Genomic DNA, 72,089 nt, shown 5'->3' with positions numbered 1-72,089 from the left:
CTTCACTGTGCTCCCTCCCCATTGTGTTCACTCGCTCATTCTGATCTCCCCCAATTGTGTTCCACTCTACTGCGATTGTCCCCTCTTGTGTTTTCCTCTCAGACTGTGCTCTTCCCTCATTAACCTATTTCCCCATTGTGGTCTTCCCTGATTTTGTGGTCTGCAACCACACTGCGCTTTCCCATCATTGCAATCTACACTTCATTTTCTCCCCACCATTGTGCTGTGCCCTACTGTGCTCTCACCCCTAACCAAAGAAAGAAAATGACTGATCTCATGATGATGCTACGTTCCTCATTGTTATTTGTTTCTCCTTGCTGGGATCCTGCTGAATGGGGCTGGAAGTCTGATATCATCATTGTGCTGCCTGCATATTAGAGAATGTGTAGTGCTGACGTCCCTGTATCCCTTGCTCCGCTCCCCGCCGGGATGCCCACGCCCAGTCACTTACTGCCACGGCCGATCTGCACCATGCTACCCAGCTTTCATGTGTCCCTCCACATGGGCGTTCACTGCTCCACCCATTCTGTTATCCCCTTCTTTATGCTCTCCCCTCATTGTACTCTTCCCCTCTTTGTGCTCCTCTCTTGCTCTGCTCTCCCGTCACTGCGCTGTGCCTCTTTTTGATTTCTCCCTCCAATTTTGCTTTGCCCCTCATTGTATTGTCCCTTCCTCTGTGCTCTCACCTCCACCAAAAAAAAAAGAAGTCACTAACATCATGCTAATCCTGCGAGGTGCCTTTTGGTTGGTCTCTTCTTGTCAGGATAGTGCTGAATGACACAGGCGGTATGATGACGTCATTGGGCTTTTTTGCGTAATAGAGAAAGCCAGAGGATGACTTCCTGCAGATTCCCTGCTATTTTCATTTGCAGGCTGCAAAATTTCAGGAAGACCTCTTAGCTATATGACTGGTGCCGCATTGAAGACTAATATGATTATAACGGAGTGATAGGCCAAATTACGCTCATTATAACCCACCTCTGATGTTTACTTATCATCAAAATTATTGACACCACTCAAGAAATTGGGGAAAGCCCTCCTTTACAAATCTTTTTAGATCTGCAGATTATAAACATTATCATCACGGAGTATTTAATCTCTTCTTTGTATTACAATATTTGCATTCTTTGTATTGCAGCCATTTTTTTGACAAGGGGTATCGCCACTTGGAACATATGTTGTCCCCTATACATCTTTTCTCTTTTTCTCTATTCCCACTTTTTTTATCTTTAGCTTGTTACACTGTTGTTGTGTTTAGATGCTTCCGTATCTGTTTGGTTTCCCTTTCTTATTTTCTCCTGGATGCTCCTGCCCTATACCCCGTCTAGCACTCTCATGTCTGTCTTATTACAACCTTCTCTTTCTTCTTCTTTTCATTCCCATACAGGATTCATAGTTAATTGTCATATCAGTTGATTTGCCATGTTTTTCAAAGTAGAGCGAGTCGTCAGTCAAGGCGTAATCCGGTCACCATTTCTCTTCAAGTTATATGAAGTCACTATTTTCAGGAAGGCTGAACTTGCCGAAAAAAAGAAAGGAACATTGCTGAAAGACTCATCAACAATCTTAAATATGCAGACGATACAACATTGATAGCAACCAGGGAAGTGTCATGGGGCCCTTGACAAAAATCTGAATGGGACCACACCCCCCCCCCAAAAAGTTAAATAATCAAGAGCATGATTCAGCTTGCCATACCCCCCCAGGCAAAGTACTTACTGATATACTTTTAAATGGAGCCTGTTACCCAGTGGCACAACTCGACTCCGATGGGCCCCAGTACAATGTTTAGGCCTGCCTCCTTGCATGTTGGTCAGACGTATAGGGCATTGTAGCAATCTAATCCTATAAGACATATGAGTTGACCCAAGTCTCCCTTGATTATGTAGTAATGTCCCCCATCCTGTCCTAATGTTCCCTATCCTGGGCCACTTCCTGGTAAATAAGGCTCCCACCCTGGTAACTACATCCCCCATCCTGGTATATTTGTCCCCATTGTGGTATATGTCCACATCATGGGCCCATCCTGGTATATGTCCACATCATGGCCCCATCCTGAGGTATGTCTCCATCCTGGTATATTTCTACATCATGGCCTCATCCTGATATATGTCCCTATCCTGGTATATGTCCTCATCCTGGCACTTGTCCACATCATGGCCCCATCATAGCCTTATCCTAGTATATATCGCCATCCTGATGTATATGATATTATCAAGAAAACAGTGGATAATAGCCTGGTCAATGCATCTAGGCTTGCACAAGATCAATCTTCCTACAGAGGGTTCATCCATAAATTCGCCATGGCTCAAGATCAAGTTGGGGGCTGGTAAAAGAAAAACAAATAAGAAGAAAGACTTATCTCAACTTTTGCTATACACTGTTGATGTCAAATTTTTAATTATTTTTATATATATAATACAGTTGAATCAAGACGTTTACATACACTCTCTAAAAAGACACATCTGCAGGTTTTTCTCACTATCTGGCATGAAATCAGAATGAACGTTTCCCGTTTTAGTTCAATTAGGAACCAAAATTATTTATATTTGCCAAATGCCAAATAATGAGAGAGAGTGAATATTTTAAGGCATTTTTATTACTTTCTACAAAGCCAAAAGTTTACATTAAAATTTGGTACCATTACCCTTAACCCCTTCACCCCCGGCCACTAAAACACCCTAATGACCGGGCCATTTTTTGCAATTCTGACCAGTGTCACTTTGACAGGTTATAACTCTGGAACGCTTCAACGGATCCTGGCGATTCTGAGATTGTTTTTTCGTGACATATTGTACTTCATGTCAGTGGTAAATTTAGGCCGATATTTTTTGTGTTTATTTGTGAAAATTTAGGAAATTTGGCGAAAATTTTGAAAATTTCGCAAATTTCAAACTTTGAAAATTTATGCCCATAAATCTGAGAGATATGTCACACAAAATAGTTACTAAATAACATTTCCCACTTGTCTACTTTACATCAGCGAAATTTTCGAAACAAATTTTTTTTCCGTTAGGAAGTTAGAAGGGGTCAAAGGTCATCAGCAAATTCTCATTTTTCCAACAAAATTTACAAAATAATTTTTTTAGGGACCACATCACATTTGAAGTGACTTTGAGAGGCCGAGGTGACAGAAAATACCCAAAAGTGACCCCATTCTAAAAACTACACCCCTCACACTGCTCAAAACCACATCCAATAAGATTATTAACCCTTTAGGTGCTTCACAGGAACCAAAGCAATGTGGAAGGAAAAAATGAAAATTTTACTTTTTAACACAAAAATGTTACTTTAGCCATAAAATTTTCATTTTTACAAGGGAGAAAAGAGAAAGTGCACCCTACAATTTATTATGCATTTTCTCCTGAGTACGCTGATACCCCATATGTGGTAAAAATCAATTGTTTGGGCGCACGGCAGAGCTCGGAAGGGAAGGAGCGCCATTTGAATTTTTGAACGCAAAATTAGCTGCACTCATTAGCGGACGCCATGTCGGGTTTGAAGACCCCCTGAGGTGCCTAAACAATGGAGCTCCCCCATAAGTGACCCCATTTTGGAAACTAGAGGCCTCAAATAATTTTTCTAGATGTTTGGTGAGCACTTTGAACCCCTGGGGGCTTCACAAAAGTTTATAGCGTTGAGCCGTGAAAAGAAAAAAAATGTTTTTTACCACAAAACGGTTGCTTCAACTAGGTAGCTTTTTTTTTCACAAGGGTAACAGGAAAAAATGCACCATAAAATGTATTGTGCATTTTCTCCTGAGTACGCAGATACCTCATATGTGGTGGAAATCAAATGTTTGGACACACAGCAGTGCTCGGAAGGCAAGGAGCGCCATTTGAATTTTTGAGTGCAAAATTAGCTGCACCTGTTAGCGGACGCCATGTCGGGTTTGAAGACCCCCTGAGGTGCCTAAACAATGGAGCTCCCCCACAAGTGACCCCATTTTGGAAACTAGAGGCCTCAAATAATTTTTCTAGATGTTTGGTGAGCACTTTGAACACCTGGGGGCTTCACAAAAGTTTATAGCGTTGAGCCGTGAAAAGAAAAAAAAATTTTTTTACCACAAAACGGTTGCTTCAACTAGGTAGCTTTTTTTTCACAAGGGTAACAGGAAAAAATGCACCATAAAATGTATTGTGCATTTTCTCCTGAGTACGCAGATACCTCATATGTGGTGGAAATCAAATGTTTGGACACACAGCAGTGCTCGGAAGGCAAGGAGCGCCATTTGAATTTTTGAGTGCAAAATTAGCTGCACCTGTTAGCGGACGCCATGTCGGGTTTGAAGACCCCCTGAGGTGCCTAAACAATGGAGCTCCCCCACAAGTGACCCCATTTTGGAAACTAGAGGCCTCAAATAATTTTTCTAGATGTTTGGTGAGCACTTTGAACACCTGGGGGCTTCACAAAAGTTTATAGCGTTGAGCCGTGAAAAGAAAAAAAAATTTTTTTACCACAAAACGGTTGCTTCAACTAGGTAGCTTTTTTTTCACAAGGGTAACAGGAAAAAATGCACCATAAAATGTATTGTGCATTTTCTCCTGAGTACGCAGATACCTCATATGTGGTGGAAATCAAATGTTTGGACACACAGCAGTGCTCGGAAGGCAAGGAGCGCCATTTGAATTTTTGAGTGCAAAATTAGCTGCACCTGTTAGCGGACGCCATGTCGGGTTTGAAGACCCCCTGAGGTGCCTAAACAATGGAGCTCCCCCACAAGTGACCCCATTTTGGAAACTAGAGGCCTCAAATAATTTTTCTAGATGTTTGGTGAGCACTTTGAACACCTGGGGGCTTCACAAAAGTTTATAGCGTTGAGCCGTGAAAAGAAAAAAAATTTTTTTTCCACAAAACGGTTGCTTCAACTAGGTAGCTTTTTTTTCACAAGGGTAACAGGAAAAAATGCACCATAAAATGTATTGTGCATTTTCTCCTGAGTACGCAGATACCTCATATGTGGTGGAAAGTAATTGTTTGGGCGCATGGCGGGGCTCAGAAGAGAAGGAGCGCCATTTGACAGCAAAATTGGTTGGAATCATTAGCGGACACCGTGTCACGTTTGGAGACCCCCTATGGTGCCTAAACAGTGGAGCTCCCCCACAAGTGACACCATTTTGGAAACTAGAGCCCTCAAATAATTTTTCTAGATGTTTGGTGAGCACTTTGAACACCTGGGGGCTTCACAGAAGTTTATAGCGTTGAGCCGTGAAAAGAAAAAAATTTTTTTTTACCACAAAACGGTTGCTTCAACTAGGTAGCTTTTTTTTTCACAAGGCTATCAGGAAAAAATGCACCATAAAATGTATTGTGCATTTTCTCCTGAGTACGCAGATACCTCATATGTGGTGGAAAGTAATTGTTTGGGCGCATGGCGGGGCTCAGAAGAGAAGGAGCGCCATTTGACAGCAAAATTGGTTGGAATCATTAGCGGACGCCATGTCACGTTTGGAGACCCCCTATGGTGCCTAAACAGTGGAGCTCCCCCACAAGTGACACCATTTTGGAAACTAGAGCCCTCAAATAATTTTTCTAGATGTTTGGTGAGCACTTTGAACACCTGGGGGCTTCACAGAAGTTTATAGCGTTGAGCCGTGAAAAGAAAAAAATTTTATTTTACCACAAAACGGTTGCTTCAACTAGGTAGCTTTTTTTTTCACAAGGCTATCAGGAAAAAATGCACCATAAAATGTATTGTGCATTTTCTCCTGAGTACGCAGATACCTCATATGTGGTGGAAAGTAATTGTTTGGGCGCATGGCGGGGCTCAGAAGAGAAGGAGCGCCATTTGACAGCAAAATTGGTTGGAATCATTAGCGGACGCCATGTCACGTTTGGAGACCCCCTATGGTGCCTAAACAGTGGAGCTCCCCCACAAGTGACACCATTTTGGAAACTAGAGCCCTCAAATAATTTTTCTAGATGTTTGGTGAGCACTTTGAACACCTGGGGGCTTCACAGAAGTTTATAGCGTTGAGCCGTGAAAAGAAAAATTTTTTTTTTTACCACAAAACGGTTGCTTCAACTAGGTAGCTTTTTTTTTCACAAGGCTATCAGGAAAAAATGCACCATAAAACGTATTGTGCAATTTCTCCTGAGTACGCAGATACCTCATATGTGGTGGAAAGTAATTGTTTGAGCGCATGGCGGGGCTCAGAAGAGAAGGAGCGCCATTTGACTTTTCAAACGCACAGATGCAGTGCACTGATCGGCCGCTGCAGGACGCACGGTCGGATGCGATAAAAAAAAGCGTCGGGGATACGTAAAAAAAAAAGTCACGCCAAAAATTGACCATGGATGCAGATACGTTATGTGCATCCCTGATCAGCGCTTGGCGGGAAGCACGGACGGATGCGATACAAAAAGCGTCGCAAATACGGAAAAAAGTCACGCCAAAAATTGAGCAGGGATGCCGATCCGTTATGTGCATCCCTAATCAGCGCTCGGCGGGACGCACGGACGGATGCGATACAAAAAGCGTCGTGAATACGGAAAAAAGTCACGCCAAAAATTGACCATGGATGCCGATCCGTTATGTGCATCCCTGATCAGCGCTTGGCGGGACGCACGGACGGATGCGATACAAAAAGCGTCGTGAATACGGAAAAAAAAGTCACGCCAAAAATTGACCATGGATGCCGATCCGTTATCTGCATCCCTGATCAGCGCTTGGCGGGACGCACGGACGGATGCGATACAAAAAGCGTCGGGGATACGGAAAAAAAAGTCACGCCAAAAATTGAGCAGGGATGCCGATCCGTTATGTGCATCCCTAATCAGCGCTCGGCGGGACGCACGGACGGATGCGATACAAAAAGCGTCGTGAATACGGAAAAAAGTCACGCCAAAAATTGACCATGGATGCCGATCCGTTATGTGCATCCCTGATCAGCGCTTGGCGGGACGCACGGACGGATGCGATACAAAAAGCGTCGGAGATATGGAAAAAAAAGTCACGCCAAAAATTGACCATGGATGCCGATCCGTTATCTGCATCCCTGATCAGCGCTCGGCGGGACGCACGGACCGATGCGATACAAAAAGCGTCGTGAATACGGAAAAAAAGTCACGCCAAAAATTGACCATGGATGCCGATCCGTTATCTGCATCCCTGATCAGCGCTTGGCGGGACGCACGGACGGATGCGATACAAAAAGCGTCGGGGATACGGAAAAAAAGTCACGCCAAAAATTGAGCAGGGATGCCGATCCGTTATCTGCATCCCTGATCAGCGCTTGGCGGGACGCACGGACGGATGAGGTGTAAAAATTGACAGGGGATACGGAAAAAAAAAAAAAGTTATACTCACAGTACCCAGAGGACTAGCAGGAGGATCACTGACCAGAAGAGCTGCAGAGGAACAGATGGCAGAGAGATGGACAGCTTTACAGGAGCAGCAGGCAGATCAGCAGAATGCCCAGGAAGGACCCAGCGATGGACGCAGATGTGATCAGGCCGGTGAAGACAGGTAAGAGGACGTCGGGGGAGAGCAGAGGGGGAGAGGGGGGGGGGAGAGCAGAGGGGGGGCTGAGAGCAGAGGGGGGGGAGCAGAGGGGGGGGGGGAGAGCAGAGGGGGAGGGGGGGAGAGCAGAGGGGGAGACCGGAGAGGGAGCTGCAGAAGCAGAATAGAAATAATGGGGGAGGCAGTCAGATCGCGGGGGGAGCGGATCGGGATGTCGGGGGGGGGGGGGGTGTTGGGGGGAGCAGATCGCGGGGGGGGCACGGCAGGGGCTATCACGGCAGCGCGCAGGGGCACCACGGGAGCGCGCACGGGCTGCAAAGTGAGCACAGTACTCACTTTGCAGCAGCAGCGGTGACCTCAGCAGCAGCGGTGGTAGCAGATCGGGATGCCGGGGGGGCAGATCGGGGCGTAGGGGGGCAGATCGGGGCGTAGGGGGGCAGATCGGGGGGGGCACGGGCAGGGGCCTTCACGGGAGCGCGCAGGGGCCTTCACGGGAGCGCGCAGGGAGCGGAATACTTACCATTAGAGCTGCAGCGGCGGAGACATCAGAGGCGGCGGCGGCAGCAGCGGTGGCGTGGTACCACAAGTACCAGCCACTGCACGCTGCAGCCATGTTGGGGGAGGGCTCGCAGGCCAGCACAGGCCTGGGGAGGGCGGCCACCGGCAGATCAGACCGCCCCACTGCACACTGATTGGAGCGATTGCGCGTCATAGCACGATCGCTCCAATCAGTGCTGCAGGGGCTGGGGGCGGCATGTTTGAGGTCCACCTATGATATGCTGCTGCAGCTGCGGCATCTCATAGCAGGATCTCACAGGATCGCACTAATTCGGGCATTATTTTTGCCGAAATTAGTGCGATCGATGTGGTTGGCGGTTCAGATTTGAACAGCCAATCACATCGATCGTCGATAGGGGGTGGCGATGCCGCCCCCCCTGGGGTCAAGCAAAGGTCCCCTGCTGTAAGAAACAGCAGGGGACATCATTTGAAAGCCGTTGCTATGGCCACGGCAATCAAATGAAGTTTAGGCCGTAAAATTACGTCCCTGGTCGTTAAGTCACGTTAAAATAGGACGTAATTTTACGGCCCGCGGTCGTGAAGGGGTTAAACTGTACGGCTTGGGTCAAACATTTTGGATATCCTACCACAAGCTTCTCACAATAGTTGGTAGGAATTTGGGCCCATTCCTCCTGACAGAACTGGTGTAGTTGATCCATGTTTGTAGGTCATCTTGCTCACACCTGCCTATTCAGCTTTGCCCATTAATTTTCAATAGGATTGAGATTAGGGCTTTATGATGGCCACTCCAAAACATTGACATTGTTATGTTTAAGCCACTTTGTAACCTGTTTGGCAGTATGCTTCGGGAATAATGTGAGCTCACCGTATGAACCCCCATCAAAGGGACATACACGACCAAGGGCGTTAAAGTTATGTCCTCGGTAGTGAAGGGGTTAAAGGGATTCTCTGGAATAAACGTTTATTTAACTCAAGACTTGTAGATGTATAAAGTAACAAACTGAGCTGTAACTCACCCTCCCTGTCTCCTGCGTTGTCTTTCTTTCTTTTGTTGATAGGCTACAATGGTAATGCATACCTTAACAGCACACGTGACCGCTGCAGCCAAACATCGGGCACAGTTTCTTGTGCTGTTAACATCTGAAAGAGCTGAGAAAAGTCATTTTGTCTATCTGTATCAATGTTTTCTTAATATGGAAATTAATAAAGCTATATATCCATATATACATTTTTCAAGAAGTACAGGATTACACTGGAGATCAAAATTAGAGAACAACACACAATTTCCTAAATGTTAATGTCATTGTGTGGTCCTATGTGATTATATCCTAACATGAGTAAACTCGTAGTATTTTAAGTTTGTTTCATAAATTGAATTTATTGCAAAGCACATAATAAAAATGTAAAAGATAAATGTAAAAGAACACTGATCAAAATTAGAGAACACTTTCAGATCCCTGCAAGTTATGTGTTTATCTGGCACCTGGTGCTAACTTCCTTAATTATCTGACAAATCCTATGTAACTGGCAGCCTAACCTTCCAGTTTGCACTGACTTTGCAAAAATGGTGTGCCGTTCCAAAGTGACTGAAACCCTCCGGCAGCAGGTTGTCCAGATGAAGGCCAAAGGGGTGAGCCTTTCAGCTATGGCAAGAGAAGATGGTCATTACAAATCTGTGATTTTGAGAATATTGCATCTTTACAACATCACAAACTTTTTCAAGTCCTCCAAGAAGGCTGGTCGCCCTCGAAGGACAAATGCAAGAGAGGACAGGATAATGTGCAGAATCTCCATGGGTAATCATTTCAACACTTCAGCTGGAATTGCTCGACAGTTCAGCACTGAACAGGGTAAGGATCTGTCTCGTCATTCAGTGTCATGACGTTTAAAAGCATTTGGACTGAAAGCCCACTCTGCAGTGACCAAACCTCTCATTAGCAGAAAGAATCAAAAGACTACACTCACTTTTGGTCAGGAGCATGTGTGTCGCCCTGGGCAAGCCAGTGGACACAGGTCACACACCACCACACCCTACATCCCAGTTAGGAACACCAAAGCTAACCAAAAATCCTTGTTGCCTTCCTCCAGAGGCTGATGATTCACACCAGGGGGTGGGCCAGGCGGTTGGCTCCGCCCACCGAGGAGTTCACAGCCCTGGAGGCGGGAAAACCAGGCAGTCCAGTGAGGGACATGAAGGAGTTAACAACAGAGTTAGAGCTCAGGGAGAGCTTGAGTAAACAGCTAAGATGAGCTAAGGAAGTGAAAGTAGAAGTGAAGTGAAGTGGTAAAGGAGGAAAGCAAGAGTGGTGACAGAACAGAAAGAGTGTGCAAAAGCCTGAAGTAGTCCAGCTGTGTGCAGGACAGGTCAGCAAGGTCAGCAACGGCGGTGACTGTCTGGAGGGGGACCGTTTGGAAGTTCCTGGAAGGACCCCGGAGGCTGTGTGCCCGGCGGTCTGGAGCAGTGTTCCGAAGGACAGTCAGCACCAGGGCAGGGGCTTCTCGGACCCCGGCAAGGCTTGGAGTCGCCAGAATTTGCCAAATCCGTCAGTGAAGGGGACGTAGATCCCCCAACAACCAAGTCCCGATTGAAGGCAACAGCCCAGCCAGTGTAGGAGAGACACCGCCACCGCCAAGGCACCAGTTTCTCAGGGCCAGCGCCTGCGGGCACAGAGTAGAGCTCCCCCAGTCCAGCTTGAAGCCGGGGAGCGGGTTACCGGTGGGGACCCATCGCAACCAACAAGTAAACAAAGGTGCAAGGAAGAGGGACATCACCGTCACCTACTGGGAGAGCAAGTGCAGCCATCCGTGGGACCGTCTTACTAGCCGTTTGGTTTACCGTAAAAACTGTGTCAACGTCTCAGGCTGAGTGAGTACCACAGTGCCGCAAGGCACAGCGCTGCCCCCGCGTCCCTGCGCCCACCAGGCCCTGCACCCCCCAAGCCATCATCGGGCTCCGGGATCACCAACCCCTACCCACGGAGGGGCAACGCAACACCTGGCTGCTCCGCATCACCATCCCCGGGATCCCCGTATTGAGCAGCGGTGGTGAAATCACCACAACCGTGGGTGGCGTCACAGACAATAAACAATTCCCACACCCAACAAACCCCTTTCACTCACGGGCGAGGAGTGCCGCTCGAGAAACCCCCCGGGATCCGGCCCACCGCTCGAGCCACCACTGAGCAGCAGCCGCCGGACCCGAGCAGAAGGGGTGAGCGTAGTGTGCTGACACCCTCCTCCCCGCCCGCGACAACTTGGCGTCACGAACAGGATCTTACCGCTCTGCCGTCTGGTAGAGGTGCGCCTTGTTACCGCCGGAGGTATCCGGCAGAAAAATTTCAGAAGCCCCCATCTTTGGCGCGAAAAGTTCCCGCTCGAGCGTCTTCTCGAGTAGTCGAGTCGCGAAGGCCAAAACCCCGCCCCGAGAGAGGAGGGGCCGGAAAGAGCTAAGGGGGACGCGATGGTGGCTGGACGCATGTAGCTGCTGCTATAAAAGCAGAGACGCCAGGACTCTGCAGCAATACTGGGTTCCTGGAAGGCACGATTGCCAAGATGTACGATCCAACTCCCAACGAGGAAGCCCCCGCGCCCGGCACGGCGACGTGGTTGAGGGACCGGACCGTCCCGCTGAGTAACCGTTTGCAGGCTCATATGCAACTCCTCCTGGAGGAGTGGGAGACCGACATGGCGGACGTGGTGGCTGCTATGTGGAGACGTGAGGCAGAAGAGGATTTGGAGGAGCGGGTAAGCGACCCACGCCCCTGTATTCCTGAGGGATCGGCCGTTGGAGCTGAGGGGCCCGGCCGGCTTCCGCTCACCCTACCTCTCTCCCTGCTACCCGTAATAGCTGCTGCCGCCCCACCATTAGGCCCGCTACCTGCCCAACCGGTAGCGATACCCTGCCCAGCCGCTCCGGCAGACCCGCCGGCTGCAGACGTCCGGGACGTCCCTGAAGTACACCAAGGGGAACCGCTGGAGCCGCGGCCCCATAACAGCATGGTGCCAGAAGTCCCAGCAGTGACTGTGCCAGACCCTGAGCCTGGGACCGTGGCCTGGATGAAGGCCCGGGTGATTCAGTTCCACCAGCGTCAACAGGAACAACTCCTCCAGATGATGGAACAATGGACCAGCGAGGTGGAGATGCTGACTACGACTACCCCGATGTACGGAGGGGGAATGGATGTAGCAGAGTCGACTGGTGACCCACGTCCCTATGTCCTACCTGGACCGGCCGCTGCGGCTGAGGGGCCCGGCCTTGTCTCGGCCTATGCATCGCCCTTGCCGTTACTTATGGGGCGCCTCAGTATGAGCTCGCCTACTCTGCTGCTCCATGCTACCGCAGAAGGGGCTGAAGTGTTGGATGCTGGAGGCCAGGAGGCTGCGACAGCTGGCGGCAACCCGCCTGACGCAGGAACAAGAGGTGATGACTCCTACCCCAGCCTCGGGTCCGCTGTTGAGTTTGAAGAAGCAAGTGAGCGTTCCCACTATGTAAGAGCCCCAGTGGTCGTCCATGCCCCGTGTACCGGTGGAAATGGGTACCGGGTGTCCCTGCCACTGCAGGCATGTCAGTGCATGTTGGATATGCTGGTGGAGGGGGATGGAGCTGAAGGCCTGGAGTAGGGCAGCAGATGCCCGTTGCACCGTCCCCGTTGGGACCACCAGTTTGTTGTTTAAAAAGTTTGAAAAAGTTGAAAGAATGATAAGAAGAAGATGATTACCGAAGTTTAACCTGATTTGCTTTGTGATTGAACCGGCTGGAGCCGGCACCGTTGTCCCCGTGGGGACCGTTTAAAAAGTTTTGCATGGGAACTATCCATGGACAAGCCCGTGAACTTGCAGGGCAACCACAAACGTTAAGTGGCTTGTAAATAAGTTGTTTGCCGTTACCGTTTCCGCAATGCCGCTTCCGGAGAGGCAGGTTGGAGGGAGGGCCCTCAGCAGAGCAGGCTGGGGCCCAGCCACCAAAGGAACCGGTGGCTACCCTCTGGAGGGAAGGACAGATCCCGCTCGGGTACTGTGTGCTGGACTGTGGGTCAAGGGGTGCTGCCTGGGTTTTAAAGGCAGCATCAGGGCCAGGTTGCTTGGGTGGGAGAGAGCGGAAACCGTAACCGTAAACCGTTATGCAACGTTTAAGAAATGTGCCTCCCGTTAAGGGAAGATTTATTAAAAATGTACATATGTTATTATTTTACCATGTTATCTTTTACAGAAAAATAAAACCGGTGTTGGACGGCAGCCCGCGGACGGTCTGCATTTTGCTAAGGGGGAATGTGTCGCCCTGGGCAAGCCAGGGTACACAGGTCACACACCACCACACCCTACATCCCAGTTAGGAACACCAAAGCTAACCAAAAATCCTTGTTGCCTTCCTCCAGAGGCTGATGATTCACACCAGGGGGTGGGCCAGGCGGTTGGCTCCGCCCACCGAGGAGTTCACAGCCCTGGAGGCGGGAAAACCAGGCAGTCCAGTGAGGGACATGAAGGAGTAAACAACAGAGTTAGAGCTCAGGGAGAGCTTGAGTAAACAGCTAAGATGAGCTAAGGAAGTGAAAGTAGAAGTGAAGTGAAGTGGTAAAGGAGGAAAGCAAGAGTGGTGACAGAACAGAAAGAGTGTGCAAAAGCCTGAAGTAGTCCAGCTGTGTGCAGGACAGGTCAGCAAGGTCAGCAATGGCGGTGACTGTCTGGAGGGGGACCGTTTGGAAGTTCCTGGAAGGACCCCGGAGGCTGTGTGCCCGGCGGTCTGGAGCAGTGTTCCGAAGGACAGTCAGAACCAGGGCAGGGGCCTCTCGGACCCCGGCAAGGCTTGGAGTCGCCAGAATTTGCCAAATCCGTCAGTGAAGGGGACGTAGATCCCCCAACAACCAAGTCCCGATTGAAGGCAACAGCCCAGCCAGTGTAGGAGAGACACCGCCACCGCCAAGGCACCAGTTTCTCAGGGCCAGCGCCTGCGGGCACAGAGTAGAGCTCCCCCGGTCCAGCTTGAAGCCGGGGAGCGGGTTACCGGTGGGGACCCATCGCAACCAACAAGTAAACAAAGGTGCAAGGAAGAGGGACATCACCGTCACCTACTGGGAGAGCAAGTGCAGCCGTCCGTGGGACCGTCTTACCAGCCGTTTGGTTTACCGTAAAAACTGTGTCAACGTCTCAGGCTGAGTGAGTACCACAGTGCCGCAAGGCACAGCGCTGCCCCCGCGTCCCTGCGCCCACCAGGCCCTGCACCCCCCAAGCCATCACCGGGCCCCGGGATCACCAACCCCTACCCACGGAGGGGCAACGCAACACCTGGCTGCTCCGCATCACCATCCCCGGGATCCCCGTATTGAGCAGCGGTGGTGAAATCACCACAACCGTGGGTGGCGTCACGGACAATAAACAATTCCCACACCCAACAAACCCCTTTCACTCACGGGCGAGGAGTGCCGCTCGAGAAACCCCCCGGGATCCGGCCCACCGCTCGAGCCACCACTGAGCAGCAGCCGCCGGACCCGAGCAGAAGGGGTGAGCGTAGTGTGCTGACACCCTCCTCCCCGCCCGCGACACATGCTGTCTAGATAGAGGAGAAATGGTCTACAATGAATTTTAGTGATGGAAAAAAGTTTAATTTATTTGGGTCTGATGGGAAATATTATATTCATCAACAAACTTGGGAAAAACTGAACCCAAAGTGTGTTAAGAAGTCAGTGAAAGTGGTGGAGAAAGTGTCATGGTTTGGGGAATGTTTTCTGCAGCAGGAGTTAGACCTCTCATACAGCTACATGGCAGAATGAATGCAAGTGTGTATCACAACCTTCTTCAACAACACAGGGTTCTTACTTGCGTTCATCACTCAATCAGCTGCAAATTTCATGCAGGACAATGCCCCCTGTCACACAACAAAATGGTTAAAGCAGTTCGTAGAAACAGAAAACAATGAAACAAAGAAATGGCCAGCCCAGAGTCCTGATCTAAACCCAATAGAAAACCTCGGGAAAATCCTTGGTGACAAAATTATGGCCAAAAGACCCACAACAGTCAGAAAACTGTGGAAAAGACTGGAAGAAGAATGGACCAAAATCACACCAGAGCAGTGTGAGACTAGTGATGTCCTGTGGCCGCAGATGTGCTGAAGTCAGTCACAGCAAAGGCTTGTACACGTCCTACTGATTGGTGACTGTTGTTACCTTCAGAAAATTTACTTATAATCTTTCTCTGTGCTACAGTCATTGCTGTTCTGTAATTATGATCATCACGTTTTGGGCAAAATAAAGGTTTAATGTTGATAAATTTTGGATCTTTTGTAAATTTTGAACGGTGAGATGATCTCTCTTTTTATGTTTTTGTACTATGAAGCGTCATCTCATATAATACACAGGAGGTTCTGCACGCAACACAAAAAGTATAGGCAGGCAGTGTAAGGGGAGGTTTTCCACTCTGTAACTAATCACTGTATTGACTCACCTACTATATCATTACTCTCTTTTGTAAAGCAGAAATTATATCTGCAACTTCATGGGAAACATCCAGAGGTACAAGGAGGGCAGAGCTGAGGGCAGAAGAGGTCTGAGATTTGCCAGAGGGGATTCATTAGGAGATGATGTCATGCTGTAGTTCAAAGGTTGATAGGTACATAATGTATGGATGCTGAAACAAGCCGTGCAGCTATAATATGGTTAATGAGAAAGCTTCTTATGTATGAAAATTGCTGAAGCTCAAACATCATTTATTTCATATGTGGGTTTTTTTTTAATAATTTGATTTTAGCTAATTTTCATGAAGAGTGCTAATAATTTTGTCGTTGGTTGTATATAATGTCATTTTAATGTTGTTCAGCTATTTACAGAGTGCAGATAACTCCAGGACTAAAAATCAAACACAGCATAATTAATACAATATTAAGTGTCAGATAAAGGAATTGTCACCCGGTTTTTGTTACCCCATCTGAAAGTAGTTTGATGTAGGGGCTGAAATCCTGATTGCAGTGATGTCATTTACTTAGCTGCTTGTGCAGTTTTTATAAAATCACTGTTTTATTTCCTGCAAATCTAACAGTTATTTGAATTCTGAGCTCTGTATAACCCCGCCCACACCACTGATTGGCAACTTTCTGTGAACACTGTGCATAGGCAAAAAGCTGACAAGCAGTAGTGGGGATTAAATTATACAGAGCCCATGAATTTGATGGACTACATTGCAGCATGGTCACTAGTCCTCTAGTTACTGATAAAATAGAGATGTTGGTAAAACTCTAGCAAGCAGTCCAGTAAGTGACACTACCCTGGAATCAGGGACTCTGTCTCTACATCACTCTGCTCTCAGTTTAACCCCTTCACCCCCAGGCGTTTTTCCATTTTTCATTTTTTCCACCCCTTCTTTTGAGAGCCATAACTGGAAAACAGGAAAAAAATTCCAAGTGCTGGGAAATTGCAAAAAAAGTGCAATTGCACTATTGTTTTTTTTTTTTCATTTACCACGTTCACTATATGGAAAAAAACTGATGTCTCGGTGTGATTCCCCAGGTCAGTATCAGTCCATAGATCCCAAACATGTATACTTTTTCTTTTATCTAAGAGGTGAAAAAAATTCAGAAGTTTTTCCCTATAAAGAGTAGCGCTTTTGTCGCCCTTTTCCGAGACCTGTAGCATTCTCATTTTTTGGGATCTAGAGCTCAATGACAGCTTATGTTTTGCGTCTTGAGCTGATGTTTTAATTATACAATTATTGTGTAGATGCAATGTTTTGATCGCCTTTTATTGCATTTTAAAGAAATGTTGTGTAGACCAAAAAATGTAATTTTGGCGTTAGGAATTTTTTTCTTGCCATATTGTGTAGTTTGTGTACTGATGAGATTAATTGATTTTATCTTTTGAAAGATCGGTCTTTTCTGAATACAGCGATACCAAATGTGTGTATTTTTAATTTTTTTTTCAACTGTTTTACTTTCAATGGGGTGAAAGGGAGGTGATTTGAACTTTTTTTTACATTTTATATTTACTTTACTAGTCCTGTTAGGAGACTTTATCACTGCACAGTCCGATCGACTGTGCATTTCTGCTGATCAGAACGGCATCGCTCTGATCAGCAGAAATGCTCGTCTCCTGTGAGTGCCGACTCTCTGTTGGCTCTCACTGGAAGGAAGTGAGTCATGGCAGAGTCAAGGGTCATCATCTGACCCCGCGCTACCATGACAACACATTGGCGTTCCATGATCGTTTGACAGTAGAGATGAGCGATGTTCAGCTTGAACCGTTCGCCAATTTCAAATTTGAGTGATTTTGGGCAATGTTCGAGTCGTTCGACGAACTCGAACGATTTGCTTCAAGTTCGGCAGTTTTAGTTACCGTTCGATAAGGGTTCGATCACCAAAAGCGTGGCTTTTCACAGTAAGGCTATGCGTGCACGTTGCGTATCTGCATGCGTCATGCATCTCCAGCACAATCCCTCTCTCTTTCCTACTCACCGATCACGGGCGCGGCACTGCACGGCTGTCACAAAGCTCCGGCGGCTTTTCCTCTTTTCAAAATTGCTGCCGCTCATTATTCAATCTGTTATTCCCTGCTTTCCCCGCCCACCGGCGCCCATGATTGGTTGCAGTCAGACACGCCCCCATGATGAGTGACAGCTGTCTCACTGCAACCAATCACAGCCGCCGGCGAACAGGTCTATATCGTGCAGTATAATAAATAAATAATAACCCCCCCCAAAAAAAACCTGCTGTTGCCCCCCAATTTTGATACCAGCCAAGATAAAGCCACACGGCTGGAGGCTGGTATTGTCAGGATGGGGAGCGCCACGTTATGGGGAGCCCACCACCCTAACAATATCAGCCAGCAGTCGCCCGGAATTGCCACATTCATTAGATGCGACAGTCCCAGGACTCTACTCGGCTCATCCCGAATTGCCCTGGTGCGGTTGCAATGGGGGTAATAAGGTTAGGTTAATCATGACAGGCATCTCCCTGAGATACCTTCCATGATTAACCTGTAAGTGAAAGCAAATAAACACACACAATGAAAAATGCTTAATTTGGAATAAAAGACAAACACCCCCCCCCTCTTTTACCACTTTATTAATCCCCAAACACCCATCCAGGTCCGAAGTTATCTACACGATGCTTTCAGCTCTTCTCTCTGTTCTCTCCTCTCTCCTCTCTCTCTCTCACTCATCTCACTCTCTCACTCACTCATCTCTCTCTCTCTCTTTCATTGTCATCTTTGTAGCTGAATAATCTACTTCTGGATTCTCTACTGCAATTCGGAGGTCAAGATTACCAAATCTTCCTATGCTTTTCATTATAGGTAGTGGCTCAATGGGTAGAGCTACTGCCTAAGGAGAATTAATGCACGAGTTCGAGTCCTGGCCGTCCTGGTAAAGAATTAAATTTATTTATAATTATTATTTATTTATAATTATAATTTAATTTAATTATGCACTGAGGGGAGGAGCCGGACATCAGCTGTGAGCCGCGGGACACACGTCTAAAATCGTAGCAGTTCACGGAATGAGGCTGCATTGCTCTCTCTTCTCTCTCCTCTCTCTCTTCTCTCTCTCTCCCCTCTCTCTCTTTTCTCTCTCTCCTCTCTCTTCTCTCTCTCTTTTCTCTCTCCTCTCTCCCCTCTCTCTTCTCTCTCTTATCTCTCTCCTCTCTCTCTCTCCTCATGAAATAATTAAAAAAAAAATGACATGGGCTTCGCCCCATTTTTGTGTCCAGCCAGGTACAACTAGGCAGCTGGGGCTTGGAATCCGCAGCACAGGTTGGCCCGAGCTTTCTGGGCCATCTGCTGCGAATTGCAGTTCGCAGCCGCCCCAGAAAATGGCACTTTCATAGAAGCGCCAACATCTGGCGCTGTATCCAACTCTTCCAGCTGCCCTGGTGACGGGTGGCTCGCTGGATAATAAGGGTTAATTCTAGCTTTGCTTTACTAGCTAGTATTAAGCCAGAGATTCTTAATGTCAGGCAAGTTTGACCCGGCCATTAAGAATCTCCAATAAAGGGTAAAAAAGACACCACACAGAGAAAAAATACTTTAATAAATACACAGACACACTTAGAGACTCCATGTCTATTACTCCCTCTCACCCCTCCACGATCCTGATCTTCTGTCTTCTTTCTCCTTCAACCCATGCAGCTCTGCTACATCAGACAGCACTGCATGGGAGGAAGACGCTGCTGCTCCCGTGCTGTCTAATCCCTCAGTGAGTGAGCAGAGGCTGCGGGTTGGTAAGCGGTGACATCACTGCTGCCACCGTTGCACCGATCACCTGATTCCCGGCGCCGGGGAGCCAAGCATGTGCCCAAGCATCTCGGTACATGGAGATGCTCAAACGAGCACCGTGTACCGGAGAGATACACTGACAGGACCTAGCCATGTGACCAGTCTGTAGCCAATGAGATAATACACACGTGACTGGTCACATGCTATGCCGACGTCACGGAAGGTCCTATCATCAGTGCTGGTTACTGGGAGGGCGCAGCGATGATCGGAAGGAGAGCGGCGGGAGATAGAGTCTGCAGGACACGTCGCGGGGACCTGTAAGTATAATGGCAATGTTTATTAAATGTATGTGTATATGTATAGTGTGTTTGTATGTGTTTGTGTTTGCCTGCCATTGTTTTCAATGGGGTTCGAAGGTTTTCATTGAACGTTCGTCGAAAGTTCGCCGAACACACGCGCCGTTCGACGAACCGAACTCGAACACTAGGGTGGCTCATCTCTATTTGACAGTGCTACCGATGTTGGCGAGGAACGGCGCGATCCCCTCTGCATCCCTTTAAATTATGCTGTCAGTGTTTGACAGCGCGATCCAAGGGTTTAACAGGCATGGGTGGATCTCCAATCCACCTGTGCCTGCAAGCCACACATGTCTACTGATCAGATGAGCAGACATGTGCGGGGATTTCTGCGGGTAACTGGAGGGAGGTGATCAAGGACGTACCAGTATGGTACTTCGTTGTAAAGGGGTTAAGTGGCAAAAACCTGGAGATAACTAAAATAATTATGGAAAGCAACAATTTAAGCCATGTTCACACGTTGAGTATTTTGTGAGGTTTTTTTTGCTTCAGTATTTATAAGTCAAAACCAGGAATGGGCAAATACAGAAGTGCTGCCCGTGTTTCTATTATACTTTTCCTCCGATTGTTCCACTCCTGGTTTTGGCTACAAATACTGAGGTAAAAAACTCTCAAAATACTCAACATGTGCTCAGTGCCTTAAATAGCATGGCAAATATTAATTTGTCTTTAATATGAATCTAGTGGTCTGTCTATGTTTTTATTATTAGGTCTAAGGGGAACATGTCTTCTTGGGGAAGGTGCCAAGCTGACACAAGGAGACTTATAAGCCATGCAATGCACCTCTTCGGAATTTAAATATACAAATTGTCTCTTCAGGGAGGAAGAGAACTTGAACTCTAGCACCACCTATTGGAAGTAGCAATCCTAAAACTCAGTATCAACCCTTTAACGATTCTTGCCTTATGACTTAGCAGACACGTATTTTGGGGTGTTTGCCCCTCATCAGTGCAAAGCAGGAAGTCTAACTTTATGTTCAACTGGCAGCAGTGGAAATGTTTTATTACATACTGGCCATGTCATGGGTGTGTCACGTGTGACAGTCACGTGGCTTCTAGCCATAGAAGGTCACGTTGTCTGGCTGCGCAGATTGCTCACTGATTTTCCATTGTTCCTGCTGTCAGTATTATTTGGTGTAGGTAGCTTTCCTGCTGGACTCATCTCTCCCCCTTTAGGACCCAGCAGGAGCTCGCCTTCCATCCAGCTGTTGATCATCAGTTTTCCTTTGGTGTTTAAATACCCCTTCCTTCCTTGGACTGGTGCTGGTGATATTTTTCAGTTCCTTCAAGCCGAAATTGCAAGCAGGTGGTTTGTACTCATTTGTAGTATCATTGCTGAAAACGTTGCTGAATTTCTACCGGAGTTATCTAATGATAAGTAGTTCATGCATTTTCCCCACTGTGTGTGCACCTTGTGTCTTCTATAGTTGTGTAGTGGGGTTGATGAAGAGCTCGTCCCATCCGTTCCCTATTTAGGGCCCAGCACTAGCAATACCTAGGGTCCGGTATCCGGCTCAGTGCCTAGGTGTGGAACCTATCTAGGTTGGTGTGGGACTCCAGTGATCAGCAGTAGATTCGATGAGGGGTCACCATCTTCAATTTCCCTAGACTCAGGGTTTCCCTTTACTTCCCTTTCACCATGTGCTTGGTACTTTCTCGTACCTAGCGTGACAGGCCATTCATATGAATGGTCAGTCATATAATTCAAGACAACTTGTTTTGGTATATGAATATGGGTGCTGGTAAGGAACCAAGGTCTATGAAGTTCACATGTCCTAAAAGGACATATAGACATGGGTTCATGTCATGAGACTACCCCTATAAGTGGTTTCTTCAATGATAATTTCCTCTATATGGTAATCACTGAGGGGAACCTTAATTGGTCTGCAAACATTTTACACCTCTGCCAGTAAACAAGTCCATTACAATCTTCTTTAATACTTCTAGCTATAAAAGACTGCAGAACTTAAAGGGAGCAGGTAAACATAAAACTGGTTTTTAGGCAAACAGTACAGCCTGTAAATAGTGTAATAAAATAGGACAATATGAAGAGAGAAGAATGTAGGTAACATTGACAAATATTTTCAGCAGAACAAGTATTTATTCTTCCTCCAGAGCTGTAATTAGGCTATGCATCCATCAGCAAAAAAATACTTGTGGTTCCCTCCCCCCTACATACAATGTGTAGAAAAGAAAGGTGGTCTTCCTGCGCTGCTGCTGTACTGGTGATGTCGCTCATTGCTCAACACTGATTACAAATGAAGACAGAACTGTGGTATTGTGGATCAACGCGTTTTGAAGTTATCCAACTTCTTCCTCAGGATACAGCCGCTATCAGCCACCTTCCTTTCTTTTATTATCAATTGTTGCTCGTTAAATGTTCTGATATTGGCTCCCTGAAGGTTTCTATGCAATAGGGCAATATGTTAGGATTTGGGAGTCTTAATTATAATTATGTCCAGTGCTCTACTTTGTCTAAAACCGGCCCTACTATTAGTGTATATAAAATATTTTGAAACTGGACAACCCCTTGAAGGAGCTATAAGAGAGAAATATCCATACAGAGGAGTGCTGATATAGGAATAGTCACTAATTACAGATAGATAATGGGGTGCAGGGAAAGCACCCAAGGTCTGTATGTAGCCCATTTGGTACTAGTGGCCTAATTCTGCTTCAAACTTTTGACATTGACGGAAAGTTTTTCTGATCTAGCAAAAAAATAAAACTAAATACATGGATGATTATTTGGCGGTAACGGATATCATTTAGGATTTGTCAGATTTTGTGACCTACAGTGTAAATTTACATACAGTGTCAGTCTTCAATTTTCCCAAGAGCTTCTAGAGCAGTGTTTCTCAACTCCAGTCCTCAAGACCCACCAACAGATCATGTTTTCAGGTTTTCCTCAATCAGGTTTTCAGGATTTCCTTAATGTTGCACAGGTGATGGAATTATTCCCTGTCTAACATTGCGGAAAACCTGAAAACATGATCTGTTGAGGACTGGAGTTGAGAAACACTGTTCTAGAGTAATTCAGGAGCATTCGCAAGAAAAGATAAGCGAATTGATCTGTAGTTAATTAAATTTGTTGAAAATTTCCCATAAATTTTGTAATCCTCAAATTTTTGCAATTAGATTTGAGGGAATCCAGCAAAATTACCATTTGGTTGTCTTTCTCTTGAATGAGTTTAAGGGGTAAAGGTTTCTTCTCGTGGAGAGTGACATGCCAGGTTGGTATGCAAGTATGAGGAGACTTAAACACCTGCAATGCTCTTCTGAGAATTTAAATGTGCAAGATGTCTCTCCAGAGAGGAAGAGCGCTTGCACTGTAGAGCCACATATTGGAGGTAGAAATCTTAAATGTCAATATCGACCCTTTAACAAGCCTTGTCATATGACTTAGAATAAAAAGCCAATCCAGAATCTTGATATTTCAGAAACGATGTTTCAGGGTATTGCCCCTCGTCAGTGCAAGTATGAGATCTGATTTGGCTAGGTGAGAGGCTAATGACCCTGTCACACACAGAGATAAATCTGCGGCAGATCTGTGGTTGCAGTGAAGTTGTGGACAATCAGTGCCAGGTTTGTGGCTGTGTACAAATGGAATATGTCCATGATTTCACTGCAACCACAGATCTGTCAAAGATTTATCTCTGTGTGTGACGGGGCCTTAAGACTATCTAAGTCTTAGATCTAAGAGGTAAGGTTTCTCCTTGTGGAGTGTGGCATACCAGGTCTGGCATGCCAGTATGAGAAGACTTAAATACCTGCAATTCATTTTGAGAAGGTTTAAAATACTAAAATACATTATATTCACAAGTGTAGGGCTCTCAACTGTATGTCCCATTATCCTCTGCACTGCTGCTTCCCTTGGTCCTCCATGTTGGTCTTCAGTTCTTACAGCACTCCCTTCAGGGTTGAAGTTGAGGGACGATGTGCATCATTGACGTTAATGATCCGCCTCATACCCTCCACCTACATATTATAGTGTGAGGCCAATCACTGACCTCAGTGCTGAAGGGTAGTCCTGGAAGAAGTGAAGTCTGGTACAGAGGACCAATGAACTGTGGTTAAGTGGCATAAGGACTTTTCCCTTTGTGTATGAAGGGAGCTTTATACGCAGCGATATTGCTGGTGAAAGCACCCGCCCCCGCCGGTTGTGCGTCACAGTCAAATCGCTGCCCGTGTCGCTGACTTACAGTACATGCCTAGCGACGTCGCTGTTGCCGGCGAACCACCTCCTAAGGGGGAGGTTTGTGCGGCGTCTCAGCGGCTTCACTAAGCGGCCGCCCAATAGAAGCGCAGGGACGGAGATGAGCAGCCGTAATATCCCGCCCACCTCCTTCCTTCCTCATTGCCAGCGGCCGCAGGTAAGCTGTAGTTCGTCGTTCCCGAGGTGTTACACGTAGCGATGTGTGCTGTCTCGGGAACGACGCACAACCTCCGTCCTGCAACAATCAATGATTTTTTGAAAATGAACGACGTGTCAACGATCAACGATATGGTGATCATTTTTGATCGTTAACGGCCGTTCGTTGGTGTCACACGCAACGACGTTGCTAACGATGCTGGATGTGCTTCACGAATTCCGTGACCCTGGCGATATATAGTTAGCTATGTCGTTGCGTGTAACGGGGCCTTTAGGCTTTGGCATCTGTAGAAACCTCAGAACACGGTAAATGTCTTTTATGACAATCAGGGCACTTTTGATTCAAACTGATTTAATTTAATCCAAATCGATTTTGTTGGTTGAATCAGGTGAATCTAACAAAAGCCAATTTTGGGAGATCTTAAAGGGAACCTGTCACCAGCTACGGCCACCACCAGTGAGCTCTTATATACAGTACAGCATTCCAGAATACTGTATATAAGAGCCCAGGCCGCTCTGTATACCATAAAAAAACACCTTTATAATACTCACCTAGGGGGCGGTCTGGTCTGATGAGTATCACTGCTCTCGCTCCAGCGACTCCTCCAATCGCTGTCCTCCTGCCCAGCCCCGTGTGTATGATACATGCTGTGTCATTGACAGAGAGGTCTCCATTGCGCACTTTGATCTACCCGGCTGAGGGCAAATCAAAGTATTGTAGTGCACATGCGCAGGCGGTCTTTGACCTTTCCTCGTGCTTGCGCATTACAGTATTTTGCTTGCCCTCAGCCGGGTAGATCAAAGTGCGCATGTGCAGGAGTGCAATGGCGGCCTCTCTGTGAATGACACTGGATGTGCCATGTACACGGGGCTGGGCAGGAGGACGGCTATCACTCAAGAAGGAGGAGGCGACGGACTGAGACCAGTGACATCCATCAGACCAGACCGCCCCCTAGGCGAGTATAATGAAGGTATTTTTTACGTTATGCAGAGCGGCCTGGGCTCTTATATACAGTATTCTAGAATGCTGTATATAATGGCTCACTGGTGGTGGCCGCAGCTTATAAGGGAAAACCCTGGTGACAGGTTCCCCTTAGTCTTTACTGGCAAGTATGACAAAAGGCTTCTCTGTAGTAAGAATATACTAGTAAATAGTACATGGTAGAGGGTGGGCTATGTTACACATTTTGTATTGATGGCCACCTCTGACTATAGATATTGCGCTTTGCTCCGAGGCTCACCTTGAAGGATATTAATTCCCAATAACAAACACATACAGATATTAATGGAAAAAAACATAAATATACTGGTAATTTCCAAGGGACATTCACATACTCATATATATGTCACTTTCATAATTCTTTACAAATACCTAGCCTTTGACCTAGTAACCAGGGTAAAGTCATTATATAGGTACATGGTGGAATCCCATGAGGGAGCATGAGGACTATAATTTACTTCTAATTATACAGTGATTTATTATCTCTCCATAATCTTAATTATTTGTCTCGCTTTTGTACCTTGAACAGCCACAGATTGATTAATCGACTTTTAGAATCTACAGTTTCAGGCTGATATTATTTATCATACGCGCCACTGGTATTTATTTGATTGCTGAGTCCTATCTCCTTGGTCTGTCTCATTAATCTATTGAATGGGAATATAGACCTGACCTTTATATATGTAACCGAATGTGCTCTGCAGGTTATATAATCTGTTACAAAACCACACTTATTCCCTGTACTAAAATAAAAGAAAGCATGCCAGTGACAGTGCCAGGAACATTGGAGCCTCCACCTTGTGGCTGCACGTGTGACCTGCGCGAATTGGGTGACAGGTGCTGGAGTAAAATATCTGACGAAACCAAAGGAAATTATCATTAGAATAATTTAAGTCTAAAAATGACCATAAAAGAAAATTGGAACAAACGTGTAATTTAATGGAATATTTATACATGAAAAAAAATTAAACATATTCTAATGAGATTTATTTTTCAAAATGGGATACATTCACAGAATTGTGTTTTAATTCATTATATTCTATTTTTTATATTTAGCTCCTGTAACACTCTGCATTAAAACAAACATTAAAGGACCGCATTTATTTATTACTTTGTATCTCATGTGAGTATGTAATTTACAAGTGCATCTCAATAAATTAGTATATCATCAAAAAGTTAATTTATTTCAGTAATTCAATACAAAAAGGGAAACACATTATATAGAGTCATTACACACAGAGGGATCTATTCCTATATATTATATAGAGTCATTATACACAGCGGGATCTATTCCTATATGTTATATAGAGTCATTACACACACAGAGGGATCTATTCCTATATATTATATAGAGTCATTACATACACAGAGGGATCTATTCCTATATATTATATATAGAGTCATTACACACACAGAGGGATCTATTCCTATATATTATATAGAGTCATTACACACACAGAGGGATCTATTCCTATATATCATATAGAGTCATTACACATAGAGGGATCTATTCCTATATATTATATAGAGTCATTACACACAAAGGGATCTATTCCTATATATTATATAGAGTCATTACACACAGAGGGATCTATTCCTATATATTATATAGAGTCATTACACACAGAGGGATCTATTGCTATATATTATATATAGTCATTACACACAAAGGGATCTATTCCTATATATTATATAGAGTCATTACACACAGAGGGATCTATTCCTATATATTATATAGAGTCATTACACACAGAGGGATCTATTTCTATATATTATATAGTCATTACACACAGAGGGATCTATTCCTATATATTATATAGAGTCATTACACACAGAGGGATCTATTCCTATATATTATATAGAGTCATTACAACAAAGGGATCTATTCCTATATATATACAGTGCCTACAAGTAGTATTCAACCCCCTGCAGATTTAGCAGGTTTGATAAGATGCAAATAAGTTAGAGCCTGCAAACTTCAAACAAGAGCAGGATTTATTAACAGATGCATAAATCTTACAAACCAACAAGTTATGTTGCTCAGTTAAATTTTAATAAATTTTCAACATAAAAGTGTGGGTCAATTATTATTCAACCCCTAGGTTTAATATTTTGTGGAATAACCCTTGTTTGCAATTACAGCTAATAATCGTCTTTTATAAGACCTGATCAGGCCGGCACAGGTCTCTGGAGTTATCTTGGCCCACTCCTCCATGCAGATCTTCTCCACGTTATCTAGGTTCTTTGGGTGTCTCATGTGGACTTTAATCTTGAGCTCCTTCCACAAGTTTTCAATTGGGTTAAGGTCAGGAGACTGACTAGGCCACTGCAACACCTTGATTTTTTTCCCTCTTGAACCAGGTCTTGGTTTTCTTGGCTGTGTGCTTTGGGTCGTTGTCTTGTTGGAAGATGAAATGACGACCCATCTTAAGATCCTTGATGGAGGAGCGGAGGTTCTTGGCCATAATCTCCAGGTAGGCCGTGCTATCCATCTTCCCATGGATGCGGACCAGATGGCCAGGCCCCTTGGCTGAGAAACAGCCCCACAGCATGATGCTGCCACCACCATGCTTGACTGTAGGGATGGTATTCTTGGGGTCGTATGCAGTGCCATCCAGTCTCCAAACGTCACGTGTGTGGTTGGCACCAAAGATCTCGATCTTGGTCTCATCAGACCAGAGAACCTTGAACCAGTCTGTCTCAGAGTTCTCCAAGTGATCATGAGCAAACTGTAGACGAGCCTTGACATGACGCTTTGAAAGTAAAGGTACCTTACGGGCTCATCTGGAACGGAGACCATTGCGGTGGAGTACGTTACTTATGGTATTGACTGAAACCAATGTCCCCACTGCCATGAGATCTTCCCGGAGCTCCTTCCTTGTTGTCCTTGGGTTAGCCTTGACTCTTCGGACAAGCCTGGCCTCGGCACGGGAGGAAACTTTCAAAGGCTGTCCAGGCCGTGGAAGGCTAACAGTAGTTCCATAAGCCTTCCACTTCCGGATGATGCTCCCAACAGTGGAGACAGGTAGGCCCAACTCCTTGGAAAGGGTTTTGTACCCCTTGCCAGCCTTGTGACCCTCCACGATCTTGTCTCTGATGGCCTTGGAATGCTCCTTTTTCTTTCCCATGTTGACCAAGTATGAGTGCTGTTCACAAGTTTGGTTTTAGTCAGAAAAGACTGGAAAAAGAGATAATTAATCCAAACATGTGAAGCTCATTGTTCTTTGTGCCTGAAATACTTCTTAATACTTTAGGGGAACCGACCAGAATTCTGGTGGATTGAGGGGTTGAATAATAAATGACCCTCTGAATAAACTTTTCACAATTTAAAAAAAAAAAAAAAAAAAAAGAAATAACATTCTTTTTTGCTGCAGTGCATTTCACACTTCCAGGCTGATCTACAGTCCAAATGTCACAATGCCAAGTTAATTCCGAATGTGTAAACCTGCTAAATCTGCAGGGGGTTGAATACTACTTGTAGGCACTGTAGAGTCATTACATACAGAGTGATCTATTGCTATATATTATATAGAGTCATTACACACAGAGGTATCTAGTTCAAGTGTTTATTTCTGTTAATGTTATGATTATGGCTTACAGCCAATGAAAACCCAAAAGTCGTTATCTCAGAAAATTAGATTATATAAGACCAACTGAAAAAAGGATTTTACACTCAGAAATGTTGGCGCCTACTGAAAAGTCTGTACAGTAAATGCCTCAATACTTGGTCGGGGCTCTTTCTGCATGAATAACTGCATTAATGCGGCGTGGCATGGAGTCAATCAGCCTGTGGCACTGCTGAGGTGTTATGGAAGCCCAGGTTGCTTTGATAGCAGCCTTCAACTCATCTGCATTTTTGGGTCTGGTGTCTCTCGTCTTCCTGTTAACAATATGCCATATATTCTCTATCAGGTTTAGGTCAGGTGAGTTTGCTGGCCAATCAAGCACAGTGCTATTGTAGTTATTAACACTAAAACTACTGAAGTAGTCATTTTGACTACTTTGCACCATGTATTTCTATATAGGTGTCACGAGTCCAGTAGTTCTAGTGTTAAACCAGGTATTGATACTTTTTGCAGGGTGGACAGGTACCAAATGCTGATGGAAAATGAAATTTCCATCTCCAAAATGCTTGTCGGCAGAGGGAAGCATGAAGTGCTGTAAAATTTCCTGGTAGACGGCTGTGCTGACTTTGGTCTTGATAAAACATAGTGGAGCTACACCAGCAGATGACATGGCTCCCCAAACCATCACTGATTGTGGAATCTTCACACTAGACCTCCAGCAGCTTGGATTGTGGCCTCTCCGCTCTTCCTCCAGACTCTGGGACCGCAATTTCCAAATGAAATGCAAAATTTCCTTTCTTCTGAAAACAACACCTTGGACCACTGAGCAACGGTCCAGTTCTTTTTTTCCTTGGCCCAGGTAAGACGCTTCTGGTGTTGTCTATTAGTCATGAATGGCTTGACACAGGGAATGCAACACTTGTAGCCCATCTCCTGGATATGACTATGTGTGTTGGTGGCTCTTGAAGCACTGACTCCAACAGCTGCCCACTCTTTGTGAATTACCTCCAAATTTTTGAATGGCCTTGAATGGCCTTTTCTTAACAATCCTATCAAGCCTGTGGTTATTCTGGGTGCTTGTGCACCTTTTTCTACCACACTTTTTCCTTCCACTTAAGTTTCCATTAATATGCTTGAATACAGCACTTCTGTGAACAGCCAGCATCTTTAGCAATGACCATTTGTGGCTTACCCTCCTTGTGGAGTGTGTCAATGACTGCCTTCTGGACATCTGTCAAGTCAGCACTCACACGGGCCTCCTGGCTGCCCCTCAACTTAGCATCCAGCACGAACCACCCCCTCTCTCCACAGTGCCGGGTGTATTGTACAATGTCGCCCGGCATAAGGTTACGACCGGGGTGCTCCTCTTCAGGTGAGCATTCACATCCCGCCGGGCTATAAACACTTCGGCCTCCAGGCCCGGTTCATAAATAAATCCATAGCCCCGGCGGACATCAAACCGCCTCACCTGCCCTTCATACAGCGGGCCCCGGACCCGGAAGGTAGCTTGTCTCAGGCTCTCCTTCTCCCGGATCGTACGGGCCACCATCTCCGCCTTCTTTCTTTCTCTTTCACCAATTTCCAGGCCCAACAGTACCAGCTCCCTGTCCCAGTACGGCGCTGCTGCGAGCTCCGGCGCACGGGTCGGGCCCCGCGAGACCTGTTGGACATTGCCCACTGCTGGTGATCTGGGCAGCAGGTCCCGCGGTGACTTGGCCTTAGACGCCGCTTTGCAGCGGCAACCCGGCGCAACCTCAGCCGAGGTGTGGGGGATGGGCACAGGGGCTTTCCTCTGCTGGGCCTTCGGCACGGAGCGGGCTATCGGCTCCGGCTCGGGGACTTTCTCGGGGGACGCCTCCGGTTCGGGTTTTCGGGGCTTTCCATGGCAGCACCTCCGGTCGGCTCCGGGCTCCGGCTGCAGGTCGGTCCGCTTGGGCAGACATGCTGGGTATCGCTACCGGTTGCGGTAGTAGCGGGCCTAGTGGCGGGGTCACGGCTTCCGGGACGGGTGGCGAGGGAGGCAGCAGGGCGAGAGGGTTTAGACCGGGTCCCGCAGCCGCCATGACCGGCCCTTCAAGGGCATCGGGGCATGGGTCACTCACCCTCCCTTCCTCCGCTTCCTCCTCGCGTCTCCGCACGGTCGCTATGACGTCCGCCATGTCGGTCTCCCACTCCTCCATGAGGAGCTGTATTTTGACCTGCAGCCTCTGGTAGAGCTGCGTGGTCCGGATCTCCACCCACACCGCGGTTCCAGGCGCGGGGGCTACGGTGCTGCGGGACGGCATCCACATGTTGCTGGCGGCTTCTCCCAGGAACAAGATCGCTGCAGAGTCCTGGCGTCCCTGCTTTTATAGCCGCGGCTACATGCGACCAGTCGCCATTTCGTCCCCCTTAGCCTCTTTCCGTCCCCTCCTCTATCGGGGCGGGGTTTTGGCCTTCGCGCCTCGGCTACTCGAGAAGACGCTCGAGCGGGAACTCTTCGCGCCAAAGATGGCGGCTTCTGAAATTTTCTGGCCGGATACCTACGGCAGTAACAAGGCGCATCTCTACCCAACAGCAGATCAGTAAGATCCTGTTCGTGACGCCAAGTTGTCGCGGGCGGAGGAGGGGACGCTGCGCTCTCCCACTGCTCGGGTCCGGCTGCCGCTGCTGCTGTGGCCTGCTGCTGCTCGGTGGCTCGAGCGATGGGCCGGATCCCGGGGACTCGAGCGGCGCTCCTCGCCCGTGAGTGAAAAGGGATTGTGTTTTGGGATTGTTTATTGTCCGTGACGCCACCCACGGTTGTGGTGATTGTGTGGACACCACCGCTGCTCTGTATGGGGATCCCGGGAGCGGTGACGGGGAGCAGAAAAGTTGTTGGTTCTCCCCTCTGTGGGTAGGGGGTAGTTGTCCCGGGGCCCAGTGATGAGGTGGGTGATGGGGGATGGCGGGGCCGGTGCAGGGCTTGGTGGGGTGCAGGGACGCGGGGGGCAGCGCTGTGCCTTGCGGCACTGTGGTACTCACTCAGCCTGAGACGGTGACACAGTTCTCGGTAAAACACACGGCTGGAAAGACGGTTCCCATGGACGGCTGCTGTTGCTTTTCCCCAGTAGTTGACGGTGACGGTCCCTTGTCCTGCACCTAAGTCTATGTTGGTAGCGATGGGTTCCCACCGGTAACCCACTCCCCGGCTTGGATATGTGTCGGAGGAGCCCCTCTTTGCCCGCAGGCGCTGGCCCTGAGAAACTGGTGCCTTGGCGGTGGCGGTGTCTCTCTCTAACGGTTGGACTGTTGCCTTCAATCGGGACTTGGTTGTTGGGAGACCCAGAGGTCCCCTTCACTGACGGATTTGGCAAATTCACGGCGACTCCTAGCCTTGCCGGGATCCAAAAGGCCCCTGCCAATGGTGCTGGCTTCTCTTCGTATACCGCTCCGGTACCGCCGGGCCACCACCCGTCCACGGTCCTTTCGGCAACCTCCAAGCAGCCTCTCCTGCAGACGGTCACCGCCGTCTGCTAACCTTGCTGTTCTCAGTCCGGGGCACACACCCGGACCAACTTCAGGCTTTCTCAACTGTCACTTTTTCTGTCACTTTTACTCCTCTACTTCGCTCCTTTACCACTTCACTCTTAACTCTTCCCTAGCTTAACTCTATCTGCCTGGTTTTCTCGCCTCCAGGGCTGTGAACTCCTTGGTGGGCGGAGCCAACTGCCTGGCCCACTCCCTGGTGTGGACATCAGCCCCTGGAGGAAGCCAACAAGGATTTTTGTGTAGCTTTGGTGTACCTATCCGGGGTGTAGGGTGTGGTGGTGTCATGACCTGTGACCCCTGGCTTGCCCAGGGCGTCACACACCCATCACACGGACTTACCTTCCCTGCGACGTCGCTCTGGCCGGCGAACCGCCTACTTTCTAAGGGGGCGGTTCGTGCGGCGTCACAGCGACGTCACACGCCAGCTGTCCAATAGAAGCGAAGGGGCGGAGATGAGTGGGCGGAAGATCCCGCCCACCTCCTTCCTTCCTCATTGCCGGTGGACACAGGTAAGGAGATGTTCGTCGTTCCTGCGGTGTCACACGTAGCGATGTGTGGTGCCGCAAGAACAACAAACAACATCATACCTGCAGCAGCAACGATATTGTAATGCCCGGGTGGTGGATCCTCTGGGCCGTGCACCGGACTCCCCCAGTGAGGCAACACAGAGCTAACCCCTATACAGGGACTGTCCGGTCACCCCACCAGAGGGCCTAGGTGCACGGTTGCCGGAGCACTAAGCGGGATAAGGTCAGAGTCCTTTCCAGAAGCTGGAATGAGGAAGTCCCTGGGGACAAAGAGTTCCTGGTGCCAGGTGTGATGACGGTGCCCAGGTACTGATGGCAGGTAGAGACGTCAGACGTGAACAGAGTCCAACTGGTAGAGGAGGCAAAGGTCACCGGGTGAAGCCGAGGGTAGGAGGCAGGTTCAGACTGAAGAAGATGGTGGCGTCTCAGCTGATAGTCCCCGTAGGACCACTCGGACAGGCTGTGGCCCAGGCCAGGATAGCTTGGCAGGACAGTCCCCGCAGGACCTCTCGGACAGGTTGTGGACAGGACCAGGTTAACTTGGTAGAAGTGGTTCTGTGGAAGACACAGTATTAATGCAAGACACAGCAAGCGGAGCCTGGACTCCTAGCTATAGAACTCGTAGAACAGGTGACGCCCTCCAGGCAGGAAGCTCCTAATATGCCTGACCCTGACTGATGCAATATCCTGTTTAGGGAGTGCTGGGCCTTTAGGAGGAGGTCAGTGACCGCACGCACCCTAATGCGCATGCGCGACGCCCGGGTGCCGGAGGCCAGAGCAGGGAGCGGTGCCGAGGAGGACGTGTGACTGGAGGCAGGAGACCCGGGGACCGGAGCGGTGAGTGAGGAACGACGTCGGGACCCGGGGAGCTTGACAGATATTGTGAAAAGGAACGACGTGTCAACGATCAACGATTTTTGATGTTTTTGCTATCGTTGCTCCTAGGTTTCACACGCTGCGATGTCGCTAACAACGCCGGATGTGCATCACTAACCGTGACCCCGACGATATATCATTAGCGATGTTGTCGCGGGCGGAGGAGGGGACGCCGCGCTCTCCCACTTGCTCGGGTCCGGCTGCCGCTGCGGCTGCTACGGCCTGCTGCTGCTGCTCGGTGGCTCAAGCGATGGGCCGGATCCCGGGGACTCGATCGGCGCTCCTCGGCCGTGAGTGAAAGGGGATTGGTATTTGGGATTGTTTATTGTCCGTGACGCCACCCACGGCTGTGGTGATTGTGTTGACACCACCGCTGCTCTGTATGGGGATCCCGGGAGCGGTGACAGGGAGCAGCAAAGTTGTTGGTTCTCCCCTCCGTGGGTAGGGGGTAGTTGTCCCGGGGCCCAGTGATGAGGTGGGTGATTAGGGATGGCGGGGCCGGTGCAGGGCTTGGTGGGGTGCAGGGACGCGGGGGCAGCGCTGTGCCTCGCGGCACTGTGGTACTCACTCAGCCTGAGACAGGGACACAGTTCTTGGTAAAACACACGGCTGGAAAGACGGTTCCCACAGACGGCTGCACTTGCTGTTCCTCAGTAGTTGACGGTAACGGTCCCTTTTCCTGCACCTGAGATGATGATGGTACCGATGGGTTCCCACCGGTAACCCGCTCCCCGGCTTGGATATCGGCCGGAGGAGCCCTACTTTGCCCGCAGGCGCTGGCCCTGAGAAACTGGTGCCCTGGCGGTGGCGGTGTCTCTCTCCAACGGTTGGACTGTTGCCTTCAATCGGGACTTGGCTGTTGGGAGACCCAGAGGTCCCCTTCACTAACGGATTTGGCAAATTCACGGCGACTCCTAGCCTTGCCGGGATCCGAAAGGCCCCTGCCACTAGTGCTGGCTTCACTTTGTATACCGCTCCGGTACCGCCGGGCCACCACCCGTCCGCGGTCCTTTCGGCAACCTCCGGTCAGCCGCTCCTGCGGACAGTCACCGCCGTCTGCTGACCTTGCTGTCTCAGTCCGGGGCACACACCCGGACCAGCTTCAGGCTTTACAAACTGTCACTTTTCTGTCACTACTCTCACTGTCCTCCTTTACCACTTCCTTCTACTTCCTCTTCCTAAACTCATCTCCTCAACTCATCTGCTTCTCAGACCCTGGTCTGACTTCAACTGCCTGCTTTTCCCGCCTCCAGGGCTGTGAACTCCTCGGTGGGCGGAGCCAACCGCCTGGCCCACCCCCTGGTGTGGACATCAGCCCCTGGAAGAAGGCAACAAGGATTTTAGGTTAGCCTTGGTGTTCCTAACTGGCGTGTAGGGTGTGGTGGTGTTATGACCTGTGACCCCTGGCTTGCCCAGAGCGTCACAATGTCGTAGCGTGTAAAGCACCGTTTAGCCTTCTCTTTATACAACATGATATCCTGCAGGTTTATTGCACTCTGATTTGTTGCAAATGATTGGGGCTATAAGGGATGGTATTCAGGGGTGAGCACTTTTGTTATTTTTCTCATGCACTTACCAGCTCCTAGTAAGTCCTAGGAATATTGCTTGGCTGAAATATCACTCACAATTTGCAATCCTCAGTTTTTTTTATGAAAGAAGCCATATTTTCTCTAATCTTGGACAACAGCATTAAATAGACTTTCCAAAAAGGGTCATCAAATGATTGGAATTCTTTATAATAACACGGATAATATTGACCCTCTTAGGGTCCAGCTACAGCTATTTGCCGTTGTTCTAGTTTCTGACATTATGCTGCGTCGGTGACATCACAACTACAATGGATGTCACTGCTGCAGCCAATCACTAAGCTCAGGGGCTGATACTTTGTACATCAGCAGAGCCACTGAGCTCAGTGATTGGATGCAGCGGGTGATGTTGATTGTAGCTGTGAAGTCATCATTGAAGACAAAACATAGAGACTAGAGCAATTTCGGAGCGTTAACACTGGACCTTAGGGGATTGAGTGCATTCTGGAGATTATATTTTACATGTCTGCAGTCCACTGGGTTCACTTTTTAGAAAATAGGAAAGCCATTTAAGTATTCAGGAAGTCCAAACAGATCTGGAAACCCTTCTAAATATTTACCAAGGTGTGCGAAATTAAATTAGAACCCTCACATAAATCTAAATATCTTTACTAAATTTTGTGCAAAAACATCCAGAAGCAGCATGCTGACATGGTGCAATTTGATATATTTGTTCACTTGTATTACCTTTATTGTTCTTACATAATAATTTTCAGTAGCCGGTCTACATTACTTCCACTGCTAGGATAAAGGGTTTATAAACTCAATGAACTCCGAGTCCTCATTATGTCCATTTATGCATTCTCAGATAACATGATGCCTGTGAGTTACATTATTTAAAGTTGTCTTATTTTTTAATATGCATGGGTGACATCCAGGCCATGGGTGCAAGCCCAAACTGCTATTTTATGTATACAAGTCTCCATACACATTTACTGCTATTTTATGTGCACATGTCTCCATACACATTAAACTAATGTTGGCCAAACCTGCTTAGATGGGTGAAATTTAGTCGATTGTTTATGGGGCCTCCCTATTCTTTCTGGCTAAGAACAATCAGTTGGATTTCTATTGATAGTTTTGGTCTCCCTAGATATAAGCCACTAGCAGAGAAGTCTGGCACTGGCTCTCTAATAGCGAACACAGGAAATTCTGAGTTTTTCTCGGAGGAAATCAGAGGAGATGGTAGTCAGCCAAAAGATCTTCCAAATGTCATCTATCCAGTTTGTGTGGGGGGTATACAGTAATTTTACTACTTCGTCAGAAAGTGACACGCCGAAACGCGCATCGGGACCTTGTGCTGACACAGCAGATGGCAACCATGACTACAGGCACTGACTCCTAAACTAAAAACCTGTCTCCTATGGCTTTATTCCAAGAGTGATTACCTATGACTTGGCTACCAATCTATATTACCTTATAGATCTGATGCACTGTCACTTTTTCCTTGCATACACTGATGGCACTTTATGTATACTCTGACATTTTACAATTGAATATTATTTATTGCTGATGTGCAATTGTATTACATTACATTTTGCTAGTATTATTAACAGTTCCCTGTTAATTAATAAAGTATATATTTTTAACATATTTTGTGTTTTTTGGCTATTTGTTTGTGAATAGGTCCTAGTCAATGTTGATAGCTTGTAAAGTGAAGCTTAAAAAGCTCTCAAAATCATACATAACTCTGTAAGTGAATGTGTCTCTGGGTTCTTGTAAGATAGATTAGTCAAAGTACTGATCAGAAAAGCTGGATTCCTGTAAGTAATCCCTGATATCACTGATTACAGAAGGTAGATTGCAATCAATGACACAGCAACGATCGATAAAGTGGTGGCCAAATAGTTGATTGGGATCTACCAGTAGATCTTACATAGCAGATCAGTAAATTCTGATTTTGGGTAACTGGGTCATGTTCTATCTTGTTTCAGTTATGTTGAAAACTTCTTACTTACTGGTTGTATCTGCCGGCCACTATCTTTTTCTGGTGAGGTTTGCAATCGTGAACCCCTTTACACCCCAGCAACAAAGCAGAACAGTCAAAGAGCAGCACTGTCAAGTATGAGCAAGCTAAAGTTGTAGAACCAAACACAGACAGCTGCTGCTATAACTATAGTGGTGATCTCTGGGCACCTACTTCCTCCACCCATGAAATATAAATGGTGATCACCATAAGCTCAACAAATTGAAGAGCTCATATTGAAATTGTTTGGTCAAGTTCTCATACTTTCTACCTTGGCATGACCGCCAAGCCCATTGACTATAGAGGACATGTGATGTAGACGGCACTCTAAATCTCTAGAACAGCCTCCATACCATCACCCATCACATACAGTGGTTCTTGAGAGATTGTGAACCATTCAGAATTTTGCACGTCTACATACCGTTGACCTAAAAGTACATCAGATTTTCAGACAAGTCCTAAAATTACGTAAACTGAACTAAATCAAGCAATTGAGTAAAAAATATTAGGCTTTGTCATTTTTTTATTGAAGAAAATGACTTGAAAAAGTATGTGAATATTTTGAATTAGAACATAATTTGAAGGTGAAAATAAAGTCTGGTGTTTTATATCAATAAGATGATAATCTGGTGTAAATGAACAACCTGTTTTATTTAAAGGACAATGATCTATCAAAGTCTGATCTTCACAACATATGTTTGTGGAAGTGTATGACAGCACAAACCAAGGAGATGTCTGAGAACCTCTAAAGAAGAGTTGTAGATGCTCATGTCTGAGGATCTCTCAAGAGGAGTTGTAGATGCTCATCTCACTGGAAAAGGTTACAAAACCATCTCAAAAGAGTTCGAACTAGAGATGATCGGCCCCATGGAAGTTCGAGTTCACCAGGTTCAGCCAGACTATAGATAAAGTTCTGTTCTGGACTCGGACTTGATCTGCATTTGATAACTAGGAGCCCGAACCCAATTGGAAGTCACTGATTGGGCAGTTCGGCTCTCCGTCCACATATAGCCAGTCATAAATGGAGAATTACCGGGAGAGGGAGGGCGGGTGTTTTTGTTTTTTTTTTGGTACACACTACATCTCAAAACGTGGCTGTTATACCCAGTGACAGCCATTCAGAGACTACAAGTGGCTTGCACTGGGCTGAGCACCAAGTGTACCTGAGTTCGATTGAGTGGTTAGCATACATACAGCACCCAAACTCTGAACTCAGTTAGTTTTTGAGAGTCTGTGTGTGGTACAAACCCCACATTTGGGTTTGCTCATTTCAAGTTCAGAATACATTAGTCCACAGTCAGGCTAACTTTGTGCAAATGGAGGAACTTACAAACCAAAATTACCCTCCTCAGGAGTGGTCGAGTAACAAAGATCACTCTAAAGGGTGCTTTACACGCTGCGACATCGCTAACGATATATCGTCGGGGTCACGTCGTTAGTGACGCACATCTGGCGCCGTTAACGTCATTGCAGCGTGTGACACCAATGAGCGACGATCAATGAGCGCAAAAACGTGAAAAATCATTGCTCGTTGACACGTCGTTCATTTCCTTAATATCATTGCTGCTGCAGGTACACTGTTGTTTGTCGTTCCTGCGGCAGCACACATCGCTATGTGTGACATCACAGGAACGACGAACATCTCCTTACCTGCGTCCACCGGCAATAAGAAGGAAGGAGGTGGGCGGCATGTTCGGCCGCTCATCTCCGCCCCTCCTCTACTATTGGACGGCTGCCGTCGCAGGGAAGGTAAGTTTATGAAAGCGATGTTGTGCGCCACGGGCAGCGATTTGCCCGTGTCACACAACCGACAGGGGCGTGTACGCTCGCTAGCGATATTGGTACCGATATCGCAGCGTGTAAAGTACCCTTAAGGCTACGTTCTCACCATGAGCTTTTGAGTCAAATACTTTTGTATTAAAATGTTATATTTTTTCCTGCACTATCATGTAACGCCATTTGGAACATAAAGTACTAGAAAGAACAATACAAAATCAGTTAAAAAGGTCTCCTTATGTGTGACATATACATGTAATATAAGAGCTCAAGCTTAATTCTACAATATTGTATGTTTTCCCTTATTATTTTCAGTGTCCCAAGAGATCGTAAATTATAGAAAAAGTCCCTACTACCATAGAAGTCAGCGATAAAATATTCCAGGTGTGTAAATCAAGGAATCAAGTCCTTCCATTGGGAAACTTTTGACCTCTTTTGACTAAATATAGAGTTTAGCTGCAGTTAGGAGGTGACTGAGAAACCCTTGGAAAGAACTGGCAACTTTTTTTTCCACTTTCTCTACTGAAAACAGTGGAAGGATGGGTGGAAAGGGGGGCAAGATGGACTGAGCATGAGGCATGTCTATATTTTTAGGTCTTTGTAATTATTATTTTCCATGGATAGCTCATTGTAAAATAGCCAAAAAACACAACATATGGAGAGTTTATGAAATTTTATAACCACATAATTATTTCTTGCTACTTGTTATGTTATTATGTACTGCAGCAATAATCGATCATTGCAGTACAGTGCAAATGCAATCAGAGATCAGAGAAGCAAAAAGTAATGTCCCATAAAGGGACTAAATAAAAAAGTAAAGAAAATAACTAAATAAATGAAATAAAAATATAAAAAAACAACAGAAAATACAGAAATGATTCCAATAAATAGTTATATTTGTGTAAAAGCAATAAACAAAAAATAAACATATTTCGTATTGCCGCGTCCGTAACAACCTAATCTATAAAACTGTCACACCATTTAACCCCTTCAGTGAACACCGTAAAAAAAATAGCAAAAACTGTGTCATGCAACTGACAAAAAAAGTGTAATAAAAAGCGATCAAAGTCATATATAAATAAAAATGGTGCCACTGAAAATGTCATCTTGTCCCGCAAAAAACAAGCCACCATGCAGCTCTATCAGCAAAAAAGTTAAAAAAACGCTATAGCTCTCAGAGTACATCAATGCAAAAACGTTTTTCTTTCTCTATAAAATAGTTTTTATGGTGTAAAAGAGGCAAAACATAAAAAACCAAAAGCTATATGTGTGGTATCACTGCAATTGTACTGACCTGAAAAATAAAATTGTCTTATCACTTTTACGACATGGTAAATAGCGTAAAAAAAAAAAAAAAAATACAGCAATTTCTGAATTGCTGTTTCTTCTTGATTCTGCCTCACAAAAAGCAGAATAGAAAGCGATCAAAAAATAATGTGTCAAAATGTTACTAATAAAAACGCCAATTCAAACTGCAAAAAACAAACCCTTGCATGACTGTCGGCAGACAAAAAAAAAAGTATTGCCTTCAAAATTCAGCGATACAAAAAACCTATATATTGTATAAAAAAGTTTTTATTGTGATTGTAGCGAAACCTAAAACAAACTATATAAATCTGGTATCGCTGTAATTGTACTGACCTGATGAATAAAGCTGCTTAATCACTTATACCGCAAGGAGAACAGCGTAAAAAATAAATAAATAAAGCCAATTCTTCAACTGCTTTTGATTTTTTCATTCTGCCTCCCAAAGATCGCAGTACAGTGCGGCTTAGCCTTTGCTCTACACTGAGCACTTACACCAGAGATTACGTGTAAATCTCTGAAAAACATGATTCAGACAAAGTTCCCGACGGAAATTTCACTGTAATGAGGCAGGAAGAGGCGGAACCTGAAGTCCATGCTCCATATTGGGAAAGGCACCATTAGCAGCTGCTCGTGGAGATGTCCGCCAGGGAGCAGCGTCGGGCAGAGGTTGCTGCCTGCACACATCAAGATAAGGAGCATTTGAGGAAGGCTACCTTCCGGGTCAGAGGGCCGCGGTACCAGGGGACTTGTCGAGCGGTTTGACCCCATCAGGGGGTGGGGGTTCATCTCTGAGCCGGGCGTTGCTGCTGGGATGTTTGTCTCCAGGAGGGATGTCACAGAACACCACCTAAAGGGACACCCTGACCGAAACCTGAAACCAGGAGATATGGTTTCATATTCCCGGCATTGCAGAGAGCGGGGCTGGTACGCCCTCGAGGTTAACAGGTATGTCATGAAAGAAGGCAAGATAGTGCCAGCCTCCGCAACAGCCCCAGCTTGCCCACGAGAGTGATGGTAGCGGAACCCGGCTGCCTTAGTAGTTATTGTTATTTAAAGTATGTTAGTTGTTTTTCTTGAGAATCTGCCTAGTTGAAAATGTTTGAATCAATGCTAATAACCCGAATAAGTCACCTGATTTAGATGTTTTATAATTTTTGCACCCGTTGCATGGACCCTGTTTCACTTTTCCCCTAGTATTAACAATGGACCTTGGCTGCAGGACTGGCACCTAGTGTGCCTACCAGAGTCGTCTCCTGACTTCAATCCTGTAACCATGGACACTGGAAGGAACTCAGGGTGGTGTGTCACCGTGGCTAGCGATGGCACCAGGGGTTCAGGTGTTTTGGGTGACTGGTTGAAGAGAAAAGGGACAATGGGAATGGACTGTCGCAGGAAGGGGCTGCAGCGGAGTAGGCTGAGTTCCCGGCTACCGCTACAACCGGTAGCGTTCCCAAGTGTTCTAATGTTGGACTCTGAGAGTTTGTAACATTCAAGTGTATTACCTCCCCTGTGTGGGAAGAGTCTTTTATATTTAACATGTTATCCTTTTTTCAGTTCCAGTTTAATAAAAACTCTGTGTGTCTTGTAGCTCGGGGACGAGATACAATTAACCAAGGGGGAATGTGGCGCCCCTGAGTACATCAAGTTGCCACAGGGTACTTCATCCTTACCCATGGTGCAGGGCCTACCCCTCATGGTTCTAGGTTCCTAAGAAACCAGTGTCACTACCAATAGCACCACAAATCCCAATCAACACCTCACATCATGACCTGTTAGACACACCAGTGGGTTGCTATAGCTGGAAAAGGGCCACCCACCTAGGGGTCAGGCAGACTGGTGAGAGGGAAGTGAGTCAGTTGAGTTCAGTTGCGCTGAGTAGAGGACAGGGGAGAGTAGAGAGAGCCCTCAAGGAGAGAGGAGCTGGGGAGAGTGAGGTCCCGGGGAGCTAGACCGTGGTTGGGTTGCAGCTGGTGGTCCGGGGCCAGAGGAGTCGGGTACCGGTGGCAGTGACATTGGAAAGGGTGCGACGGACATAATCTAGGAGGACTGTTGGCACCAGCAAGCCCAAAAGAAACTGACCAGTAACGAGCACGACAGGGTACAGGGCCGTCTCTCTGCCTCTCTCTATCTCTTTGTCTGTCTGTCTCTTTTCTTGTCTGTCTGTCTCTTTCCCTGTCTGCCTCTGTCTGTCTCTCTGTCTCTTTCTCTGTCTGTCTCTCTCTCTTTCCCTTTCTGTCTCTCTATCTCTTTCCCTGTCTGTCTCTTTCCCTTTCTGTTTCTTTGTCTGTCTTTCTCTGCTTGTCTCTTTCCCTGTCTGTTTCTTTCCCTGTCTGTCTGTCTCTTTCCCTGTCTGTCTGTGTCTGTTTGTGTCTGTCTGTGTCTGTCTGTCTCTCTGTCTCGCTCTCTTTGTCTGTCTGTCTCTTTCTCAGTGTCTGTCTGTCTCTTTCTCTGGCTGCATTGTGACACGCCAACATTCCATTTAAGGGCGTGTCTGCGCATTCTTCTGAAGTTCTGGCTGCACATTGTGGCTCCTAGCTCCATTGACTTTAATGGAGGCAGGTCTTTTGGCGAATAACTGTAAAGTGCGGGGTTAAAATTTCTCCTCAAAACATAGTCTATGACGTTCCCTGAGTCAAATAGAGTGTCTGCGCAAAATTTTGTGATTGGAACATGTGACAGTGTGAATTCCTTTAGCAGACATACACACATACATACACTCACCTTTATATAATAGAAGATTGTTCCAATAGAAAAATGGGAAAAATTATTAAATAGAATTTTACATCTTTATTATATTTACCTGTAGTTGTTTCAGGCTAAAGTTGTAATGGGAAATTTTAAAAGATTTTAGCACAGACTTAAAAAAGTCTGGGCTTCATTATAAGAGATAATCATTTTTTCTATTTCTTGCAGAAACAGAATGTGCCAGATCCGAGGTGGCCTAATATTCTGTAACGTAGCCCTATTAGTGGCAGTGGATACACGGCAGACACCGTCTGGAATGAACACCGTGTCTGCAAATTGGGATTCTGATCTGGCTTATATATCCTGAGTCATATTGCAAAGGATTGTTGAAAATCCACTTGTGACTTTTAGGATCGCTACTTCCAATAGGTGGCGCTGTGCTAGAGTTTGTCTCCTTTACTGGAGAGACAATTTGAATATTTCCCAGAGGGGCATTGCAGCTATAAGTCCCCTTACCTGGCAGCCAGACTGGCTTGCAAAGTCTCCTTAAGGAGAATAGTGTTCCCCCGTGGTCCCCACATAGCTTTCTCATGAGCCAGATCAGACACCCCCATACTTTGCACTGACGAGGGGCAAGCACCCCGAAACACCGTGTCTGCAAATTGGGATTCTGATCTGGCTTATATATCCTGAGTCATATTGCAAAGGATTGTTGAAAATCCACTTGTGACTTTTAGGATCGCTACTTCCAATAGGTGGCGCTGTGCTAGAGTTTGTCTCCTTTACTGGAGAGACAATCAGAACTTTCTGGTCATAATGTAAACAGACCCCATGTGTCAAGTATCTGTTAGCTCCTGTTTAAGTTCCACCGCAGACACAATTGACTATGCTACATTAAAAAAAGAACAAAAACATCATATTGTGCTAATGTTAGATTCATTAGTATAATATTTGTAAATAGATTGTAACAAACTTTTGCCAACATGCAAGTAAACTTACACCGTATTTATAGCATGTTACTCAGGTGCTATCTCAGCAAGCTAAGAATAGAGATACAGCCAATGCTATTAGTATCAGAGGTCACCCTAGGACTTTCATCTAAAGTAGCCTGATTGTATATATGTGTACATATTAATACACTAAGCAGGTCTGTCTCTTCAGTGCTCCATGGACCATACAACTGAATTCATTTTAAAGGAGTTATCCAATGTGGACAATCATTTTTTTTAGTATGGGTCTTGATAAAATACTGTGATCACTGGTTATCCTGGAGCTGGGACCTCCAACACTTGTCACGACTGCAGGATCACAAGGGACCGGGGGTTCCTATACTGTCTCTCACATCCCTAACCTCCGAATTACCCCTGATAGTGGAGATGCCGTAGTCCTGTGCCTGGTTATTCTCCTAATCAAAACTAATCTGTTCCCGCCCCGGGGAAAGAAAGGGCAGGCATGTGATGATAAAACAGATAAAGACAGACAGGCAAAGAAATAAAACTCAGACACACTGCAAACTCATAGGAACAAACAGTAAAAGGCTAAGGAGAAAAGCAAGAGATATAAGGCAGCAACAAAAGGACAACAAGGGATAACACCACAACTGCTCCCATCAGCAATGTACTACAACCACCAGTAATAATAATTATTCTTATATAGCGCTAACATATTCTGTAGTGCTTTACATATATCAGCAACACTGTTCCCATTGGAGATCACAATCTAAATTCCCTATCTGTATGTCTTTGGAGCGTGGGAGGAAACTGGAGAACCTGAAGGAAACCCATCCAAATACGGGAAGAACATACAAACTCCTTGCAGATGTTGTCCTTGGTGGAATTAGAACACAGCACCCCAGCGCTGGAAGGCTGCAGTGTTAACCACTGAGCCACCATTCCGCCCCAGTAAGTCTGGATCACAACACCTTACCAGACTATTATAGAGAAGCTATAGCTGGCATTAAAGGAATGGTTCAGCCAGCATATATAGGAGGGGACTGAATGTGACTGGCTCCCCCACAGCATGTGATCAAAGGAGACTAGCAAGCAGCTCAGCAGAGAATAAACCTTGCTATCCTGCCTATGAACTACAAGTCTGTGGGTCAATGTCTGAGTCTCCCTGCACTGATCACATCCAAGAAAAAAGTGATCACAGATCACAGACATCAAAGAAGTTAGCAGGCAGAGTGCCAGAATCTGTAGTCTCCACAGATCCTGACGCCGCCATGACAGTCAGCGATGTTTGTAAAAACCTTTTTGTGACAGAACTCAACTGTAATCTGTACGTTAACCTGGCAGCAAGTTTCACTGCAGGGAAAATGCTGTATTACATGATGCCTAGTTAAATAATTGGCATGCTGTATATACTATATATTGGATAATCTGAGGTTCAAGTTCCTTAGGGGGACTAACAAATACAGTAAAAAGTTAAAAAAAAATATTTTAAAAAAATCTGAAAATGATAAAAAAAATACTAAAGTTCAAATCACCCCCTTTTTACTCAATAAAAAATAAAAAAAATAAGATAAAAAATACACATAATTGGTATTGCTGCATTAATAAAAGTCTGATATATCAAAGTATATAATAAATTAATTACAATCAGTAAGCAGCATAACGAGAAAGAAATCAAAATGACAACATTTTCGTTTTTCGGCCACCGTAACAACAGAAAAAAATGTCATAACAAGCGATGAAAACATCATAACTACCCCAAAATGATATCAATAAAAACATTGGAGTACAAAAAACAAGCCTTCACACAGCCCAAGACCCAATTTTTTTAAAAAAAATGTTTTTTGTAATATGGTGACACAAGAAAAAAAAATTATTAAAAATTTCTGTTTTTTGTTTTTTTTTACCACTTAAATAAAACAAAAAATATACATGTTTGGTATTGCAATAATAGTACTGATCTGGAGATTCATACTAGCAAATCATTTTTATGGTAAAATGAACACTATAAACAGAAAACAAAAAACCAAATGCAGAATTGGGCTTTTTTTTCTATTAAGCCACATTTAGATTTTTTTCCCGCTTTTCAGTACATCTCATGATAAAATGAATGGTTTCATTCAAAAGTAGAACTCGTCATGCAAGAAATAAGCAATCACTCAGCTATATCAATGGAATAATAAAAAAGTTATGGCTCTTGGAATAAAATGAAGGTAAGAACATAAGCTCAAAAATGAAAAAAATTGCATTTTCCTTCATCACATATTAAACAATTATATCAAACATTACCATAAGGAAAGTGCAGTAATATAACACATATCAATATTATAAGGTCTTCAGGACAGACATAGAGTACATAAAGTACATAAGTATGAATTTATATACACACGTATTCAATGTTATATATGCATTCATACACTTGTATGTATGGTATGTATGTATCATACACATCTATAGGCCATCCTACTTCCCGAGAAGTTAGTTAACCCCTAACTAATTCCAGCAGCCCCTTGAGTATATTGTTAGTTACAGGGGGCTGTTGCTATTCCCATAGTCACAATAGCCACTTCCTCACAAAAGTCATTACATCCCTGTCACACAGTGACAACCGGGGTTCACCCCAGGTAAACGGCAACCTCCCGCGAGCGCCGCAATGCACAGGGTACACGATACAATGGTGGGCCCTGGCGCTAGGGAAAAGCGAGCAAGGTCACCTCCTAAACTCACCTGAGACTGATCCCTGCACTTACTAACATCCCTATCTGGGTTCTTTCACACTGTCACTGATCACGTGCCTATCCCTGTCTTACCCTAGACTCAGCCCTGTATAGTGCGCTGGGGTGCGGGAACTCTAATCCTACTCTAGATTAAATACACAGAGAGGATGAGACAGACAATGGTAAAATAAAAAGGAATCATACAAAGCACTCCAAATGCCAAGAGATCATGGAATGGACCAAAGGGGAAAAACCAAAAGGACTAAGGGTACCTTCACACTTTAGCGATGCAGCAGCGATCCGACCAGCGATCTGACCTGGTCAGGATCGCTGCTGCATCGCTACATGGTCGCTGGTGAGCTGTCAAACAAGCAGATCTCACCAGCGACCAGTGACAAGCCCCCAGCCAACAGCGACGTGCAAGCGACGCTGCGCTTGCACGGAGCCGGCGTCTGGAAGCTGCGGACACTGGTAACTAAGGTAAACATCGGGTATGGTTACCCGATGTTTACCTTAGTTACCAGCTCACACCGCTTAACTTAGCGTGTGCAGGGAGCAGGAGCCGGCACTGGCAGTGTGAGAGCTGCGGAGGCTGGTAACGAAGGTAAATATCGGGTAACCACCTTGGTTACCCGATGTTTACCTTGGTTACAGCTTACCGCAGGCTGTCAGACGCCGGATCCTGCTCCCTGCACATTCAGGATTGTTGCTCTCTCGCCGTCACACACAGCGATGTGTGCTTATCAGCGGGAGAGCAACAATAAAAAAATGAACCAGGGCTGTGTGTAACGAGCAGCGATCTCACAGCAGGGGCCAGATCGCTGCTCAGTGTCACACGCAGCGAGATCGCTAATGAGGTCACAAAAAACGTGACTCAGCAGCGATCTCAGTAGCGATCTCGCTGTGTGTGAAGTACCCCTAAGGAAGGGAAAAAGTCAACACAGCAAATGTTGTCTGAATGGCTTCCAGATCCACAGCTCACAGGTTCCCTCTAGAGGCAAATTAAGCAGAAACTATCACCTGCGATTTCCTGGGTTAGGAGAAAAGTCTTAATAGCAGAGGTAATTAGCACTATAGAACAGCTTTAATTCAGACTTCAGGAGACTAGAGGATTTACTTAACCAAAGCAGTACTGGATAAAGAAGAATCTGCACAGTCAGCAGTATTAACCTGAGCAAGTGTGTATGAAGCCCTGTGATCTCCTGACACCAGAAATAAGAGGGACTACTCTCCGTCGTGTTACCCTTGTGACAATCCCTCACTCTGGAGAAGTCATAGAATCCCACATTCCCAGTACACTCACCTCCGGCAGATTTCCTTCCTCTGATATTCATAGTGAGCCCCCACAGTCCATCACCCGGACCTCTGCAGCTTCCTCCTGTCTAATAGCACACTTTGCCAGCCTCCATTCAATTTTGCAGCAGCAGAGAGAGCAGCTCTCAGCCTATCAGCACTAATCTTACAGCCTATGCTCTGTACAAGAAGCAAGCTCAGCAGTGATAGGCGGCTTACCCCAGAGACACTCCCCCGCAGAGCTACAATAGTAAAACAGGCTCATCCCAACTCTTACTTTAGGTGAGAAAGTTGGAGCACTGTGCAGCCCCTCTGGCCCAGCCCTACCCTTGGCTCCTGGTAGGTATGATGTCTCTGCTAGGAAGTTAAGTACTAAATTGTATGGGCTTGAGGGAGGACCTACCAGGTGCCCATACAATATAGTATCGACCTTCCCACTTTTGAAAACTAGCAGTCCCCTAACTGACTTGTAACACAAAAAATACATAATTAAAACAATACATTAATTTATTATATTCTCTTTAACGTGTAAAAAAAAAAAAAAAGTTGAACCCATTTTATATCCTTGCACTGTATGTACCTTTATTAGTCAACAAAGGCTATGATAGAAATATTGAAAATTAAGTTAATTAATTGTCCATTGCTTGCCATGACAAAGTTATGGCCAGGTCAGTAATGGAGCAAAAAACTGACAACTATTCAACAATATTCAGGCTAATGGATGCCTCGGTTTGTGAAGAAATGTTGTCTTTCTCTGTGGCATTTCAGCTATGTAAAAAGGCAAACATTATTATGTATTGTGCTTGTAGATGTGATGGATTGATATGATTGTTACCATATAATTCTACGATTTCACATCATCCATCTGTACACTGTGCTCTGAAAATCAACAACATAAGAGAGCCATAAATCATGAAGGGGCATAATATACAGATCAGATTTTATGTTGGTCCTTATGGAGTCACAATAAGGTTCCAAATAGATTTAGAGAGATCATAAGTGTATTTTCTGCTTAAGGTGCACCTGTTGCCTGAATAACATGGAAGAGACCGTTTTGTTTTTGAGCCATTCTTTGAAAGTAGAAAATTTTCTAGGAACCAGAATTACTGAGGCAACGATAGGGATCTGGAAGCTCCAGTTATTATTGGATGTTACCATATTTTTCGTTTTACTAGATGTACCGGATTATAAGCTGCACCCCAAATTTAGAGATAAAAAGGTAAAAAAAGGGCGTCCGTCTTATACTCCGGTGGTGTCTTACCGGAGTGGGGGTGGCAGCGGTGGTGGAGCAAGGTCACAAGAGGCAGGGGCGGTGCTGGAGTACGGCGATGCTACATGTGCTGCAGTGGGGGCTTTGCTGGCAGCAGAGGCTGTGCTGGCTGTGTGGAGCAGGTTAGTACTGCGGGTGTCCCAGATGCTCTGTCGGCAGTGCGGGCTTCAAAGAAATGGTGCCCAGAGTCGGCGTGTGCGCAGATTGTGCTCTCTGCTCAATAATAAGCCTAGCTGTCACCTGCACGTGCGCCACATCCGGGCGCCATTTTCCTTAAATCCGCTGCTGGGAGATCAATGGGCCGGAGGCGGCACGTGTGTAGATGAGGTCTTTAGCTGAGAGCTCCATCTGCACACGTGCTGACTCCAGCGCCACTATTTGAAGCCCGCACCACCGACAGAGCATCTGGTACTCCGCGGCACCGCCCTGCTGCACAGCAACCACCACAGCAGCCAGCACAGTCGCCAGCAAAGCCCCCACCACAGCCAGCACAGCTCCCATTCTCCACCTCCCGGAAAGCTACATTCAGATTTCAAGATGCACCCCTCATTTTCCTTCCAAATTTTTAGGAGGAAAAGTACGTCTTATAATCTGAACAATATGGTACATTGTTAATACGGTTGAAAAAAGACAAATTTCCATCAAATTGAGAAGAGAAATGAGAAATAACAAAGGAGGTGTCCCCTATAACATGTTGATAGATTCTTAGGAAAACTTAAGAGACTCTTGAACATATCCTTACACATTTTTGAAAACTTCCTTAGATACTTGTGTGGAGACCCGAGGGTCAGAATTTGCTCTTGTAGCGCCCCTGAGACTGGTCGCTACAGGATATATCATTATATACTTCTCTGGCAGGTCAAGATGTAAATCTAGTAAGTTCTACACACACACCTCACACCACCATACAGCAGGGAGAAGCAGTCACTAGGAAAGGGTTAACAATGTTTCTACAGACACAGGAAGTGACTCAGCCAGTTCTTATCAGACCCAGGTTGCCATAGCAACTTGCAAACGTAAGGGCATGAGCAGTTAGGAGTAGAGACACTTTTAGCCAGGCAGAACAAGCTTGGGCACGAGACAGAGCAGACACACAATGGTGCAGCTCCCTGAGGAACAGGCAGAACAGAGCTGTCTGAATGTAACACTGAACAGACAGCTCCACCAAGCTGGGGGCCAGTAACATCTAGAGAGACGGGACCCGGCACCTGTAATCGTGGACTAAAAGGGAGCAGTCGCCAGAGAGATGGGACTGGGCACAAGATTGGTACAGAGCACTAGTTCAGGTGGCTGAGATGTGGCAGCAGAGAGGGAGCCTGAGAGAAGGGGATAGAGGTCCGACCCATGAGAGGCCCAGGCTGCCGGCTGTACGGACCGAGACCGGGGAAGAGTACAGAGTTGTGCATGGAGGAGAAAGGCCACAGATTAGCAAACCGGATTGAGCCTCTGACCCCCCTGGAAAGTGACTGGAGTCTCTGATGGCGAGGACCAGCACCCGGGGTGCGATACCACCTGAGCCAGTAAATAAAGTGACTGGAACCCGCACCTGGTGACTCTGTGAGTAACTGCCACCGCCCTGCGCTCCGGTGCCCCCGTAGACTGCCACCCCCATTCTCACCAACTTCTGGGGTACCCCGTTCCACCCGTGGGGAGTGATACCATCCCGGCTGCACATAACACCTGCCCCGGAGAGAGACTGTGCAGCTGCGGCTAGTTCCTGGCCGCATACCGCAGGTGGCGCTGTGAAGCATCCCCACTCCCCATCCAGTACTGCCCCTGGGAGAGGACTAGTCGCAGGTAGGGTTGGCGGCGGAGGAGGCTGAGACCCCAGTCACCGCTGCAACCGGTGACACGCTTCCCAGGGGTCCGTCACCCTCCTTCCATCCCCATCTGTATTCGACACTTGTCCGTTTGCTGTTCTTATTTAACATGTAGCCGACAGGGTCACGGAACCGGGTCAGCCCAGTCACAGCTACCCCAAGGAACTACTGGCCCGGTGATGAGTACCCTAAGACCCCGTGGACATTACACTCTCGTCTGCTATCCTGGGTGTCTTCAAAAAGACACAACGGACCAGAGCTCATCCTACTGAACACTTAGGCCGGTTTCACACATCCGGCTTTTTGCCGTTTTTCCGGATGCGGCGCTCTCCCGTACAGTTAATACAGTACAATGACAGCGCTGTAACTTCCGGGTCACATGCGCCGGTCACATGACAGCATGTGACCGGCGCTTGTTGCGCTGTCACTGTACTGTATTAACTGTACGGGAGAGCGCCGCATCCGACAAAACGGCAAAAAGCCGGATGTGTGAAACCGGCCTTACACTCCTTCCCTGTGGGCAAAACACTGCTCAGACAACACAGGGTGAGGGAACCACACATTGGTAAGACTTTAATGGTTCACCAACAGGTAATACATATCGTACATTCCCAGCAAGAATCCAAGATGATACAAGTGACAGAGTCTCACCCTTCCACTGGCCCACCATGGGTTAGAATCTTTGTGACTTCGGGGCTTGCAGAGCAACCTCTCCCAGTCCAGCAGCTTTCCACTTTTGGTGGGCACCCACTGAGAGGAGATAGCGGCAAGCTTAGGAAGCTGATTGAGCACAGCAATATATGTAGCCAGGTGACCAAATTGTCCCAATCTGGGTTCTCCAAGCCACTTTGTCTGATCATCGTTGAGCTTTGAAGCAGTTCTGTGTTCCTTCAGCTGGAACCTTAGATTCTAAGAGACATTTTGCCTTGCTCTTACAAAGTTGCAAAGCTGGGGTGAGATGGAAAAATGGTGACTGGCGCTTGCCAAATTCATGCATGCGATATGTCACAAATATAATTCCAGCAGGGACTGGAGTAAAATTTGTGGTAAGGTGCACACGGAAGCACATGCAACTTCACACCTCACCTGGTTCATTAGAATGTGTGCGCCTCTTAACACTAAAAGTCTCAGAGAGGGGTCATTTAACATTTCTACCATTGGAACCCCCATTTCTGGGACTTCTAGTGTTAATTAAACAGCAGCCTTGCACTCCACCCCTCTCCCTCATTAAGACCAGTGTGAAGATCATTGACCTTGATGAATCAGAGCCAAGAAGTTCTAAAATGTACTTCTGTATGGAATAAAGCAAAACATTTTAAGTCTTTTGAGAAGGAATGTATATATAACCTCTCCTATCAAAATCCTTCACTTACTTCTGATACCTATGTTCCATAATAGTGATATGAAATGACTTCTGGGTTGTTAAAACTCTAATCTGAGGCTTACAAACATTCTTTAAGACTGAATTTTAGTCTTTTGGCAGACCCTTTTATCTACTGATGTGCCCTCTCCTTGACGTCTCCATTGTAAATTATCTGCCTTAATGGCCAAGGCCATGTAGGATCCTCAGAGTGAGAAAGCTCGGAGCTTTCGCGTAGACAACATCTCCAGAAAATCTGCAGGTGAGACGTTTTTATGGCATCAGATTGTAGTAATGAATTCTTCACATGGATTATAAATCATAAAGTTTCAAATCAAAACCTCAAGCCCATTAATTTATTGATAGCGTGAATTACTTTTGCTGGACAAAAGCTTTTTTTGCGGCATTTTAGATGTTTATATATTTTTCTCCCACTGTCTCTGGCATTTGCAATAAATTGTATAAGTTCATGTGCAGATGATGCTCGGAGGAGAGATGGAATTTCTGTCTGGTGTTCAGTGTAGGTTTTTGTTAAACACATTTTTTGATATTTTATGTGTGCCTGTAGGGGCGTGATTTATTATTGCTGCCTTAGCGTAAATCTATGTCAGGTAGCTACAAGATGAGAAGTAGAGATTTTGATGCTACCTTCCATGATAAGGTCTCATTTACACCTTTGAATCACGTAAAAAAATCACAGATAGAACAATTATAATCTATTGAGCCGTTTTTGATCCAAGTCATGGATCAAAATCGCCCACACAAGTCTATGGGTTCATGAGAATTTCAGACAGCGCAGATGGCATCTGTGGGATTACCGTGTTCTGTCCGCGATGACAAACAGGTAGGAGAAGCTTTGCAGTTTAAGTTTTATTTTGTCATATGTGAAAAATCACTATCACTGATAACAAAAACTAACACACTGATGAAAATCAGATCAAAAACACTGCTAAAATTCTGACCATTTATTCACATTTGTGAAATAATATAGGCGTCTGAATGATTATTGTCATTAGATTTCATAACACTGATACTGTCATGCTAGGTATGGGGATGTACCACGCGTACGATGACTGGGAAGGGAAACCCTATGTCTAGCAAAGGGGGAGATGGTGACCCCCGAGCAAACCTTCCACTGGGCCCTCACCACCCGAGATAGGTTCCACACCTATGTGCCAAGCAGGATACCTGACCCTGAACTGGGCCCTAGGTAAGGAATGGATGGGATGAGTGCTTAGTCAACCCCATTAAGCTCTAAAGAAGACACAGGAAGCACAAACAGGGGGAAGTGAAAGATCAACTTATTTCCAAGAAGACTAAGGGAGAGAAACAGCAACACACAACAATATTTCTTCAGATGAATACAAGCCGAATGCATTCATCCAATGCCTGTATAGGAATATAACTCTATCACCAACAAACACCAAGGGAAAATGTGGGTATTTAAGGACACAAGGGGAAGTGATGATGATTAACAGCTGAAAGTTGAGGATATACGCAGGGTCCTAAAAGGAGATGGGTTAACCCCAAACAGAGAAGATACATGAGATACTATTTACACTACACAGGAAGAATAGAATGTCAGGAAGTAGTTTGTGCAGCCAAACGCTCTGACTTTCTACAGCCGGACACCACTGGACTGTCTCTCAACAGTGACAAACCCGTGACAGATACATTATTAGATAGATATCCAAGACCTATGAGGCTATAAAACCATCATTTTAAATAAAAGAAGCCTTTTTTTGTATCTTACTAAAAAGTGGGAAATCTCATGAGTCCAAGCGTAGTGAGCTTTCAGATACCCAGCTACATTTGTATTCAGCAATGCAAAATGTCAGCAGCAACAGAGAGATGTATGCTGGTGTACAGCCATGGAAAGCTTTGTGAGTGAGAGGGATAAGTTTATATTTACTCTAGTGGACCGGGCCTTCCAGCAGGGTTTGATACCCAAAAAGGTTATGGAAGGGTTATTAACTAAAGACCCCAAAATTCCGACATTCTGTTTACTCCCCAAAGACCACAAGGATCCCCTGGTCCCCCCGGGGCGTCCGATAGTCTCCGGCATTGGGGGGCTGTCTGAGCCAGTGTGCAGGTTCATTGAGTTTTACCTGCATCCGCTGGTTCAGACTTTGCCCTCCTATGTCGGGGACTCTACTGACGTCCTGAGGCAGATCGATGGGGTCTTTGTGGACTCCGATGTCATTTTGGCTACGGTTGACGTTGAGTCTTTATACTCATCGATCAAACATGAATTTGGACTTCAGGCGGCAAGGTTTTTTCTGGAAATGAGCAGTCTGGATGCACAGATGATTGAATTAGTTTTGGAATTACTTTATTTTATTTTAACGCATAATTATTTTCTTTTTAAGGATCGTTTCTTTTTGCAGGAGTGCGGCACTGCGATGGGTGCGGCGTACGCGCCTTCATACGCAAACCTCTTCCTAGGTTACTGGGAGAGGGAGGTTTTCGGCGAGGGCGTGCCCGCCGCGTCCCAAGCGCAGTGCTGGCTCCGTTTTATTGATGACATTTTGATTTTTTGGAAGGGTACTGATTTGGAGTTTTTTCAATTGATTTCTGATTTAAATTCTAATAGTTATAATATTAAATTAACATCCAAATGTCACGCTACTATTATTGATTTTTTGGATATTCGTATATCTGTGCATCCTGACCGCTCAATCCAGACCACCATATATCGTAAGGCGACCGCAGTGAACAGTCTCCTTCATGCCTCATCTGCGCACACTCCTTCCACAGTTTCCGCGATACCAATTGGCCAATATTTAAGAGCCAAACAGGTCTGTTCCACTAATGACCTGTTTGAAGAACAGGCTAAAGATCTCCAGGAGAGATTTCTATCTAGGGGTTATAGTGGGAGAAGTGTGCGCAGAGGATACCGACAGGCCCGTGGTACATCACGGAATGAATTACTTGCTTCAAAAATGAAGGTGGAGACAACTCCCGTTGCGCGGTTTATATCCACTTATAATGATAGATGGCAGGATATGCGAACTATTCTAAGACGCCACTGGGACATACTTAAAACCGAACCCTCTATTGGGGCAATCCTACCATCAAATCCACCTATGACGGCAAGAAGGGCTTCCAATCTACGTGATTCCTTGGTTAATAGCCACTATGTGGCTAAGGTGCCTCGCATCTTTGGTGTTGGTGAGCCACGACGCGGTTTTTACCCCTGTGGTAACTGTATTGCCTTCCGTAACATGACAAGGGCAACTACTTTTTCTTCGGCCGACGGCAATCGGGAATTTGAGATACGTCACCACATTACTTGTTGAACAAGTAATGTAATTTATTATGCTACCTGTGGTTGCAACCTTGTCTATATAGGACTTACCACACGTGAATTGCGTCTACGAACACGTGAACATGTTAGGGGTATCTCTGCGGCATCTGATCTGGATCTTGATGATCCATGTTTGACTACGCTCCCTCGTCATCACAAGCTGGTGCACGGATGTGACCCAACCCTTTTTAGGGTGAGGGGCATCGATGTGGTACACCTTGGGATGAGGGGTGGTGATTATGGCAAAATACTGGCACAAAAAGAATGTGCTTGGATTGTCCGTCTTGGTACCATGACACCCAAAGGTCTCAACGAGAAACTCAGCTTCTCTCCATTTTTATAATGTGTGTATTCTGTCTCTCTGGGGGCAATCTATATGTGTTTTTCATACATGGTTGTTTTTAATGGATTTTAATGATTTCCCTTTTTTCTTTATCTTATTTTTCTGTAGTGTACATACTTCTTTCTGTGGCCTATTGTGGACTGCTATGATACAGGAATTTTTCCTCCATGAATATGATGCATATATGCGGATTTACATACTTTGTCCGAACCAATTTTCTCCAATATGGACAAAATGATCTATATCTAATGTTAATATTTCACTCTGATGATGATTGCATCTTATGTATACTTATCTATGTAAAATTGCTATGATGTAGTTCTGGAGTGTACTTTCTAAATTCCTGCCTTGATATATTCTACTCCCCTTACACTCCCGTTTAGTATGGTGGTGCTGTCGCTGATCCTATATATAGCTTTATACAATTGTGGTAATCTGATGACCCTTTTGTGATCCACTTTATACTGGCATTTGCAGCTTTTCTATTGTTGCTGCTTTGCAATGTGGAATGGAATGGACCTGTGACCACACCATCAGGCTCTCATGTTTAGTGTGGTATGGTGAGTCTGGGGACGCCCTCTCACCTGCCCACAATTGAGATGGCCGCGTCGCATGTCTCTTGCCGTTCCCTGTTTCTACCCACGCTGAGGAGCTCTGATGCGGTGGGAGGGGACGCTGCTGTGGCGTCACTTCCGCCGACGAGACCCGGAGTCGGTGGGTGGACGGGGAGCGCAGATGCGACACATGCGGCGCAGGTGGCGGCGATCTCCGGTAATAAACGGAGGTATAAAGGGGCGCTTTTGGCCACACACTATGTACACATCGCCCCCCGAGGAAGCAACGCAGCGAAACGCGTTGGGGTTTCTCCCACTTTGATCGGACCTCTGCCCCGATATTGACCTAGCACTTTGCACTTTACTATAATGGGTAAGCAGCTCTGTTTTATTTATGTATACCTTATGAGGAAATTGTTCCTCTTACTTTAATGTTAGGGTGCTGATTACCCATTTTGTGTATAATGCTATCTGGGCAGTTTTCCTCCCTTTTGGGAATGTTTTTCTGGGACCATTTTTCCTGCTATTATGTCCTTTTTCTATTATATGTAATTTCACCATTTGTCTGAATTTATGTGCAATAAATGTGTTCATTTTGATATCATAAGGCAATGGTCTTGATATTTATTGATATTATGGTTGGCCTCTTAATACTCCTTTTTCTCTTTTTATTTATGCTATTTTGGAGTGGCCTAAAATTACTACTTTGTATTCCATCTGTTACCCAGAAATTTTTGTTTAAATTTACTCTGTAGTGGATGGGTAACCAGTACAATGGCTGGCACAAGGTGGAGGCATTAGTGTAACTGCTGGACAAAAAAAAACGATCCTGGCTGCAGCATTCAGGATGATTTGTAGAGGAGAAAGTATGGTAAATGGGAGACAAATCCGTAGAGAGTTGCAGTAGTCCAGATGCGAATGAATGAGTGACAGTAAGGGGTTTTTCATTTTCAAAGGTGAGAAAATGTTGAACTGTTTTAAGATGCAGGTGATACGAGTGAGTGAGTAACTGTATATAGGGAATAAAGGAAAGTTCTATGTCAAATATGACCACAAAACAGTGAGCGTGCTGTATGGGAGTTATGGTTGAACCACACAAGGAAATTGAAATATCTGGTATAGGTAGGTTAGTAGAGGGAGGAAACACGAGAAGTTCAGTTTTGGAGAGATTCTGTTTCAGATAGAGAAAGGACATGATGTTAGAGACAGAGGACAACAATGGCTGGTATGTTGTAGTAATGCAGGCGTGATGTAAGGAGAAGAGGTGTATCATTGGGTATCATCAGCATAGGCATGTTTCTGGAACCAAATGTGCTGGTGGTTTGTCCAAAAGGGGTAACATACAGAGAGAAGAGGGGGCCTTAAAGAACCTTAAAGAACGCTGACAGTAATAGGAAGAGGAGAGGAAAAAGAGATTGTAAAAGATGCAGTGAAGGACCGGTCAGAGAGGTAGGAGGAGAACCAGAAAACAACTGTGTCCTTGTTGCCGATTGAGCAGAGCATAGTGAGGAAGAGCTGGTGATCCAAGGTGTCAAATGTAGTAGAGAGATCAAGGAGAATCAGCATGAAGTATTAACTATTAGATTTAGCTGTTCTAAAATGGCTGCCGACCACATCCTTTATAAGGAGTAGAAGAAAGTTGTCTAAGATATAGTGAACTAGATAAGAGTAGACCAAGTCTTCCAGAAGTTTAGAGATGAAGGGGAGATTAGAGACCGTCTGTAGTTAGCAGAGCAGTTCTGTTCTAGGGATGTATATATATTTTTAGTAAAAGGGGTTAAGTAAGCAAATAGGGTCATTGGTGCAAGTTGTAGAGCGAGAAGAAGCAAGGAGTTGGGTAACTTATTCTGTAACAGGTTCAAAGGTGGAAATGAACTTGAGAGGTGCGGGTGGTAAGGCCATAAAAGCTTTGAGAGGATTAGGCGAAAATGTCATATGCTTGCATCAGACATGATTAAGAGTACGTGCCCACAACGAGTTTTACTTGTGTTTTTCACACTGCATATTTTTGCTGCATCAAAAATGCGTGTTTTGCAGTACAGGCAACGTCAGATTAATAGAAATCTCAAGTCCATTATGATTTTATTTAATCGGCAAAAACTCATTTGTGGGTGTGTTGAGTTTTCTGTGCAGAATTTCCCCATACACTTGCATTAGATGCAGAGATTTTGCAGGTAAAAAATGCACGTGTTTTTGGTGCGTTCACGTGGCAGAATGCATAAAAAATGCATGTAATCTGCCCTTAAAAATGTTAATAACAGGAAGTTTAAAAAACAAAATAGCTTTATTTAAAGTATGATACACCAAACAGAGACAAAAAATGGAAAGTTAAAATGCAATAAAACTGCAGAGTCAAAAATGCACACAAAAAATGAATGAAAAAACAAAAGTAAAGTACAGAGATGGTGTAGAAATTCTGCAGTGTCAAAACCTCTACTCATACTCTTTTAAAATGGAAATGCCAGTCCACATCCTTTGTGTTGCATGGACCATACATGACTGCTGTGCAAAGACACTATGGGGCAATGGAGGAGGGGGCATTGATGCCACTGTCCCGCTGTCGGCCTAAAATGTTTTTAGATATCAAAACTCCAAGATGGGTCTCCAAGTTGTGTCTTGTCTGTACTTGCAGGGGTATGGGAGCAACAGCCCTACACCTGTTCCTCATTCACCTCAATGTTTCTTATGTCAATAGTCTAGGAAGCTAATTGATATGCCAAAACAGTGGGGCTGCACTGTAAAACGTATTTTTGCTGTTTTGTAAACTTTTAAAAGTTTTCTCATCTCTATTTAACACACCTGACTGAATTCATACTGCCCGTGTCTGTTACATGCTGTCCATGGATGTGCCACATGCATCAGTTGTCAGAATCTTTTTAATGGAATGTGCCCTAGTTTGTGGGAGATAGGAAATAAGATTGTGGGCAGCTGATAATTGTTTGACTGCAATAACATCAACCTGGATTATAACATTTGGTATCGAATGATATTATATCAGTAAAGGGAAATCAGAAATGTCCTGGAATTCTACGATTTCAGAAATGTTTCTGACAGCTATTAATCGGCTCTGTGATCCTGTTACGCAACTGTAACTGCAAATACCTTGAATTGTTACATAGTGTGTAATTGTATGGAAGGACAATGTGATTTTGCAATAGTTTTCTTTGAAATCATAAAAAATACACATAGGTGAAAGGGAAAGTCAAACAGAATGGCATGGTAAGCGAACCCATTATGAACATACCAATCTCCATTCCATATCTGTGATATGCGTATATTATATTGTACTGCTTATGGTAATTTGTCTATGTCCCAATGTGACTGGCTCTACTACTGCAATATAATATCTCATAGATAATAAACTGGGTAATAGTTAACAAGCGTTTTCTTTATTGCACATTAGGTTCCATATGATGGTAAATAAAGACTTTCACAATTCTGGTCAACTTAAAGGGGTATTTCCAGCCAAAAATTATATAAATCAGTAATATTGCTCAGCAAGATGCCTCCATTGCAATGTAAGTGCTCCATATCAGGTCCTTCAGCTTTGTTTCTAGTCCCATGCTCATATTTCCTATCAACAGTGTTGTCTTTCTGAGCCCCCTTCTGTGTTTATGCATTGGTTGTGACCACGATAGGAACTGGTTTAGCTATTCAAAAAATCAGTCAGGGGTCTCCCTCTACACACTAATTCAATTATTTGAATACAGTTATGTAGGTTGAAAAAAGACTAAAGCCTAGGTCACACGTAGCAACGCAGCAGCGATCACGACAACAATATGACCTTATCAGGATCGCTGCTGCGTCATTACATGGTCGCTGGTGAGCTATCAAACAGGCAGATCTCACCAGCGACCAGTGACCAGCCCCCAGCCAGCAGTGACACATGGAAGCGATGCTGCGCTTGGTAACTAAGGTAAATATCGGGTAACCAAGCAAAGTGCTTCACTTGGTTACCCGATATTTACCTTGGTTACCAGCGCACACCGCTTAGCACTGGCTCCCTGCACTCGTAGCCAGAGTACACATCGGGTTAATAAGCAAACCGCTTTGCTTATAGTCACCTGATGTGTACCTTGGCTATGTGTGCAGGGAGCAGGGAGCCGGCTTCAAGAAGCTGCAGACGCTGGTAATGAAGGTAAATATCGGGTAACCAAGCCTTTGCTTGTTTACCCGATATTTACCTTGGTTACCAGCATCCGCAGAAGCCGGCTCCCTGCACATTCAGTTCGTTGCTCACACGCTGTCATACACAGCGATGTGTGCTTAACAGCGGGAGAGCAACGACCAAAAAATGGTTCAGGACATTCAGCAACAACCGGCGACCTCACAGCAGGGGCCAGGTTGTTGCTGGATGTCACATGTGATGCCCTGGACTAGCCAGGTAGGTACAGGTAGGCCCCCTGCACAAACACCAGCCCCTAAAAAGGTATCAGCAGCCAACCTAAAAAGCCTGAGTCACCCCTCTCAGGTCTTGACGTTCACACCCGGGGGCAGAGCCAGGTGGTTGGCCACGCCCACCGAGGAGTTCGGATAGCCTAAGGCGGGAAAACACAGGGAATCCTGTGAGGGAAGTGAAAAGGAGAGGAGGTGAAGTGGAGTAGAGAGGAGTAACGTCTGTTAGGGATGGGGGTAGGAGCCCGAATACCCTGTGGCCAGGAGGCAGACGGTGGTGGCCACCTGCAGGAGTCGGGAAGACAGCCGGTGGAACCGTCAGGGACCGGGACAGGGTAGTGGCCCGCCGGTACCGAACCGGGGAACCAAATGGAAACCGGAGCACCAGGAGGGGTACTCAGACCCAGTACGAGGCCCAGAAGCCACTGGACCGAGTCGAATTCACTGATTGGGGTCTGGACCTTAGGTTCTTTCCCACCCAAGTCCCGACTGAAGGCAACAGCCCAACAAGGGGGATAGAAAGCCACCGCCCAGGCATAGAGATCCCACGGGCCAGCATCTGCGGGCAAACGGGCTCCCCCGACATCCACTAGCCGGGGAGCGAACTCCCGTCGCTGAAGCAAAGGAAGTCAGCATTCTACTACAGAGGTGCAGGAGAAAGGCGGGGACCACCAACCTGAGTAAGGGGCAAAGCGCAGCCGGCTGCGGGCACCGACCACCATCCTTTTGGTTTACTAGAGACTCAAGTGTATTTATAATAGTGAGTACAACAGTGCCCTCGGGCCGCGCATTGCACCGCACCATCCCGCCCACACCTCTCGCCCAATCGGGCCCCCGGGGCCACCAACCCCTGCCCACGGAGGGGATCAACACCAAGCTGCACAACACTGTCCCCGGGAGCCTAGTTAATGGCAGCGGTGGTACCCACTCACTCACCACAACCCGTGGGTGGCGTGACGAGCTTAACCCCCAAACAACCGCGGCCCCGGCCGTGAACCTCCCCACCGAACACCACCCTTCACGTAGCGCCAGCATCCCTTCAGAGTGTCGTGACGTCGTGAGGAGCTCGAGCCACCCACCGACGAGCACGGATCCAAGCAGCTCAGCAGCCGGCCGAGCCCCGGGGAGGTACCTCACACACAGCGACATCGCTAGCAAGGTCGCTGCTACGTCACAGAAAATGGTGACTTAGCAGCTTCGTCGTCGTCGCTGTCGTTGTGTGTGACATGACCATTAGGTCCATCAAATTCAACCTTCCTCCACCAATTATATATTCTCTGTCACTAGATTATTTATAATGCAAAATTCCATTTGTGCTGAGGAAATCATCCAGCCCTTTTTTAAATGCAGCTATAGTGTCTGCCATCATTAGCTCTTATGGTAGGGTATTCTTTAGAACAACCAGAGCAGTGTATATGGACTTCATTAGGAGTAAAAGGCAACAACTTCAATAGAAATACACAGTTTAGAAAGGAATTAGAAGTCTTTAAATTTGCCTAAGTATTGTTATATCCCATGATCAATAATTAACAAGTAATAAGCGCTATAGTGCACATAAAAAGTTTTATTAAACACAATATACATGGGGTATATCATATAATGGGATGTATGAACAGGTTTAGACAGAGACAAGCGAAAAAAATCCCCATATGGGGCCACATGCAAAGTAATTCCTATGTGATCTCCCTGATACATACAGTGCTGAGTGTTAAATCCAAGTCCTATGCATAAAGACAAGTACCAGCCATTACTTAATACAAAATACTGAACAAAGTCAGATAGTCACAGGCTAGAAAACCAATACGCCAAAGAAAACAACACCAGCACTATGGAATCAGACAGGGAGCTTACCAATGGAGACAAATAGCATGTGGACACACATGGGGACAAGTCCCAACACGTGTTTCGTGTGACTTCCTCAGGGGACTGTGGACAACAATGGGTAAGTGGATTTATATACTTGCTGAGGTCGCATGTGATTTGTAGCACCTGTCGCAATTCAAAGGTCTCAGGGATGCATAACGCTGGTTCGGGCGGCTACTCCGGTGTCACCTGGGTAGGGAAAACCCCTAATGACGTCCGTTTTCCCAGAAGACACTGAGAGGAGAGCCGCTCCTACCGCGCATGCGCAATCCCCGCACCCGGAAGTGCGATCACAAATGCCATGCCGAGTACTGGCAAGGATGAGGGCAAGTCACACCGCTACAAGAGGAGGCATAGGAGCATTATGAAAACAGGTACACATAATGAAAAATGGATCCAGAAAGGACCACAGAAGCGGTTAGCACAATTTTTCAATAACAGATCAAGCACAATGCATAATAACATCCAGTTTAATTTGCAATGCAATAACATAGTATTAGTCAGCACTGTGCAGGGAATCCTGTGAGGGAAGTGAAAAGGAGAGGAGGTGAAGTGGAGTAGAGAGGAGTAACGTCTGTTAGGGATGGGGGTAGGAGCCCGAATACCCTGTGGCCAGGAGGCAGACGGTGGTGGCCACCTGCAGGAGTCGGGAAGACAGCCGGTGGAACCGTCAGGGACCGGGACAGGGTAGTGGCCCGCTGGTACCGAACCGGGGAACCAAATGGAAACCGGAGCACCAGGAGGGGTACTCAGACCCAGTACGAGGCCCAGAAGCCACTGGACCGAGTCGAATTCACTGATTGGGGTCTGGACCTTAGGTTCTTTCCCACCCAAGTCCCGACTGAAGGCAACAGCCCAACAAGGGGGATAGAAAGCCACCGCCCAGGCATAGAGATCCCACGGGCCAGCATCTGCGGGCAAACGGGCTCCCCCGACATCCACTAGCCGGGGAGCGAACTCCCGTCGCTGAAGCAAAGGAAGTCAGCATTCTACTACAGAGGTGCAGGAGAAAGGCGGGGACCACCAACCTGAGTAAGGGGCAAAGCGCAGCCGGCTGCGGGCACCGACCACCATCCTTTTGGTTTACTAGAGACTCAAGTGTATTTATAATAGTGAGTACAACAGTGCCCTCGGGCCGCGCATTGCACCGCACCATCCCGCCCACACCTCTCGCCCAATCGGGCCCCCGGGGCCACCAACCCCTGCCCACGGAGGGGATCAACACCAAGCTGCACAACACTGTCCCCGGGACCCTAGTTAATGGCAGCGGTGGTACCCACTCACTCACCACAACCCGTGGGTGGCGTGACGAACTTAACCCCCAAACAACCGCGGCCCCGGCCGTGAACCTCCCCACCGAACACCACCCTTCACGTAGCGCCAGCATCCCTTCAGAGTGTCGTGACGTCGTGAGGAGCTCGAGCCACCCACCGACGAGCACGGATCCAAGCAGCTCAGCAGCCGGCCGAGCCCCGGGGAGTTACCTCACACACAGCGACATCGCTAGCAAGGTCGCTGCTACGTCACAGAAAATGGTGACTTAGCAGCTTCGTCGTCGTCGCTGTCGTTGTGTGTGACATGACCATTAGGTCCATCAAATTCAACCTTCCTCCACCAATTATATATTCTCTGTCACTAGATTATTTATAATGCAAAATTCCATTTGTGCTGAGGAAATCATCCAGCCCTTTTTTAAATGCAGCTATAGTGTCTGCCCTCATTAGCTCTTATGGTAGGGTATTCTTTAGAACAACCAGAGCAGTGTATATGGACTTCATTAGGAGTAAAAGGCAACAACTTCAATAGAAATACACAGTTTAGAAAGGAATTAGAAGTCTTTAAATTTGCCTAAGTATTGTTATATCCCATGATCAATAATTAACAAGTAATAAGCGCTATAGTGCACATAAAAAGTTTTATTAAACACAATATACATGGGGTATATCATATAATGGGATGTATGAACAGGTTTAGACAGAGACAAGCGAAAAAAATCCCCATATGGGGCCACATGCAAAGTAATTCCTATGTGATCTCCCTGATACATACAGTGCTGAGTGTTAAATCCAAGTCCTATGCATAAAGACAAGTACCAGCCATTACTTAATACAAAATACTGAACAAAGTCAGATAGTCACAGGCTAGAAAACCAATACGCCAAAGAAAACAACACCAGCACTATGGAATCAGACAGGGAGCTTACCAATGGAGACAAATAGCATGTGGACACACATGGGGACAAGTCCCAACACGTGTTTCGTGTGACTTCCTCAGGGGACTGTGGACAACAATGGGTAAGTGGATTTATATACTTGCTGAGGTCGCATGTGATTTGTAGCACCTGTCGCAATTCACAGGTCTCAGGGATGCATAACGCTGGTTCGGGCGGCTACTCCGGTGTCACCTGGGTAGGGAAAACCCCTAATGACGTCCGTTTTCCCAGAAGACACTGAGAGGAGAGCCGCTCCTACCGCGCATGCGCAATCCCCGCACCCGGAAGTGCGATCACAAATGCCATGCCGAGTACTGGCAAGGATGAGGGCAAGTCACACCGCTACAAGAGGAGGCATAGGAGCATTATGAAAACAGGTACACATAATGAAAAATGGATCCAGAAAGGACCACAGAAGCGGTTAGCACAATTTTTCAATAACAGATCAAGCACAATGCATAATAACATCCAGTTTAATTTGCAATGCAATAACATAGTATTAGTCAGCACTGTGCAGGGTCGATTAAGAGTAGCGTGCTCAAATAGATTTTTTCCTCTCCTCTCCTTTATCCTCCTCCATTTTATTGCATTTTTTTCTGAGCAGCGGGACAAACACCGAATTTAACATGGGAACATCCGGCAAGGACACAAAAAAAGGGGAACACAGGACAAATGACTGTGAAAAAAAGGAAACAAAAAAGACCACTTAAAAAAAAGGAATTAAAAACATATATAAATATATATGATTAAAAGACTCAAAAGCCAATCATTACAGGAAACAGCAACCAAATAATACCAACATACATCCCGTTAAGGAGAGTTGGGAAATTCCAAACGCAGAATGGATATACTGGATTTACAAGAAAGACGTAAAGGTCTGTCTTCGTTCAACCCATCGGGTGTCACAGTACCGAGGAGGAATATCCAACGACATTCCACCCGTGCCAACGCCTTATGAATATCTCCACCCCTAAGTCCAAGGTGCACACGGTCGATCCCCCTCACCTTAAGGCTTGAGGGGTCCGACTCGTGATGCATCCTGAAATGGCGGGGGATGGTCCTAAGAGTGTCAATTTCCTCCGGCTTAGCCTGCTTAGCAGCAACTATATCCCTAATGTGCTCCCTCGTCCGTGCTAGTGTAGGAAATATAATGCCGGATCTCAAATGTTTTGGATCCGTCCGAGGAGGTGAAGGATGTGGCCCTGATAATGTTGCCATGCCGACACGCAAGACATGAGCCACAAGGGACAGACCCACACCTAGGACGTCCCGTGGAGAATGGTAGTCTGTTTTGCGTCACATAATGGCTATGAACCAACATATCGCGCAGGCTCCGTCCCCGACGAGCCGTCATAAGGGGTCGCTCGGGTAGGAAATCCTTCAGCAAAGGTTCTGTTTGTAAAACAGACCAGTGCTTTGTAAGGATTCCTCTGATATGATCCCACTGATGGTTAAAGGATGAGACAAAACGGACCTTAGTCTCCACAGGTCGTATCCTCTCCGGATTAAAACGCAACAGGAGCTGGTCTCGTGAGGATGATTTAGCGCGTCTATATGCCTTTTTGATGGATCTCGCGCTATACCCTCTTTCCAAGAATCTATCACGCATCTCACCGGCCCTATCCTCAAACACATTCATGTCAGAACAGATCCGTTTTAAACGAATAAACTGTCCAGTTGGAACAGCGTTAATCGTGGATTTGGGATGGCCCGAGGATGCGTGCAGCAGGGCATTCACTGATGAGGGTTTACGATAGATATCAGTAATCAAACTACCTTGATCACCAATAGATATGCTGATATCCAAGAAATCCACCCTAACTAAATCGGCCTGAAACGTAAGAAAAATATTATATGGATTGGAGTTCAAGTGGCGCACAAAGCCCTCAAGCTCCGAGGCGGCTCCTCCCCAGATGACAAAGATGTCATCAATGAAGCGGAGCCAGCACTGCGCATGGGAGCTAGCCGGCACACCGCCGCCGAAAACCTCCCTCTCCCAATACCCGAGGAAGAGGTTCGCGTACGACGGCGCGCAAGCCGCCCCCATCGCAGTGCCGCGTCGCTGGAGGAAGAACCGCCCCCCGAAGGTGAAGGCATTGTGCGTCAGTGCGAACTCCAATAATTCCAAAATAAAATGTTGTAGAGAAGGTTCCCAATTGCTCATACCCAAGAAGTACTCAACTGCCTGAAGGCCATGTTCGTGACGAATGTTGGTGTACAATGTCTCGACATCCAAAGTCACCAGTGACACTCCACCCTCCACCGTTAATCCATTAAGCCTCCTCAGGACGTCCGAAGTGTCCTTCACATGGGAGGGCAGCATCTCAACCAAAGGCTGGAGATAGAAATCAATGAACTTACATATTGCATCACACAGCCCTCCCATGCCAGAGACAATTGGACGTCCAGGGGGAACCCGAGGGTTCTTATGAATTTTTGGTAGTAAGTAGAAGGTGGGTGTCACCGGCGACTTCGGAAGGAGACCATCATAGACCTTTTTAGTGATGGTACCTGAGGCAAGAGCATTCTCGAGTATCAGAGTCAGCTGGGTCAAATAAATGCTTGTCGGATTAGAAGGAAGGGTCTGGTAAAAATCAGCATTCTTCAATTGCCTGTACACTTCACGTTTGTACATAGCGGATGGCCACACCACCACGTTGCCCCCTTTATCCGCTGGTTTGATCACTACCCCCTCCAGATTCCTCAATTCCTCAAGAGCCCTTTGGTGTTTAACAGCAAGGTTCTTGCTTGAATATCTCTTGGGTAATGATCTGAAATCTCCCATAACTAAGTCATGGAAAATCTGGACTTGGGGGCACAGCGAAAACGGGGGGAACGTGGTGGAGCGCGGATATAAATATGTAGGGAAGATGCCAGAAAGCTCACCAGACGCCTGTCCTTCCAGCTCCTCAAGGGTACATATAGCCTCCTCCTCAATCTCGTCAGTGCAAGAGCCAGGCCTTGGTTTTTTTGAATGGAGTTTGTGGAGGACCAACTTCCTAAGGAACAGGTTCAGGTCCTTTGAGACTGTAAAAAGATCAAAGTTGCAGTCAGGTACAAATGTCAACCCAAGCTTTAGAACCTCAACCTGATCACCAGTTAGTACAATTTTGGAAAGATTAATCACCTCCAATTCACTTGTGTTACCCCTTTAAACGACTGAGCCTGATGTAGATTTAGCGGGGCCTGGAGGAGCCTTCCCTGGTCGATTTTTACCAACAAACTCTCTAGTAATAGGCCTGGTTAAAGATTCCGATGCCAAATTCTCATCTTCCACTGAGGAGATAGAGGAGACAGACACAGAAGCCGCAAGGCCGACAAAGTGTCTCCTACGGCGTACTGCTCCCCTCCATCGATAAACCTGCTGGGTCTTGTAGTCGGTCACGTCACGTTGATATTTTTTAGTTTTATTAGTGACCAGTTCCTTCTCCCATTTTGCAAATTCCTTGTTCATGGTCTCATGAAAATTTGAAAGTTCCTGGGGGGTCAGTTCTTTAGATAGACGTTCCTGTAAGGTGGTAATCTCAATATCAATGTCCCGGAGGGAGGTCTCGTTGTTTTTAATAAGCAATTGCATGAAGGTCCTGGAACATGCAGAAGCTGCATCCTCCCAGTCCTTTTTAAAGACCTCGTCCGAGACGCTGAAAGAGGGAAAGACCTGCACCCTAAGGCCTCGGGGTATCAAACCCCGATCAACATAGCGTTGCATGAAGGCCTTATTCCACCACAATCTCATTCTGCGGTTGAATAACAATTTAGTTTGGTTGCAAAGTTCCCTGTGGGATCTCGAGTCAGCAGAGCTTGAGGGCTTTGTGCGCCACTTGAACTCCAATCCAAAATAATATTTTTCTTACGTTTCAGGCCGATTTAGTTAGGGTGGATTTCTTGGATATCAGCATATCTATTGGTGATCAAGGTAGTTTGATTACTGATATCTATCGTAAACCCTCATCAGTGAATGCCCTGCTGCACGCATCCTCGGGCCATCCCAAATCCACGATTAACGCTGTTCCAACTGGACAGTTTATTCGTTTAAAACTGATCTGTTCTGACATGAATGTGTTTGAGGATAGGGCCGGTGAGATGCGTGATAGATTCTTGGAAAGAGGGTATAGCGCGAGATCCATCAAAAAGGCATATAGACGCGCTAAATCATCCTCACGAGACCAGCTCCTGTTGCGTTTTAATCCGGAGAGGATACGACCTGTGGAGACTAAGGTCCGTTTTGTCTCATCCTTTAACCATCAGTGGGATCATATCAGAGGAATCCTTACAAAGCACTGGTCTGTTTTACAAACAGAACCTTTGCTGAAGGATTTCCTACCCGAGCGACCCCTTATGACGGCTCGTCGGGGACGGAGCCTGCGCGATATGTTGGTTCATAGCCATTATGTGACGCAAAACAGACTACCATTCTCCACGGGACGTCCTAGGTGTGGGTCTGTCCCTTGTGGCTCATGTCTTGCGTGTCGGCATGGCAACATTATCAGGGCCACATCCTTCACCTCCTCGGACGGATCCAAAACATTTGAGATCCGGCATTATATTTCCTACACTAGCACGGGCGTAATTTATTACGCCACGTGTGGGTGTGGGTTAATATATGTCGGACTCACGAGTCGAGAACTTAGGGTCCGGACGAGGGAGCACATTAGGGATATAGTTGCTGCTAAGCAGGCTAAGCCGGAGGAAATTGACACTCTTAGGACCATCCCCCGCCATTTCAGGATGCATCACGAGTCGGACCCCTCAAGCCTTAAGGTGAGGGGGATCGACCGTGTGCACCTTGGACTTAGGGGTGGAGATATTCATAAGGCGTTGGCACGGGTGGAATGTCGTTGGATATTCCTCCTCGGTACTGTGACACCCGATGGGTTGAACGAGAGACAGACCTTTACGTCTTTCTTGTAAATCCAGTATATCCATTCTGCGTTTGGAATTTCCCAACTCTCCTTAACGGGATGTATGTTGGTATTATTTGGTTGCTGTTTCCTGTAATGATTGGCTTTTGAGTCTTTTAATCATATATATTTATATATGTTTTTAATTCCTTTTTTTTAAGTGGTCTTTTTTGTTTCCTTTTTTTCACAGTCATTTGTCCTGTGTTCCCCTTTTTTTGTGTCCTTGCCGGATGTTCCCATGTTAAATTCGGTGTTTGTCCCGCTGCTCAGAAAAAAATGCAATAAAATGGAGGAGGATAAAGGAGAGGAGAGGAAAAAATCTATTTGAGCACGCTACTCTTAATCGACCCTGCACAGTGCTGACTAATACTATGTTATTGCATTGCAAATTAAACTGGATGTTATTATGCATTGTGCTTGATCTGTTATTGAAAAATTGTGCTAACCGCTTCTGTGGTCCTTTCTGGATCCATTTTTCATTATGTGTACCTGTTTTCATAATGCTCCTATGCCTCCTCTTGTAGCGGTGTGACTTGCCCTCATCCTTGCCAGTACTTGGCATGGCATTTGTGATCGCACTTCCGGGTGCGGGGATTGCGCATGCGCGGTAGGAGCGGCTCTCCTCTCAGTGTCTTCTGGGAAAACGGACGTCATTAGGGGTTTTCCCTACCCAGGTGACACCGGAGTAGCCGCCCGAACCAGCGTTATGCATCCCTGAGACCTGTGAATTGCGACAGGTGCTACAAATCACATGCGACCTCAGCAAGTATATAAATCCACTTACCCATTGTTGTCCACAGTCCCCTGAGGAAGTCACACAAAACACGTGTTGGGACTTGTCCCCATGTGTGTCCACATGCTATTTGTCTCCATTGGTAAGCTCCCTGTCTGATTCCATAGTGCTGGTGTTGTTTTCTATGGCGTATTGGTTTTCTAGCCTGTGACTATCTGACTTTGTTCAGTATTTTGTATTAAGTAATGGCTGGTACTTGTCTTTATGCATAGGACTTGGATTTAACACTCAGCACTGTATGTATCAGGGAGATCACATAGGAATTAATTTGCATGTGGCCCCATATGGGAACCTGTTCATACATCCCATTATATGATATACCCCATGTATATTGTGTTTAATAAAACTTTTTATGTGCACTATAGCGCTTATTACTTGTTAATTATTGATCATGGGATATAACAATACTTAGGCAAATTTAAAGACTTCTAATTCCTTTCTAAATAGGGTATTCTTTAGTCTGAATCCTCTAACTGTAAAGAACCCTTTCTTATTTAGCTTCCGGGTTCGGCTTTCTTACAGTGGGAGTGTCATCTGATACTTTGTATGGTTTTTGGAGTGAAAACACAGAAGTAAAATTGAAGTTCCATGGGGTTATGTACCGGTCTCGAATTCAAGGCTCTACTTCTCTCACCACGATCCTCTAAACTCTGTTGTACTCAAAGTTGAGCTTTGTAGATGGCCCGGGATGATTCCATGTGATTGTCTGCATGCGCCTATATAAGGCTCACCAAGACGCACACCTGCATCTTGGATTAAAAAGTTAGTGTTTCTGAGTCATGTCTACCTGTAACTTCCAGTACCTCTCCTACCTATCTGCAGTCTGCATGTCCTCTGCTACCTATCTGCAGTCTCTGGAACCTCTGCTACCTATCTGCGGTCTCCAGGACCTCTGCTACCTGTCTGCAGTCTCCATCGCACCTGCTATATGTATGCAGTCTCCAGGATGTCTCCTGTCTGCCTTCGGCTTCCAATACCTCTGCTACGTGTTTGCAATCTCCAGGACCTCTGCTACCTGTCTATGGTCTCTGGGACCTCAGCTACCTGTCTGCAGTCTCCAGGACCTCTGCTACCTGTCTGCTGTCTCCATCACCTCTGCTATCTGTCTGCAGTCTCCAGGATGTCTCCTTTCAGCGTTCGGCTTCCAATAACTCTGCTACCTGTTTGAAAGCTCCTGGACCTCTGCTACCTGTCTGCGATCTCCAGGACCTCTGGTACCTGTCTGCAGTCTCCCGGACCTCTACTTCCTGTCTACGGTCTCTGGGACTTCAGCTACCTGTCTGCGGTCTCCAGGACTTCTACTTCCTGTCTGCAGTCTCCAGGACGTTTCCTGTCTGCTTGCAGCTTCCAGTACCTCTGCTACTTGTCTGCGGTCTCCAGGACGTATGCTGTCTGCCTGCAACTTCCAGTGCCTCTATTATCTGTCTGCAGTCTCCAGTACCTCTGCTACCTGTCTCCTGTGTGCTTTACCAGCCTGCTGCACTGACGCCCATGCCTGTGTGCTCACCCACACCTTGGGCTTGGAGGATCCACCTCACCAAGTAAGCCAAACACAGAGACTTGGAAAGGAGTGACTACAAGAAGAATGGGGCACTTACTTAACTGGGCTGTATT

Source organism: Anomaloglossus baeobatrachus, chromosome 2 (genome assembly GCF_048569485.1).
Source record: "Anomaloglossus baeobatrachus isolate aAnoBae1 chromosome 2, aAnoBae1.hap1, whole genome shotgun sequence".
Taxonomy (NCBI): domain Eukaryota; kingdom Metazoa; phylum Chordata; class Amphibia; order Anura; family Aromobatidae; genus Anomaloglossus; species Anomaloglossus baeobatrachus.
The sequence above is the reverse complement of the archived record's forward strand: the minus strand, read 5'-3'. Positions refer to the sequence as shown.